At 36.3% G+C, this 72,089-nt stretch overlaps 4 protein-coding genes and 5 non-coding genes across 9 annotated transcripts; 2 read left to right on the top strand and 7 right to left on the bottom strand.

Annotated features, from left to right (window-relative positions):
- Nucleotides 1-19,169: 19,169 nt before the first annotated feature.
- On the bottom strand, nucleotides 19,170-29,927 carry LOC144439503 (paired mesoderm homeobox protein 2B-like). The gene is made up of 4 exons (XM_078128798.1): nucleotides 29,672-29,927; nucleotides 22,935-23,149; nucleotides 21,069-21,198; nucleotides 19,170-19,369 (listed from the first exon to the last, which is right to left on the bottom strand). The coding sequence occupies exons 1-4, from the start codon at nucleotides 29,925-29,927 to the stop codon at nucleotides 19,170-19,172; spliced, it is 801 nt and encodes a 266-aa protein (XP_077984924.1).
- Nucleotides 29,928-37,966: 8,039 nt separating this feature from the next.
- Nucleotides 37,967-43,726, bottom strand: LOC144438608 (alpha-tocopherol transfer protein-like). The gene is made up of 5 exons (XM_078127706.1): nucleotides 43,400-43,726; nucleotides 40,858-41,235; nucleotides 40,240-40,433; nucleotides 38,892-39,002; nucleotides 37,967-38,588 (listed from the first exon to the last, which is right to left on the bottom strand). Exons 1-5 carry the CDS (start codon nucleotides 43,482-43,484, stop codon nucleotides 38,361-38,363), a joined length of 996 nt encoding a protein of 331 aa, XP_077983832.1. The 5' UTR covers nucleotides 43,485-43,726; the 3' UTR covers nucleotides 37,967-38,360.
- A 1,591-nt stretch (nucleotides 43,727-45,317) lies between these two features.
- Nucleotides 45,318-54,022, bottom strand: LOC144438575 (putative aminopeptidase W07G4.4). Its single transcript, XM_078127660.1, has 15 exons — nucleotides 53,893-54,022; nucleotides 52,899-53,037; nucleotides 52,390-52,544; nucleotides 51,789-51,897; nucleotides 51,447-51,571; nucleotides 51,075-51,180; nucleotides 50,312-50,473; nucleotides 49,770-49,834; nucleotides 49,412-49,527; nucleotides 48,570-48,688; nucleotides 47,910-47,993; nucleotides 47,291-47,348; nucleotides 46,912-46,961; nucleotides 46,529-46,660; nucleotides 45,318-46,063 (listed from the first exon to the last, which is right to left on the bottom strand). Coding segments are annotated over exons 1-15 (1,611 nt in total). The 5' UTR covers nucleotides 53,895-54,022; the 3' UTR covers nucleotides 45,318-45,874.
- Nucleotides 54,023-56,175: 2,153 nt separating this feature from the next.
- On the top strand, nucleotides 56,176-56,247 carry Trnap-cgg (transfer RNA proline (anticodon CGG)). Its single transcript has one exon. It is a non-coding gene; the product is annotated as a tRNA-Pro (tRNA).
- Nucleotides 56,248-57,007: 760 nt separating this feature from the next.
- Nucleotides 57,008-57,080, bottom strand: Trnav-cac (transfer RNA valine (anticodon CAC)). Its single transcript has one exon. It is a non-coding gene; the product is annotated as a tRNA-Val (tRNA).
- An 826-nt stretch (nucleotides 57,081-57,906) lies between these two features.
- Nucleotides 57,907-57,994, bottom strand: Trnar-ccu (transfer RNA arginine (anticodon CCU)). Its single transcript is given in 2 exon segments — nucleotides 57,907-57,942; nucleotides 57,958-57,994. It is a non-coding gene; the product is annotated as a tRNA-Arg (tRNA).
- A 976-nt stretch (nucleotides 57,995-58,970) lies between these two features.
- On the bottom strand, nucleotides 58,971-59,043 carry Trnav-uac (transfer RNA valine (anticodon UAC)). Its single transcript has one exon. It is a non-coding gene; the product is annotated as a tRNA-Val (tRNA).
- A 574-nt stretch (nucleotides 59,044-59,617) lies between these two features.
- Trnav-aac (transfer RNA valine (anticodon AAC)) lies at nucleotides 59,618-59,690 on the bottom strand. The gene has a single exon. It is a non-coding gene; the product is annotated as a tRNA-Val (tRNA).
- Nucleotides 59,691-60,440: 750 nt separating this feature from the next.
- Nucleotides 60,441-67,825, top strand: LOC144438834 (kelch-like protein 26). The gene is made up of 3 exons (XM_078128019.1): nucleotides 60,441-60,571; nucleotides 63,398-63,736; nucleotides 65,546-67,825. Exons 1-3 carry the CDS (start codon nucleotides 60,525-60,527, stop codon nucleotides 67,344-67,346), a joined length of 2,187 nt encoding a protein of 728 aa, XP_077984145.1. The 5' UTR covers nucleotides 60,441-60,524; the 3' UTR covers nucleotides 67,347-67,825.
- Nucleotides 67,826-72,089: the final 4,264 nt, after the last annotated feature.

Here is a 72,089-nt window from a genome sequence, read left to right as displayed (position 1 = left end):
AAGACATAGCACCCTGACAGCAATGGGCATCAAAAAACTCTCTGTATATGTCAAACTCTTGGTTTTCCTGGCACTTGGCTGGGTCTTTGTCCAATGCCAAGGCTCTAACGGCGAGGAGATAACATGTAACCCGTTCATAGTAGGCGAAGGAGCTATTCGTTTGATTGCTGAAGAGTCTACTAATTTGTTCTTCACTACCGACGACCGCACGTACTATTCGGTAAGTTGCAATCTTTTAAATAATTTGTTTGCAAAACGCAATAATCGTTCTATATTGAGTATTTGTGTATTAACCGATTCTGATGTTACCATCGCTGTAGTGATGTTGTCATTTATCATATAATATCAGTTCTGTCCATAATTGGAAGCAAATAACTGTAATTAAAATATTGAAGATGACGTATGAAAAATGGGTCTAAACATTGCACAACACTCTCCCGTTGAAGAGTCGTAACTAAACCTGTGAACGTTCCCGTTTGCCATGAATTGATATAGAAGAGGTAGTTTTATTTATATTTTCATCAAAAACATGTTTGATAACTTCTAATCAAACCCAAAATTGAAGACTTATTGCTCAAAAGTGGATTCCTGTGTTGTAATGTTACGTTGATAATGCATGGGGGGGGGAAGGGTCATTTTGAAAGACATTGAAAAGCAGCTCGCGATCGAAACTTGTAATAAGAATACCCCTTTTTACAAATTGAAATCATGACCTTTTTTGCCTTAATTTTCCAATAAGTTCTCATACAGTAAAAGGAACAGAACTGAGGGTAGACGTCACAGCCTTGAATTGAATTAGCTGTGCGATCGAGTAACATTACAACTTCCACATCTATACATGTTTAATTTACCAGCTGTGATACGTGATACCATCTGCTAACTCAATAATGTATAGCTATGACGAAATACACGTACGTGTCATGGATTATATTTTAGTTTAATAACTTGGCAAATTGACGCATGCGTTCTCTGACGTCATAACCTGATCATTCCAATTTATATGGAGCATTTTTCAGACAGACAACATGTGGGTTACACAGACCTTTGACGATAAAATCTCAAAGTTTTGCTTTTGATGCCGATGCAAATTATTAGGGCCCTAGATTAAAAGACGTGAGGGGGGGGGGTATGAACAATACAGAAATATATGTGGCCATGCAATCTCTTTTTATATCTTGATATTGTTCCTAGAGGTGCACAGTCTCAAAACGGCGATCGTTATATGTCGTCAACTTTTTAAGACTTAAGCCGAACCACTTTATTCGAAGTGCCCATTACTTCTTAAGCGTGTGATTGATATATTTACAGTTGACTACATTTTTTTCTTGTTTAGTTTGCAAGAATTGGAATGAAAAATTTCACGGCTGATAGACCACACGAAAGATTTGAGACTTCAAACGACCACAATTTGGCAACCTCGTTCAATTCTAGACTGTGCTGTAAGTATATTTTACGGATCGTCCACTCTCCCCTTACATACAGTTTTGGGGAGCTTGTTGCCCAAGATGTGATAGGGTATGGAAATATAGACAGAACTAGTGTAACTGCTGATACAGGCCTGCATAAAGTCACATTTAGTCAAGGAAAGGGCACTCTGTCATGATCTTGATTTCTTCAAACTCAGGGAATTTCTACCAAGGCTTTAATTTGTATGCCAATGATGACGGACATTTTTATATAAGTCACACAACTTCGAAATCATTAAAAGTCCTAACCTACAAGTAAAATTTGATTTATATATTATTTGTAATCAGTGATTTTTATATTACTTTGAAATCACTGTAAATTCGAACGTACTTAATGAAGATAATTAATTAATATATATATATATATATATATATATATATATATATATATATATATATATAACTCGGTGAGTATCAATCTGCTATAAGACAGTGCTCTATACCGCAGTGGCAGAGCGTAATAGTTTTGGTAGTACTGGAACTCTTTCTTGGGTGTAACTCGGAGTTTCACGCATATTGCGATCATCAGACACTCTGATGATCGCAATATGCGAGTGTCTGATGATCGCAATATGCGTGAAACTCCGAGTTACACCCAAGAAAGAGTTCCAGTACTACCAAAACTATATATATATATATATATGTGTGTGTGTGTGTGTGTGTGTGTGTGTGTGTGTGTGTTGTGTGTGTGAGGTACAGTATTGTTTGCTATATAATTACTGACATACATAACAGAAGTCTGTCCATCTTTCTTGTTTATTCTTGTTTACGATATACATTTGTAAACCACTCTGATTTGTTTTCTTACTCAAGATATTACTTATATAATGTGTATACCCAGATTCCGAATGGAACAGTGGGCTAAAATGTGGAATGTTTTCCTCTACGTTTAAAACTCATCCGCTCCTTTTACACATTTGCATCTACAGATATGTCAATGATAGGCTACAAACAGGCATCTGTATATGGGCAATATCTAAGAGAACTATCTTACGACAACCTTGCAGAAAATCCTGTCCTTACTCCAAGAAGGTAAAAGTATTAATCAAGTTAGTTGTCTAAGGTCGATACTAATCGAACACGTCATTTGGCCAAATATTCTCTTACACGATCAGATGGAACACCATTGTTGATGGGAGATAAGGTTATATACATGTAATCCGATTACATATTGACAATGCAGCTCTATCAATCACCTCATATCTATCGAAAGTCAATCATTTCAGTAGATCAAGTTTTGCAATTGTGTAAGCAAAATCTATCGAGTTACTATTAACCAAGAGTCGAAGTCAATAGTTCAACGTTCGATAAAAACCTTCATTGCGTAAGTTAGCCTCAGATCCACCCCCAGCCCTTGCTAACTCAATTTGCCAAAATTGATAATTATTTCAGACTACGATTAACGTCAGTCAGTATGAAGTACAACAACGTCATGTGTTTAGTGACACTTTTTTTGAAAACGTATTTGTTGTAAAAAGTTGACAACAACAGAATTATCAACAGTAACAAGGACAACATGCGGTTATACAGCTAAGATGAAGGCTATGGCCATCATGGACAGCCAGAAAAAAAAAGTGTATTAATGGACGTCGCAGAGTTTTCAGCAGTAATTCTGGTAAAATTACTTTCCAGGCGCTATCAATTTGACCTCGTTCCCGAAATGTTTTTCAGTGCCATGCTTATACTACATTTAAAATTCTTCTATTTTCAATTGACGATAAAAATATGTTATTAGAAATGTTGTATTAGGGGTACAAAACTTGGTCTTAGGAAATAAAATCTATGTGAAACTGTTTTTGTTGTATATTCAAACCTCCCTCTCCCCCCCCCCCATTAAGTTTTTTTATCCAACGATCAACCTCGACCCTAACTATGTTGAATATTGCCTTCTGTTTTCGTCGCCAAGAATTCTGATCTAATGTTTAAAGTAATTAAATACCTTTAGCACTAAATACAAGTTTGTCTAATTATAGAAATTCAAAACTATCAGTGACATATTGAAATTTGGTTCAAGATCTGAACCTGTCTATAATAATGTAACTATAGTAATGTGCATACAATTCTGAGCTATCATGGGGGGGGGGGGGAGCAACTATCTATTTGTTTTCAACGTGTTGGTATGTAAGATCACATTTAGGATGGTAGGATTTTAATTTATTTTAAGTTGTACATTATTTTATTGGCAAAATCAGAGATAAATCAACAGAAAGTAAAATAAAACAGCTTTAATATGTGACAATCTGTTTGTTTCATTCCAGTGTTGAAATCACGCTATACAACGGTCGTCGGTCTCGACGTGTATTCACGTGTATTCTACTAGTGTTGGAAAGTCCGCTTCCTACAACACCGACGTCATTGCAGGTAACTCACCATTATTTTAACATACACCCTTCATAATTGTATCAATTGAAATAAAATATTGCGTCCTTTGTAAAGATACAACATTTTGAGGACATTAATTTACTGCTTACTCAATAATTGGAATTGAATTGCTAATCAATTGACTGAATAGTTCATCAAATGATTGGCTGATTAATTGATGGATGGATGGATGGATGGATGGATGGATGGATGGATGGATAGGTTGGTTGGTTGGTTGGTTGATTGATTGATTGATTGATTGATTGATTGATTGATTGATTGATTGATTGATTGATTGATTGATTGATTGATTGATTGATTGATTGATTGATTGATTGATTACATGACATTCATGTATACTTACCAAAACGCAATTTATTACGTTAGTATACTGACGTTTTACATGATTTTCTACCTTCAATGAATGTACACATCTAGGGGCTGTAGGCTCCGACTATCGATAACTTTTTCACACACGCCAATTTAAGCATTCTCAACTACTTGCTACTAATACGAAATAGTGTAAATAGTATTTTTATAATCTATTACACTTACAATGAAAGTTAGGATTCATTTAATCATTTTTTCAGATACAAAAGATATCATTTTAAGACCTGCTAAATATACATAATATCTGCGGAAATCGTCCATGTTACACTCCATATTACGGAGAACTAATCTAGTCTTCTTTTTGCTGCAAGAGATGTCAAAACAACGTGTGTAACCGTACGTCTTGAGAAAGTTGGTCAAAAGAAGGTATACAATAAATTTGTTTACAACGAAAGTTGTTGTCTATTCCCTGTATGAGACGATGGTCTGTTGGCAGTAAGTTATTTTAATATGACAAGGCGAATCAAACTCCGAAACGCTAAACTAGTATAACGAGAAGTGTGTCTTTCGTTGAGATGGCGAACGATGACTTGTAATTAAAAACCATACAATGTCATACTGTCACTTCGCAGGGTAAAGAGACGGTAACATAGTCGTCGGGAAAAATCATCTAATCTGACATTGATAAGAGAGTCGTTAGGATAAATTTGAAATGAGAACCGATCAAACGCGACTTGACTAAATTGACACAGTCTGGCCACCAGCGATGATATGCATGATACGATGCATCAATTGCACAATACGTCTGTACATACTGTCAACAATATTGACACATACATCTATAACATCTACTAACTAGATCACTTCAGGTTATATTCAAATGAGGGATGTTCTATGATGTACCATAAAGAGGTTATTGACATATACATCTATAACATCTACTAACTAGATCACCTCAGGTTATATTCAAATGAGGGATGTTCTATGATGTACCATAAAGAGGTTAGCACATTTCATATTGTTTTAGAATTTAATAAATAACAAAGAAAAATAGCTTGACTTATCTTCACCAGTCAAAAGTCAAAAGTAAAAAATGTCAATACGGCAACAGTTACTATAGTTATAGAGATAGAATCCGGAAAAGAAGTCACTGTGTCGCTCTAACAGTAACATATTACATACATACATACATACATACATACATACATACATACATACATACATACATACATACATACATACATACATACATACATTTTACATACATACATACATACATACATACATACATACATACATACATACATACATACATACATACATACATACATACATACATGTGTATGTATGTATGTATGTATGTATGTATGTATGTATGTATGTATGTATGTATGTATGTATGTATGTATGTATGTATGTATGTATGAATGTATGTATGTATGTATGTATGTATGTATGTATGTATGTACATTGTATGTACATTGTATGTATGTATGTATGTATGTATGTATGTATGTATGTATGTATGTATGTATGTATGTATGTTGTGTTGTGTTGTGTTGTGTTGTGTTGTGTTGTGTTGTGTTGTGTTGTGTTGTGTTGTGTTGTGTTGTGTCACGTTTTATTTGACATGTAATTTTCCATGCTTAAACTAAGCATAACACGTCCTCATCTTTCACACAGGATCCGTCACTTCGCGAAGTGTAGGCATAAAGTAAGGGTCCCTAAACTGTAATAAAATAAAAGTATGTCAATAAAACACACACAGAGATATATAAATAATGTGTGTGAATGTGAAGCTAAGTAGATTTTAATAAAGGCTCGGTTACAGAGTAAACCATCTAGACACATTGTAAATTACACATCAACATCTCGTGTTCCCTTCATTCATTCGGACGCTGGCAACTTGCCAAGTCATAGTGGTGTCGAGTAGAGTATAGTATGGAAGAATTTGTGGGGTCTGTATAGAGTATGAACGACCTGAAAGAATACAATACGACATCAAGAGTGCAACGACCTAGTGATTTCAAATTTCCACACACTTCGGCATTCAATTCTTTTGAACGGTCTATCTGAGACTGACCTGTTTACGGCGCTTACGGTACATTCGGTTTAATATCTCTTGTGACTAGAATCAGGTTGTTCGTAAAGACAGAATGAGACAGAATGGTGTTAAAGTTTTAGGAATTTTATATAGCACAGTGTTTCACCGATCGTTATAGCCGATCGCCACATGTACAGACGTTCTAGACACTTCACTCTTTATTCAGTCGATTATAATAATGAATCAAATATGAAATATACGACGTCTACGTACTGGGGAACTTTGTCGAGAAACGAATTTTTATACAATCATGTAAATGTAATGTTGATGTTCAGGGATAATATAGAATGTTTTATAGTACCATACAGTTTACACATTTATGTCTGAAGGGGTTATAGAGTAATGAGTTCCGTCTGTCCGTCCGTCCGTGCGTGCGTGCGTGCGTGCGTGTTCACTCACCTATATTCTACCTTAAACAGACCAATTCAAGTTTTCTTCAGGAAGTAGAAGACTATATACCTTAATATACATGAATTACCCCAAATACCTACAATCGTTGACTACATATCAATGACATTCTAGTATTCTCCACAATGTTTGAACTTTCAGAAAACAACGCCCAAACCACTAAGGCAGCCGGACCCATTACAAGACAGGGAGATACATGTACAACTACAAGAAAACGAGAGGGAGGGGTACACTATCCTGAATTTCACAGATTATGCGGATAACTACGAAAACATCAAGGTCGAGTTACACGACGTGATCGGTGTTACCATGACAGCGCCCTCTCAGGCCATCAATATAACAAGCTACGACGTTTTCGTGGTTAATAATACTGAACATAAACTTGTGACAGGGAAGGAATATCCACTTCTGGACTATGAACAATATTCGTGCTTTATCATAGCTACAATTGTTGTCGCTGAGACAATAGACCAGAGAAAAAGCTCATGTAATATCACAGTTATTATAGAACTTGTTGACATGAACGACAACTGTCCAGTCTTTGACATCGATGCCATTGTCAATTCAAGTAGCTTTCCCATCTCATACAGTGCGGACACTATCGAAGTACACCTTGAGGAAGAGTTGTCGATCGGCACCGCAGTTTTAACACTTTTCGCCGAAGACCTGGATACTTCGGGAAACTTTTCACTGAGTTATACACTTACGGAATCGAACGTTTCTGCTTTGTTTGATCTGGAGGAAGACACGGGAATCCTTAGAACGATGGGAAGGCTTGACCGTGACGAAACTTGTACCTGGGAAATTGATCTGATTATATCGGTAGAAGACCCCGGTTTGCCGGTCTGTGACATAAATATACGTCTGAAAATTATTCTGACGGACGTAAACGATAATCTACCCGAGTTTATGAATGATGTGGATGGTGTCGACATTCCGGAAAATTTGGTTCCTGGGACCGTTATTTTCCGTGTGACGGCGTACGATAAAGATGAGGGAGACAACGGACTTGTCATATACACAATGCAAGAAGACGATACTTTCGGAATAAATAACAGAACTGGAGCTGTTTTTCTCCGATCGCGTGTAGACTTTGAAGGGCTTGTTGAAAATCCTATACTGTTAAATATCACAGCTTCGAATAATGGAGCAGAAGCCATGGCAACATTCGCTATATTTGAAGTTTGGGTCTCCGATGTAAATGACAACGCACCGAAATTTGAATCAGAGATTTATAATATTACGATTTCGAGTGAGTTTAGCATGAATCAATCTGTCGTGTTCTTTGAAGTCTTTGATGACGACAGTGAGGAAAATGGCGACTTTGATTTGTTCTTGAGTAGAAACTACAGCTGTTTCACTATTTCCCCGAACAACACACTGTATCTATCTTGTGAACTTGATCATGAATTCCTTAATGAATCGTCGTATGCCTTAGAAGTGATCGCAATGGATTATGGGACTCCATCACGTCAATCATCAGCACTGGTGCATATAACAATCGAACACCGACCCAAATCAGGTGAAAATCACGTAACGGGTGAAATTAATCACAATTTCATGGAAGGACAAGTTTACCTACCGTTAGATGTTAAGTTTCATCAACCACTACCCGATGTAGTTACTGGTGCCACCGTGAAAATAAGATCATGCGGAGAAGAAATTGACACTGAAATGGACATTGGTTCAGAGCGAGATTTCAAAAGAGGAGTTTGTCCAAACGAAAAAGACAAACTAACAAAAGCTAAAGCGTGTGGATATACTTCGTCCATGTCAGTTTCAGATAGACACAGGTTGTCCATGAAACCTACTCCAAATGATGATGAAACCGATGACATTTTATCATTTGATGGGACATCGCAGTATGCTATATACAAGGGAGAAACACCCGATCTTTCTATCACTGAAAACACGTCCTCAATAGTATTCGTTTGGTTTTCATTATCCAACCTTCCCGAATCACCTGACCGGTGTATGACGCTCTTTTCAAGTATTAATTTCAGAGTCGTTTATGCTTTAGATATCGGTTACAACGGTACGTTAGATTTTATTTATAGAACGATAAGAAAAACAACGTCGACAAGCAGGGTTGATAGAAGTCTATTCCAAGACTTTAAGCTAAATACGGACGAATGGTACCAGTTGACTTTAATTGCCAGCCGGGTGGGAACACTGTCTACGATAGAAGTCTTTTTAGACGGCGCTCCCAAAGCCAAAAATGATATTGAACAACAATTGTCTTTCCCGAATGGTACTTTCCATATTGGTGCAGCGCAGACATCCAGAGGAGATATGATTCACCATTTTGAAGGTAGCATTGGTTCGATAATCGTAAGCAAAGGGAGGAAAGAGAAGGAAAATTTGAACTGTATTTTTGCATGTAATGAATGGTTGAGAGTCGAGTCACGTGATGTGACTTCAAGATACGATGACAAAAGAAGAGAATTACAAATCACTGGGGAATCAACCAGTGAAAAGTACAAGGAGGTTCTACAAAGTCTCGTCTACGTTAACGCCAACTCTCAGATTGCGCAAAATTGTAGGGAAATTGAAACGACTCTCAAATTTGGAGACTCCGAGCTACGAAGTCGGGTGAAAATCAACATACACCACGTAAACGACTTCGCCCCGATAATCAGACTAAACGGAATAAACTCGGAAAATTTCACGGTTTACCTGACGGATGATGAGACTGTGGTTCCCATAGTGAACTCTACGTCATTAACCGTAACCGATTATGATGGTGGCAAATGGCCATACACTGTTGAGGTCAGCATTATGGGAGTATTTTACGACATTTCGAAAAGAGACGTTGAAAGTATTGAACATACACCTGTCGACCTTTTATCCATACCAAACCCGTCAGCCAACTTCACCCATAGTTTCACAGACAATAAATACATCATATCCGGCAATGCTACAGCAACAGACGTCGAGTTAGAATTGAGAAAGCTAGTTTACAAAGGACACGTAATACCCAATGGCGAATTGGTTTTTAAGTTCGTCGTCCGCGACAGCTCACTTTGTAGTCACCCCGTCTACAGCCATATCACAAAGTCACTACGTCCACAACTGAATACGTACAGGTTAAGTGAATCTGGGGACCCAGTCGTTCATTTTAATCTTTCTCTATCCAACCTTCAAGTTCTATCTGATAATAGCGTCACAGTGAGTGCTGTCAAATTTGTTCTACGTGACGCGTACGACGGACAACACTATGAGTATCTTGAGTGTGGTCTTACTGAGGATGAGTACGAGTCTCCTGAAGTCATGGACGGAAGTAGTATGATTATGTTGGTGACAAGAAACGATGGGCAGCGAATTGATTATGATTCCCTAGTAAATATATTTGGATACGTCAAATATTATAATTGGAAGATGATGAATATCTACCGATTCCAGCCTAACTTGAGTAAAAGGTGAGTATAGAGATATTGTTAACTGTACGTTATAGTATACAAATACTCTGTGGTAATGATTGCTATCGTGACGACGGCGACAGTGGTGATGGTAGTAAAGTGGTGGTGGTGGTGGTGGTGGTGGTAATGGTGGTGGTGGTGGTGGTAATGGTGGTGGTGGTGGTGGTAATGATGATGATGATGATGATGATGATGATGATGATGATGATGATGATGATGATGATGATGATGATGATGATGATGATGATGATGATGATGATGATGATGATGATGATGATGATGATGATGATGAAGATGACGATGACATGAATTATCACCTTTATCATCCAATCCAATTGTCTTTAGGTCCACATTTCTTTCTTTTCAAGAAATAATGGTTGGCCTATTCTCATATCACCACGGGACAATTTTCTCGCCGTTCAGAAACGTTATAACGTTTATAGATTATATAATTGGTTGTTTTGAATTTCAACCATTTCTAAACTGATTATTATTTTACAACCAGCAAAAAAAAAACACGTGCGTTTGCTTGAGTGAAGTTAGCCAAGGAATGACGTCACCACGCAAAGACAAAATTAGGTAAAAAGAACAATACAACTGACACAAAAACAACCGTCAGCAGGTGCCTTTGATGTAGGTTCACACGACGCTTTTATATATATATATATATATATATATATATATATATATATATATATATATATATATATATATATATATATATATATATATATATATATATATATATATATATATATATATATATATATATATATATATATATATATATATATATATATGGAAGTTATAATGTAACACTAACAGTCGGACTCAATCTTAATAATGTGTCGTGTTCTGTCAGTAAACTGAGTTATGGGATCCGGGGCTCATTTGGTGTTATACTTGGATGAGTTACTGCTACTAATTACATTGTATGTCTTTGCATGAAAATCGTCTCATTCCCGTTTACCACAAAAAGGCAAACGCATGTGTGTTTTTTTCACGGGTTGTATCTTTCTTTGTACCTAGTTTATCCATCAAACTTTCTGTCCCATGATAACGTCTCTCTTTGCCTTTTTGTGTTTCTACTATAGAATCATCGACGTCTACTTAACATCAGATAAGAAGGACCACTTACTCTACACGTATACTGTAATTCTTGATGCAACGTGTAAAACTGAAAACAGAATCATTGCCACAAACATGCGTCAGCTGTCTCGTATCGGTATCTGTGAAAGAATTCTGTCACCCAAGGGTGTCTTACTAACATGTGAAGAAAATCCGACAGACTGCGACATCACAAACTTAAGTGTATTGCAAAATGTTCGGGTAGGTATTTGGATAAAACAGAATATTATAGTGTAGTCCCCCTCAGGCTCTGATACACTTACTGCACAGGAAAAAATGTTGTCACCACAATTTAGTGCAGTGTATGTACATTGGTATGATTGTTGTTACCAGTGGAAATTATAGCAAAGATACAGGAAAACTGAACGAGATAAAAAAAAATTACCTCATAGAGACAATTACACGGTAATGGCTAATGTCAATGACAGAGTAGCGAACCTTTTCCGTTCGTAAGAACAAATAGATCGTACAATATTTAGAATGGACGCTGGTACAAAATCACTATTGAGTTTGCCACATTTCGTAGTTCGGAATACGTATACTTTCATTAATTGTGCCAACAGGGTTTACAGTAGGGCGCCACCAGTGTTAGCAAAAGTATAATGGCGAATTTACGACACAACAAAGATCAAATCATTGTCGATAAATAAAAGTGTTGTCACTTTACTTACTTTCAAATTTTACTCCTTTTTGTCCAATAGGAAATAGACGGGATCCTTTCAATTGTAAGAATTCCAACATTGCATAGTTTACAAGGTGTCACCAACTTACGGTGTCTTGGCGGACTTATCATTATGAGAAACGCCAATTTGGTAACGATCGACCACTTTGACAGACTCGAACAACATGGTACATCATCGATCGGAAGAATTGACATACGAGATAATCCCAAACTGCAAAATCTTGAAGTCTTGAGAAATATTAGCCACATTAAAGGTAAGTACAAAAACTGTTATTTCTTCTTTCTCTCACTGTATCCCATTCCCTCTTCGTATTTTTATTTATTTTTCTTTCTCTTTAATTTTAATTTCTTTCTATGTTACGACCTTGTTTCTAGTCACAAATCTTGAGTGTGTGTGTGTGTCTGTCTGTCAGTCTGTCTGTCTACCTCTTTCTCTGTCTTTCTGTCTCTGTCTTTCTGTCTCTGTCTGACTGTCTCTGTGTCTGTCTGTCTCTGTCTGTCTGTCTCTATCTCTCTCTCTCTGTCCCCCCCCCCTCTCTCTCTCTCTCTCTCTCTCTCTCTCTCTCTCTCTCTCTCTCTCTCTCTCTCTCTCTCTCTCTCTCTCTCTCTCTCTCTCTCTCTCTCTCTCTCTCTCTCTCTCTCTCTCTCTCTCTCTCTCTGCATATATCTTGAGTATTCTTATTATGTTTACAACTAGCTCTTCGGTATGACAATTTCTGACGACTTTTTATAAATATAAGAAAATATAAATGTTTCTCTTATATCTCAATTTTAGGAGATGTCCGTTTAGAAAGGAATGACTTACTACAGGACTTGACAGCACTAGAAACCCTTGAAAGTGTTGATGGAGATTTGTACTGGATGTCTATGCCGTTTCCAACGTTGGCGGCGCTAAAGAATTTACGGAGGATTGGTGGTTCATTGACTGTTGTTCAGAATCTGGTGAGATTGAAATTGTAGATATATAATGTAGTAACTACAGCGCATGCCTACAGCCTTAAGTCCCCTAAATATAGTCAACTCAATATTTAAACACTCCGGCCCCCTCCTGACATCATTATATCCTCTCTATACGGGGTAGACCAAGAATATACTGTAAATACCTGGACTGTCACGTAAAACAGATCGCTTTTTTGTGGGGGGGGGGGGGGTTCTCAAATTGAACGAAAACAATTCTTGATATTGTTTTTCTTTCATCTACTGATTTAAACCTTAACACAAATACAACGATCACCTACTTGGAGGATGACATATAAAAATATTGTTAAATACTCGTTTCTGCTATGTGGTACTCACCAAGTAGTACTAAATGTTTTACATGAAATATCGTTTATTTATCTGACTCTAGAATTTACAAAATCTGACCGGTTTGGACTCCTTAGAGTGGATTGGTGGTGATCTATCGTTTCTCTTCAACCAATACCTGGTAAATATCGATGTTCTCTCTGCAATCGGTTATCTTGGAGGGCGGATCTACATGCGGGGTAATGAGAGACTCTGCTATCTACTGAACGAAACAGTAACAACACAACATTTTCAGGTAAGGATTGTCATATTCAGCATAAATACGTCATTAATTGACAACCCGCGAGATTTTTACATTCAAATTTCGTTTTAGAATTTAAAAAAAACTTTGTACCCCTTGGATGTGTATATATATTTTTACGTTTTAACTTGGTTAGTTAAGTTAACCATAGACGTATAATCCCCTCCATTGTCTATGGTTTAACAGTGTGTTTTCAAAATTCAGATTCTTGCATTTTACTGCAAAACTACACATTTTCATTGCTTTTGCTGAGCTTTCATAATTCTATCGAAGGCATAGGTTAGATTGTGATTAACAGTCAGATATAAAAACAGTTGTCTGGCAGAGTTATAGAAAAAGGTTGATCCTGAATCATATTTTCGTGTACGGTTCATAAATTTTCATGCGGGAATTGAGGTATCAGTATGTCTGTACAACACTGTAGTAGGTGTTCTCTTGTAATTGGAGTTGTGTTCAAGTCGCAGTGTAAACGTAAAAGAGTAAAAGAATGTATACCACGTTACGGCAATGTTCCTCAGGATTTTACTGTCGAATCGAAAAACAGCAATTACGAAGTTTTAAGCAAGTTTTCTTGTGCTAAATTATTACAATGCTTTCGAAATACCACCATTCTGATTATCCAAAATATTCATTTAATTCTTGTTTCGATAAGTCTTGATATTGTCGGATATTCAGCCCTTTTGTCGGCAAATAATATTTTTATGAATACGTTAACGTTGTAAACACCCACACTTGTCTGTGCCACCCACATACAACTACAGAATGCTCTAGATTCCCTGACTGAATCAAGTGTAGATATACAGAACTGAGCACAAACGCTAAAATAAAGGGAAAATTTGATTTTGTATATACTTGTACATGCCCATAAACTCCTTATATGACATCCAATCTCTTTCCTTCTCCCTTCAAGGAACAATTATCTCGCGGACTTGAGTGGGAGGACTTTATTCAATTATTTGCCCGTTGTCCTCCTCGGAGACTCGGATGTGTCGGCAGGTCATGCATACACGACTCTGCTTGCTTACCCAACAATTACTCCTGCGACTGTCAATCAAAGGATTACTATGGGAACGACTGTGAATATATAAATGAATGTCGTTCGATGTCGCCATGTCATAATGGAGGAAGTTGCTTGAATCAGCAGCTTGGTTTCAGCTGTAACTGTGCGGATGGATATATGGGGAAATGGTGTGAACAGGCTGTGCCAACTCACGAAACTGGGGGATAAAATACAAATAATGTATGGAGAGAAAAATGCTGGTTTTCATTCATTTAAGAACCATTTACTAATATGAGATTTGCCAAACCCGAATCCCAAATATATTTGTAATACATCAAAATATTAAAGTCTGATTAAATATTATAATATTTTATTCAAATTTGAAATCGAAAATATATAGATTATATTCTCGATCTTTGTCAATTTTATATAGAAGATTATATGTTTTACAGCCTCGGGCGAGGACGCGATTCTTTTTTAGCACTGTCTTACAAGAAATTTAAACGTACTTGATGTACTAAGAATCTAATTTTTAGAGTTGTGAATATCTATTTTTACACGATTATCGATGTGCAGGAAATCACACTAGAAATTGGAACTTTTATCTGTAAAATGTGCACTGCATGACGTATTATGTAACGTGCATTTTCATGATTCTGCCATTGAGAATCGAAGTTGTTGAACTTGGGACATTTTGCACCTGTGGTAGTTGAAGTGGCACAGTTTCCATCTCGTCAAAATAAGTCCCCAAAGTGTTCCCACTGCATAAACAAACATGAGCTGGCTCCATTACGTAGACAAAACGAGAACTGTATTTTCACGACATGGCCAAGGCTCAGAACTGAACTTAACGACGTGCTGATCACGCAGTAAGTATAGCTCAAAACTATTGTCACTACCGTGACCCTCGAGGAATAGAAAGGCTATATCAATGCACCAAAAGTGACAGCTATTGTAACATTAAGAAACAGATTTTTGAACCCGAGCATGTAAAACGCTAGTCGTTTTAACAACGTGGTCCCCATTCAGGGACTGAAATAAAGACATACATTGTGATTCTCTGAAATATTAGAGTGTAGGTATTGTGCGTGTATGCGTGCGTGCGTATGTGTGTGTGTGTGTGTGTGTGCGTGTGTGTGTATGTATGTGTGTGTGTGTGTGTGTGTGTGTGCGCGCGCGCGTGTGTGTGTGTGTGTGAAAGGGCACGTGTATTTCTCCGAGGCCCAAACAATTGCTACATTCTCTCACTACATGTTACAATTCATGATAAAATAGTCAGGCATGCGTGCACATCAGAAACTGTACAGTTGTATATAAAGAAAATTAATTTGTTGTGAAGTCTGCTTTTAAAGGACCGCATTTCCCAATTATATTTTCCTTCTAAATCCTGAGATGCCTGATCATATCAAAATAGTACAAATCCCCTGCATATAAATATCGCCCTCACAGGCCGATATTTTAAATATATATCTCAGAACAATCAGACAGACAGACAGACAGACAGACAGACAGACAGACAGCGAGAATTTGTAATTTCAAGTAAGACTTGAACATTTCATTTGAAAGATCTTGTATATATTTGAAATAAACTAAGATCAACTGTCCATTTAACCTCGATTTATCTACAAAGAAAATCCCCTTTTCAAATCGAAACATTTTTTAGTGTTTTTGTATTATTCACTGGGCTCCGGATCGTTTTTTTTACACCGTTGAAGAACGTGATAATGGAGCTCACATGATCGTTTTTGTTGATAATCGTTCAAAAACTTTCAAGCTAAATACTTAAACCAACCATTGTAATTATGGTAACTATGAAGTTGTAAGTGGAAACTTGATTTTGATATTATTTGATATTTTGATTTTATTTTGTTCATGCGTGCAGCTTGTTTTGTTGTTAATGTGACGGGTGTGTGTGCATGTATACGGCAGTATCCGAGGTTTTTAAATATAACAGCGTGGTGACAGCCGAGAGTTCAGATGAAAGAGAGGCATCGAGTATATTTTGAAATGTAAACAAGTTCCATCGAAGCTCTTATTCACCTTGTGTGTAGCTGGAACAAATTAAAACCTAACCTCAAATGATATTTTTCCGCTTGACTACATTCAACAGCAAAGTCACAAAAAATAGTTATCGATTCGTCGCTCTAATTGAATTGTCAAGACTTCTGCCTTAATTGAATTGGGAAAAACTAAATGCATAAATGAAATGCGAACACAAAGCTGGTGTTTTTTCTGTTATTATTCGTAGAGAGTGGTCTTAGCTACCCATAGGTGAAATTGTACTTATATTACATGTACACTGACTGACTGACTGACTGTTCATGACTGACTGACTGACTGACTGACTGACTGACTAACTGACTGACTGACTGACTGACTGACTGACTGACTGACTGACTGAATCACTCACTCACTCACTCACTCACTCATTCACTCACACACTAACTCGTTCGTTCATTCAAATATCTACATGTAGAAGGTGTCACAAAATAAGGCATATCCGCGCAAGGGTCACGTGTCACAAAGTGTTTATATGCCAACTTAGAAAACTGTGTATACTCGATGTTTTAGTTAATTTACATATACTTTGTCAGCACTTATGTCTGGAGGACGATGTGTCGCAACATCAATATTGGTTCCATAGGAAACAGTCACCACAAAATGTCTACATGGCATTTATATGTGACAGTGAACGTTTTACAATCTAAGGTTTCCAAATTGAACCATTAACGTAATGTCAAACTACATTTTGTATCTCCCAGAGTATTTCTGAAGTAGCACGATAGATTCCTGTTTTAGACTTCGTTGGGGTGAGGGAAATGTTAGACACCGATACGAATAGCGTGGTTCATAGGAAGATCTGGGACCGTTGGTTGGGATACACACGAGGTTTAATCAGGGCATGTGTTGACGATATTTGGCATACTAAAACATATTTACTTAGTGGCATTTTATTATCCAAGGCAACTCCGCACACACTCGTCAGGTTAAAAACTTTTGTGTCGCAGTGTCGCAACATATACGATTTGGTTAAGTTTGGTTCCAACTTCCAACAAGTACACAAAAATATCACTGCATGTCTGGTTCGAGTTTGTATGTAAGGCTCTAGGTATGTGGGAGGGGGTGATTGTGAATTGGTTGTCAACTATTATTAAGACTTGGCAACTAACAAACATTATATTTTGTCATTGATCAGAGAGACACTGTTATACCAATGAACTGGTTTACACAAGAGGACTCAGTTGAGCAAAGAAAAACAGGAGAACTAGTGTTCGACGGTGTTCAAACGTGTTTAAAAGTGTCCAACCAGCCAACACCGTGACAAACAGATAGGTAAATGCATATGTATAATATTGCAGTCATAAGCATTCTTTCGGAAATATTCAAAGTCAATTATTTCGTATCTTTTTCATCAATTCATGTATGAAATCATTCAGTACACAAAACACTAAATTTCATCACGGAAGTCGATATATAATGTTTGGACGGAATAATGATGTAGGCATAAAGTATTTAGTAAATAATCAGACATATTGACAACATGGTCATATCAAAATCACATGAAATACTTTTTATTGAATTAAGTTATTATACTGGAAAAAGTTACAACGGTATCCGATCGTGACACAAAAAGTAAATATGACAACTTACTGAAAAATCAAAAATATCAAACTGACATAAACTCCATATATACTTCCATACATTCCATCCTCACAATCAATTTACTAAGCTATCAATTTTAATAAAGTCTTACTTACTGCAGTCATCCATAAAAAATCGAACCCATTTTGGATAAGAGAAATCACTACATTATTATGAAATAAATATAAAAAATACGTTAAATTAAAGTATTTTTTAGAACAAAATCATACTGCTTTGAAAGTTTAAATGTTCACTTCATTTTGAATGTCCAAATAATTTACATTCGAGTAGTTTTAATGACCTTTGAACAAACTATTGTTTCTGAACTCATTGGCTAGGAGTTCCAGAGGTACAAATATTCTCCAATAAAAAAAACGAAGGAAGAAAAAAATATTATTGTACGGCATTATGCGAGAATGAGAAGTGCATTCTATCATTTGTTGAGTTCTATAACGTTTAGCAAAGACTGTTGTCAGAATATTGTGTCGCTTTATTCCAAACAGTAATTTGTATCAACCCATATCATTTATTGTATTGTAAGATTCTACCCTAACTTCCTGAAACTCTATCATCACTTTGTAAAAAAAAATGTTCATTTCCCAATTGAATTACTTGTCCATTGCACTGCGGTGTCACATTATTGCACTTATAGTTTGAATAAATATCCGATGCTGTGTCTAATTTCAAATACTCATGCTTATGAGGTGAGTTTACCTTTGGGCTGATTTCATTCATTGTGTATGTATTGTAAATTTGTGATATTCGTGAACGTCATACGACCTTGCTGTTCAAAATGAATTATTATTATTTTTTATAAAAAGAGAGAATTCTTGTGAAGGATTTGGTGGCAGATAATACGTTAAATTAAAACCAATTGAGTTGTGTGTGTGTGTGTGTGTGTGTGTGTGTGTGTGTGTGTGTGTGTGTGTGTGTGTGTGTGTGTGTGTGTGTGTGCTGTTGGGTAAGCCAGTGTTCAGTCATGTGGATTTGATGCCAGGCCGTATACCCAGTATCAGGGAGATCTAATACGAATCAAAATAATCAATGTCTCTTTAAATCGGCTCCATAAATAACACAGGCAAATCAATAGTTTATTGGATACAAGGTAGATGAGGTGTTCTTGGCATGCGAAGTGGTACAGTGTGGTAATGACGACAGGACACTGGCGAATGGACCGGCCTTCTGGTGTTGTGAGTTGTTAGTCGTGCTAGAAGCAGCCACGGACGATGACGGCGAAGAGGTGGATGACCATCCTGACGTAGTTGTTGGTGTGTGACTTTTACCTGGAAATCATAGGAAAATCTGTGTCATATAAATTGAAAAACTATCATGAAGATTTGGTTGCATTGAAACAACGCAACGCAATGCAACGCAACGCAACGCAACGCAACGCAACACAACACAACACAACACAACACAACACAACACAACACAACACAACACAACACAACACAACACAGCACAGCACAGCACAGCGCAGCGCAGCGCAGCGCAGCACAACACAACACAACGCACCGCATCACACCACAACACGGTACAACACAACGAGAAAGGGTAATGAAATCGCAACGGTATTATAGTTAATTTTAGTTCATCTCAAATCCCAATTAAACGCGCTTCAGGATTTTCCTAACATCAAACTTTATCAAATAACCAATCGCTTCCTTGCTTTTGATTGCTAGATCAATTAGTTTTATATCTATATGCATTTATTCCCAGATGTTATACTAAACACAGGAAAGTTTGTCTGCATGGGTCTCGGTTTGATGGTAGTATAATAATTGTCGGTTAATATCTTTAACAAAAAAAAGGCAGACTAAATACTTTGGTTTGTGATCCGTTGCTCTGATAAAACAATTCATTAATGTTTACAATCCCCTCAGCATTGCTTATTTGACGCCAAAAATATGGTCATATTTAGAAACGAAATATTGAAAAAATAGAGAGGTGAAGAACGATGAATACGTTGAAGAGCACGAGGTAAACATTATTTCCCTATTAAAACTCTAGAAAAATTCGATTTTCGCATCACGTTCATAAAAAATTAAAACGTCAACCACAGCATAATCATAATCATTATTCTATATCAAAGTCCACTCTGGAGTCGAACAGTTTAGTTGTGTATCCAAAATTGAATGCCATCTGCAGAGTGTTTTCAAACTATATAGAAGTGAAGAGTAAATTAATGTGCACGTAAATGTTCCTAGTAGTACTGGACATTTTGCTTTATATATCCCATAATCGCAAATTTAGCAAATTCGGCAAGGATATAGTTATAATTGTTCCCTAGTTTTAGAGAAATGTTCTCGGCAATGGCGTTTTAATTTCACCCGAATCTTGCTCGCATTGGAGAGAGGCACAGATGGTGGGTTACGGCCCCTGTGGATGGCAATTACACTGTGTGTTTGAACACCCCAATTGCAGACATTGTTCAACAGTTTTCTCTCTAAACACGTCGATTTTATGTTTGAACAAGACGGGTTACTGTGAATAGGTGAGAATACGGTACAAAAAACACTCCAATCTTTCATGTTTGTGTTAGGCAAAAGCGAGAAAAAAATGTATGGATGTGATTTGGATAAAAAGATTTGAAGAAATTAAAATATTCGTGTTTAACAGCCTACACGCTCAACAACGCAAATATGATCTTACTCGTTATCAGTACGTTTACTCTCGTTCACTCTGAATACGTATACCCGGTTGAAGAAAAGTTGTGCTTACGTAGTATCGATCAAAACCTTCATAATATAGCGACTACAAGAAAACGGATGTATAAAAAACTAAATACGCGCTTAATACTAGTATGTGTTTACCTGGATATGATAATACATTAGATTGAAAGAGACCCCTGGATTTACTTTTTTCGCGAAACAAATTATTTATGCATTGTCAGACAAGACGCAGAAATATCTTTAAAAATAGTATCCATTTTAAAATAAAAACAACTGAACTGGAATTAAAGATGATTTTTGATCGGTTTACCTGATGTCTCCGTACTTGATGTTTTTTCTTCCACTGTTGTGTTGTTTTTGGGATTCTTTTTCTTCAACTTCGTTGTTTGGTTTGCTTTATCACCTTTCCTAAATTTAGCTCTTCTGTTTTGAAACCAGACCTGTATGAGGAAAGGATAAAGAAATGAATGAATGAAATAATTAGATAAAATAAATACTTCAACTGTTCTTTGCTTTAAGTTGTAGTTGTTTCATCATTATTAAGCAGTGATTCTTTACTAATTTTTCATTTCAATTTGCCCTCATAAATCCGTTTATGTTTACGTTTGTCAATTTTAACTTTGAAAACCACTTACACTACACCCTGTATCATAGTCAACCTTTGTCTCTTCTGTTTAAAAACTCATTTATATCTGACGTTCCAGCAAAATCAATAGTTGTCATATTTTAGGTAGAATTGCTGACTGTACATTGACGTACGTGTATCATCAACAAACCTACAAACTGCCCTAACAACAATACACTATATGTGATAGTAATGACGTGTTGAAATGAAGAAGTAGACAGGCGAGTCATACAAATGTAGCATCGAGAAAACTTACATCTGATTTTCAAGTTTTAACATTTCAACTAGATGACGAATTTGAAACTAATACAGCTCTTTGTTATATTACTTTTAAACGTATTAGCATAAAGTATGAATTTTGGGACTGTTACCGGACGGGTTTTCTTTTCTTTCTTTTTTTTTAAAGGTAAACCCTTTCAAAATGTACATTCGCTTCATTTAGATTGAGTCATTGTGCTATGACATACTCTACTTTTCTCCAACACTGACTGTCATTATTTCAATAGGATAAGATGTCCCAATGAAACCCAGTGTTATTAAATGTCTAGATAGTCGAGACTGTTGAGAATTAAGATAAACCAATTAATAGATCACACTTCCCTTGTCCCGAGAGAATCTTAATTCAATTACACACAAATCAAGGGGTTCACAGTTTTTTAATCATAAAGTGAAATTAATGACACGCGATACTACTTACATCTCGTAGTGTTTCTGCAAAGATTGACACTTCAGGCACGATTGCGATCACAACTATAAGTTCACTACGTTTTGGCCAACGTGTGTGAATAAATCACTGTTTATGAACGTCGTTCTTTGTTTGGCAATAATCAAGAATAATTCATCAAATTTTCATTTCATCATCTTTATAAGGTCATATTATTGATTTTTGTTTGCTTATTTTTCCAATTTTCAGTAATAATAGTTGTACTCGTCTATACGTTATACAATGATTGGACTATGATCTGATAAACTTAGTTTTTGAATCAGATTCACTGCCCAAAATTCAGGGGTTGTTTTGACTTTAATAAACACTACAAATCGACACCTCCCTCCATATCACACGATCTCATTGTTTTAAAAGTTACAAAGTCATATCATAAAAAGCCTCCGCCACAAAACTGTCAAATCACTAAATAAAAAGAATCACAACCAATATCGAACAGGTGTTATCTATTTTGAATGCCTATTGAATCTTGCAAAATTAATATATATTTCCATCAGACAAATCTTACAAAATTAATATATCTTTCCATCAGTCAAATCTTACAAAATTAATATATCTTTCCATAACCAGTCATAATCATTTCATGAAATATATGTACGTGTCAATCCACAATACAAAATGGCGCCAATGTTGTTTGTATCACTTGTATTAGTGAATATTGATGGAGAGAAATTTAAAGAAAAAGAGTGTTTTTTATTTGTCTTCACTAGGAAACAATTTATACCAAATTCAATATTGTGACCATCTCATTACATCAGGGTACATTTCCTACCTAATTCACCGTTGTTTAAGTATTTGTGATACGTATTAAACACTATTTTTTTTACCTGTACGCGCGCTTCAGTTAAGTCTGTTTTCAGTGCCAATTCTTCTCGTTTGTAGATGTCTGGATAATGTGTTTCTTGAAAGGCACGTTCAAGTTCCTTTAACTGAGCGCTTGTGAACGTTGTTCGAATACGACGTTGTTTTCGTTTTTCCGAGCCACCACCACTGCCACTGGCTCCGGTACTGTCATGCAATATACGATGCATATAAGGTACACCTATCAATATAGAAGGAATATTGAAAATAATGTTATTTTGATATTAAAGTCACATAATAGCCAAGCGAAAAGTAAACATGAAATGTGAATTTTTATCACTCTAGAATAATCACGCAATTTAGGGTAACATTATATGTAAATGTATGAAATTTATGTTATAGATTCATATCATAGAAATTCAATGTATCATTTTTGTCTTATCCATTTTCAATATTAAGCAAGGATCGACACGCAACATTTAATTTTGCCGATTATTGTGTATGGGTTTTGGTTTTTGCTGATAATAAACGTAGTTTGCGATTGTCGGCAGTTAGGCGTAAAAAAATTATGTGGTTCCGATTACATTCAATTTTAAAATAGGTGGGTAGGTAGATTTTTTATTTTGATTTTATTATATATTTTTTCAAGTGTGAGTTTCTAGTTCAGGTTTTCCATTGTTTTCCATGGTCTCTTTGTTGTTTAGTTCTTCCTATCAGATATACAGCCATTACAGAGTGGAAGAATAGTTTTATATTGTCTTTTTAAGTTGATGTCAGTTTTCGCATCCACTATTTCTTGCGAGACTTCGCGATTTTATTATTAATTTTCTCGAATACGTTAAAGCGAAAGACAATCAACCGACAATCGATTATCATCGTGTGTTTGAACTCAGCTATATACCATTGAATTGGTCCACCGTATTAGTAATATGGTTTATTACTCGTATATCGCTTAAATTTCAAAAGTTTGTTTAGTAGATTAAAACCTTGTTGCTACTAAATGAATAAACAATTTTCAGTTTGCTCTATAAAATTAAACCCCTTCGTCTCATCCAAAGTTCGCGTTTCAGGTTTCAGGACACTATTATCATATGTTCAAGTTTCATAGCGGTTTATTTCTTGTTTAACCGCTACGTTTCTGAGTGGTAACCATGTGTACGGTACGAGGTATAAACATATAGTCTGTCGCCGGTTTTTTCAATATATCCTATGTATATATATCCATATTATTTCAATACCTTCACGCACGGTCGGTAAAATTTTGTAAGATTGAGCGGAGCTTTGTATGCAATGCACCACACCCACACACGTCACGTATGTATACGTTAACACAATGCCGCAATGCTGGGTAACCAAGTAAAAGGTATCCGGCATAAACATGAAATCTGTTAGTTTCTTAAATCTCAGTGATTCCAATAACGTTCGTGGTTGGTAAAGTTTTCTTAAGGTTGAACGGAACCGAACACAAGAAACTCACCACAGCCCAATCCGTTATAAGCTTGTTTTTCATCAAGTTCCATATATTAATTAGGAAGTAATATGTGTGTGCCGAAATCTAGCTAGAAACTTTTGAAAGTAGATAATTTTTATCTCGAAGAAGTTATCAAATCGGATAACATTTAGGTACAAGATCTTCTCACCGTAAAAGTAATTAAAAGGCATAACAAAATTTCATTTTATTCCGATTATGATATTCACGTAAAATTTGCACCGAAATGTGACGAATTTGTCAGATCGTCTTTGTATGTTGTTTTCAAGATATAGCAAAATGGAAATACAATATTAGGACTGTCCACATCTTACGGTTTTTTGTGCGACAACAGAATAAGAAGAGCCATCTTTGACAATTAATGTTTTGAAAGAAAAAGATACAGTCAAATGTGTAAATATGCAATCCATGTATATTGTGAACAAAAATCAAATTTTAAGAAACTTATTATGTGTGTATTGTATACTGCATAATTCAGTCACTATTATTGATACCGGTTTTAAACTGATTTTTGCAATGGCGTCAACGGAACCTTACCTTTAACGAAAAATCGGAGAATGAATAGCCTTGTTTCTTATCGCCGATAGCGGCTTTGGTATAAGTTAACAAAACATGCGAAATCCCCCCAAAATATACACGTACTAGTTTAGGTAGTTTGACAGGTGGCTCAATACACCCAGTGCAGATACGGTTATCGTAGAAAGCGTTGATTTTTTCCCGTTTTTTTATTGGATTTACTCATTGTGTTTCTTTAATTATATTCAATGTTACTTTATCACATGAAATATAACGAAGTCATGCTTCAATCCCGCATCGATGGACTTTATATACAATCTGTATATTTATTCACATCTCCATCGTTTATCTCTGCAATGCACTTTGTAACGCTTAAACTCATCCCTGACGGTTGTCGTTTTAAACATTACATTTTGGTGACAGATAGTAGAGTATCATCTGTCTCTCACTACGACACGTGTCACGGTGTTTTTGGTGGGTCGAACCGGACGCGGGAACAAGGACCAACATGGACTGAAAACATAGATGGAAAACCTCATAGCCTAGAATGTAACAAGTCTCTACGGATTGATACACGTGGCGCCGTAATTAAACTCCACTTCAAATCATGCAAAGTTAGTACTTGTTCAATTGTGTGTTTAAAATTTATCGTCTTGGTCCCTTGAATAACTCTTTATTTTGGGGTATGTGGGATTAGCCATATGAATACGAAATCAGGATAAAGTTGGCAATCAATAACGAGCAGCAAAGGAAAACAGCCATAATCCTGTCAGCGCGGAAAACGAGTGAATCATAATTAGAACGAACAAACAACGCAATCTGTCATCCATGAAAATGGAGCCCGCGCTATCTCGGAAGGCAGACGACACTACGAGATGTCGTAAATTGAACGAAATTTATACAATAGTACACTTTTTTCCCGAAATGTCCATGGCATATTTAGAATTGGTATTTATTGTTGAATATCTGCCATTTATAGCGCTTTATTTGTAATGATTTCAGGTGAAACTTTAAAAAGAAAAGAAAAGAATAACGTCGTGATAAAAAACGACCGTGACAGACTCGTAGCGTATCGAACTTCGACATCCAACAATAACTGGACGACATGCTGGCAGCTGATATTATTGATTTCTGATAACAGCTTCTTAGCTACCTTTGTCTTATCCCATCGACTCGTTCATTTTGGGCAATAATAGTAACATGTCTTAAAGTTTGAACATTGTAATTATGGTGTAAATAAGATATAATCGATTTGGTGCTCAGCGGGTGTTGGCTTTCGTTCTCGGGGGTATGAAAGGCACGCGACACAACGATTGCTTCATTGTCCCGCTCTACTTCATGAACGATTCTCGTACAAATGTTACTTTGGTGTGCTTTTTGAGGAAAGGAAAAGTTTATGTAACTACAAATATTTGATATTTTATCTCAGTATTGATTCAAACAGTTTCTGAAATTTAAAAGTCGGTGAAGTATATCCAAATGCATTGTTTAGAGAGTTCACCACAGCGTAAAATGGTTACTCCATTGATCTGGAAACGGCCAACAAATATTACAATTTTATGACAGCAATTTGACGTATATAGCATGATATTTTTTTTCGGAAATGAAATAATTATTAAAGATATGAAGAAATATCAGAATGATACTTCTCTTAGACAAAGAATGGCAGGAACAGTTTTTGCCATATAAAGAGAAACAGATCAAATAGGTTGTTTTCGGCGCATAAAAAAGTGAACTTCAGGTTTACGATTTTAAATTTAATAGTGTACTTCACATTTTAGGTAGGTTGCACTGACTGTTCATTCACTACATGAAAAACGCTCTACCTTATTTTTTTCTACACCAAATATCTTGTGTCATGTCAAAGCCAGATGATCAATGAAAATGGTTAAAATACAATTTTATATTTACAAAACTGACATTTCGATGACTGCACCCGAGACCAGTTCAATTGCAATGTCTACAGATAGAGTCCTCAACGGCAAGTACTTTTAATGGCAACACAACAACATTTTGGATGATTATAGAACACTATATCTAGAAGTGTCTGTTTTACGGGACCAGTCCTCCTTATTGCCTTGGTAGGTTATTTTGTGACATATGTAGTTACTCAAGTGTCGTTCTCTTTTTAAAATCGCGCCATCGATTAAATTGTTGGAACAATGAGTGTTTTCCTGTGAGCTTTGTGCGTAGAGCTTAGAATCATCAATAGCCATTTCCTTCAAAAGTGGTTGAATTCAACAAAGAGCTTTTAATACATTACTTCTACAATAACGCACTTGACACCAAAGAGGAAAAAATACTTTCAATTGGTATCAAAACTGTTTAAAATAAAAGAATAACATGCACGAATACGAATTCATGAGTATACAGGACCGTGATGTATAATAAGGACATGATCAATGGAAGAATTCACAAATAACCTACAATATAATATTTCCCAACATTTTGTTTTCGTCATAGACAAGAACATTTTAAATTCAGTACGATTTTTTTCCTATTTGGTAAGAAGTCGACTATTTTCGAGTGTGCAAACAGTTTGTAGCAATTTTTTGACATATACGGTGCGATATCGAATACATCCAAACATGAATTTGTACGTCAAGTCTTATGCGAAAATGGTTTTGTTAAATCTCGCGACGTCTTATACTTCGATGTAACTTAAGACTTGGGCTTAATTCCGGGAATCCCATGATAAGTAACAGTCTATGGTTTCTCATTTATCTTAATTACTGATGTGCATATCAGACGGACGGTAGCACTAAACTCAAGTCCCAGTGCGGCGGCTAGTCCGATCCGATCCGCAGTCACCATTCACGTCAATAAATCCCGGCGTCTGCCGTATCCTGACTTAAAATTCCTTCATTTGTTTTAAACTCGACGATCCGATCCCAGACAAATACTCACACACTTTCTCCTAATAGGATTTTGGTCAGAATAATTGTCTTTGTGACCTTGGGTTGGTGTTATAGCCAAAAGTCATAACTTTGTTTTTTCTTGAGCTTACTTGAAAGACAAATCAAGGGGGTTGAATGAAGACACCATAGCATGTGTAGCGTTGACAGGAATAGTTCAATACTTGTAAAAACATCAGTGCTGCAGGTACGTTCTTGTAATGTGGCACGCGACCGTATAATTGGATAAAAGATTTACTTCTGGTGTTAATTGATACCGGTCAAAAGTGAATTGGCAGAGACAAACAGTTATAGCATTACATTCACAAACATGCATGGTCAAACACATTTACTCTTACTGCTTGGCGTTGCACTTCGGCTAGAACTTTACGAACACCGAACGTGTGATTTGTAAGAAGTCAACCCAAATTATATAAGTATTGTTAGTATAACATATTCTTTGTATCTCGATTTGTGTGAAACTCGAGTCTTTTTAAGCTTAGTCCCAAATGTTCGTCTTGTTCGCCTGAGTAGAAATCGAATTTCACATAATAGTGTGTAGCATCGATTTGCGTTAATGTCATACCATTTACTTTCTTTCCAAACGTGAAACGATTTTTGGTGGAGACTTTCGTTGCGTTTAGCTCACCGAAAAGTTGACACACCTCGAGTTTACGATTGGTCAAATAGCTTGGACTGTGCCAAAAAGGTATACAGTCATAGAAAGTGAAAGTAAGAATCGCATTATTGGGCATCTTGATGAAGACCGAATTCCTCAGTGCAGTATGTCTGCTTATCAAAAATCACTACCACTTGCTTTGTTAAGGATTTCTTCCGGTCTTATTGTCAAAAACATCGACGATTCTTTCAACTTTCGTTCGGATCGAAGTCGATATTGAAACAAAATTGACCATGTACAAAACACATGATCTCGGTAACTGGTCATTCACTGATTGATTGAATGAAAGAGAGCATTCACGGTCGCTGTTGTCTGTTGTTCGATAAGACAAAAAAAACCCGCCGTATTTGGATAATTCATGAATTCTTCACTCAGGTATAAAAACATTCTCTTGCCAGAATAAATTACACACACAATTCAAGAATATGCACATTCCAGTAGAGATCTTAATAGACTCGTTCAACGGCTTTCCCATTACGGATTGCGAAACTAAAGATGTTTTAGCGTTCAGAACGGTCGTCAATCTTATACCTCGCACGGTCGCCGATTTGTCTCTCTCCCTTTCAAAATACAATCCTAGTCTTGGTGTAGACTCGCCGATGTCTCATTTATAAATGTTGCCTTATGATATTATATTTGCAGACGGCGAGAAAAAAAATTGAGTTAGCTCCACTAAGGTGATTTGCTTATTTAGGTTGTGAGGTATTTCGCTCGAAAAAAGTGACACGCTACTCAAATGTAAACTTATGAGAATGTTAATTCTGTTAGATTGGCTAACAAGGCAGGAATTAGTTTGCGAAAGAGAAAAATATATATTATTTTCGGACTAACATGTTAAAGTTACATTTGGTGCTTACATTGTATTTCATAATTCAGATAATAAGAAAAACATATAGGGTATAGTGAGCGAACATAACGAAATTATGGCCAGTCTTTGCTAATAAATCAAATCAGCGATAGAACAATGATCGAATCAAGCTATAATTATGGAGTAAGTTCATAAACGACCATAAATAACAGCAGAAACAAAAAGAAAATCGGAGAAAATTTGATTAAGGGAATTGCTAAATGTGTATTTCTGTCGATGTAAGCAGACTTAAGTTGGACGTTTACCAAGTTAGGAGACTGCTTAGATGTGATTACGAGAAGGAAGAAATTTAATAAAAAGCTGTGTACGAGGCTTACCTGAGCTGTACGGCGAACACTGCGTCACTGGTTGATGATCCATCATACTGGGGATATTACATGCTCCTGTCATGCTTGTTGTTCCAGAACCGTAGTTTACGGAAGAACGGATACCACCGTACGGATACGGCGCCGTTTGGTTGGGCTGGTTGCAAGTTCCGTAATCGCCGTAGGATGTCGGAATGCCAAGGCCGCCGGTGTCGACTCCGGATAAACATGATTCGTACGCGTTCTGGCCTAGATAAGAATAGTCCATCTTCAAGTTGAACAGTTTATTCGGTTCTTCGACTTCAAATTTTTGTGAGGAGGAGAAAATAGATTGAGATATAGCGCTAAGCATATATTTGCTTCGAAAGTGACTGAAGAGCCAAAAATGTGACTTTTCTCCTGAATATCCGTTTTTGTGGTAAGTTTAGACTCGCGCTCTGATTGGTGGTTGCTGTAGGCGCACGCTTCGCCGTTCTGCCAATGCGCTTTGATTGAAATTAAACTGCGGAAAATGCCATTTGTTTGCCTGTATAATAAGAAGCCTGGTCTTATATACAGCGGTAGAATTCACACAACGTTGACTGGTGGCCCCTCAGTACAATCGTGATACATGTACAATGCACTTACAACGATTGGCACTCGATATTTTAATCATTGCAAAATCATGAACGTTGTTATTAGGCACTGTGCTCACACAATGGACGACTTTGCATTGATTTCTTTGCAGTGACTGTTTGTAGTTTTTCGATTGGTTTGTCATCCATGTCAATGAGTGTACACACGTAACTTGATTGGTGTGATTCCCCATGAGAGTATCCCCCACCTCCCCCTCTCAATTCCAGTCAAAATTTTTGACTGATTTTGAGTAATCCACTTCGTTTTAAGTAAACTTCATCACTTTACCTGTGATGTCAAAAATACACTATCCCCCCTTTCTACTTTACTTCACCCTTTTTTTTCCTTTCTCCTTACAAATGGTAAATTTGACAAAGAAATGACCCAAGTCAGTCTCAACTACTAGATGTGGAATCTTTATCTTTAATTTGTGACTAGTATCGTAGAAGTTGGTAACCAAGGAAACGGGCTTGGAATGTGGCCATTGGCCAGGGATTGTTTGTTACGAGTACTTAAAAACATCAATCGCGTTGATTTGTCGGACAGATATGTGGACACAGAGTAAATGTAGGTTGCTTACTGTAACAAACTAACTTTTATAGTATGACGAACACCATGATCACCGTGGAGTAATATCACAAAAATACAGCTTTGTTTCTAAGTTTTCTACTTCGACAGTTTTGCCATGGCGTAATATGGGATTAGCAGAAATACTGAAGACGAGAGAAAAAAAAGAAGCGCAACAGAATGAACTTCTCTCCAAAAATACATGTCGTCCAAATATTGAACCCTGAAACTTTTGTACTTTTGTTGAACAAAGAAATCTACAACCGCTTTTGTCCGATTTCGCAACAGTGAACCTAAAAACAAAAGACCTTTAATGATGTGACGTCACTGTTACACTTTAGTACATGTACTTCAGTTGTGTCAATGACATCTGAACTCGGTATAAACGTGTACGTTTGTTTTGTATACAAAACTTTGGACTTGAAAATAAGAATGTTGACATTTGTGATGGTCGTCTCTGTTGAACATTTTTAACTAAAGCAAAGCCAGGGCATTTCGGCAGTACCCGTCAAACAGAGAGAAATGGTAGAAATTCATTATGTTATTTTAAAGAAACGTTAAACTTTAACCACTTTGGCTTAATTGCTTGAGTGTATTCCACCGTGACACCGAGAACCACGAATAGCACATCATTCAGCTATTAAAATTTCGGAACAGCATGCATCTGAGTGTTAAAGGGAGCGTGAGATGAGGAGCACTGAAACCATGCCCTCAAGGTGGTCGATCAATCGTGAGAGACTAAATAAACAATACATTACTGGACCACACGAAAACTTATAACTGTTTCCCGTAGATTCTATTCATATTATGATTCAATCTTCCAAAAGTTCACATTTCAATACACGGTGCAGCAAATCAGAAAATCAAAATTGACATTTAGATTCGGACACCCAAAGGATGTATTGAATGGGGGATACATACATATACACAAATTAAAAATGAATGCATTTGAGAAATAAATTTTACCAAATGAACTAAAATTTCTTCAACCGCATCCGTAAAACAAATGAGAAATTTCGTTTTGCTATGCAGTGATAACTATACTGACTGTAGATCGATGTAATTATATTAAGCATTGATTTGATGGGAAGTCAGAGTGCCTCTTTTGTGTATTCTGGTGTGCATTATGGTTTTTCTTTTACACTTAATAAAGACCATTGATTTGGGAATACTCATAGCAAGTCTATCCATTCATAAGAGTGACATTTTTAGCTTCAGGCTTACTATCCTAAAAGGACTTTTTCATCGGGATAATGTACGTATGTAGGTTTCTCTTTTGACGTTTTTGAAAGTACAAATAAAGAAACGCGAAAGTGTCACAAAGGCTTCATTTTAAAAATATTTATCGATTATGGAAATGGTCGATTATAAGATTTGAATGATACTCCTGTAAAACATGCTGGTTGAAATGAATAGGGCTTGATCGTTTCCTGAAATCGTACATACACGGAAATATTAAACAAACTGCCAATCAAATCAGCGACCTGTTTTTTTTTATTCTATCTCGACGAGTGCGGTGTACTTTAAAAAAAAAAGCACTTGTGTTTCTTTTCTCTCTTACGTTAATTTGATCAAGCCTCTTCTTAACATCCAAATATTGAATTCACCAAAATTGAAATTACTGGATGAGTTATGTGAAATAAGTAGAGTAACGTAGTTGTGCCGCAAGTGATATTTTCATATGTAATGTGTTTCCTTTTGAAATATCCACTGTTAAAATTTTCGTTAATGTTTTATGTAAAACACATAAAAATTGAAATAAGAAATATATACATAATTTACTTTTCACCTACCTACCTACCTACCTACCTACCTACCTACATGCATGCATACATACATACATACATACATACATACATACATACATACATACATACATACATACATACATACATACATACATACATACATACATACATTGTACCTACCTACCTACCTACCTACCTACATGCATACATACATTGTACCTACCTACCTACTTTCTAATACCAACCTACATCATATCAACCTACCTTCTACCTACCCACATACAATTATACCTACATACCTACCCGATTACCTATCCATCCACCTAAATACATGCCTACCTACCCACCTACAGATATGCTTACCTACCCACCTACCTACGTACCCATATATCTGACATCATACGTACATACATACATACATACATACATACATACATACATACATACATACATACACACGCACGCACGCATGCGCGCACACACACACGCACGCACGCACGTACGTACGCACGCACGCGTGCACATATACACACATACATACATACATACATACATACATACATACATACATACACGTACGCACGCGCGCAAATACACACACACATACATACATACATACATACATACATACATACATACATACATACATACATACATACATACATACATACATACATACATACATACATACATATTTAGTTAGTTAGTTAGTTAGTTAGTTAGTTAGTTAGTTAGTTAGTTAGTTACAGAGATAGACGGGCAGGCAGGCAGGCAGGCAGGCAGGCAGACAGACAGACAGACAGACAGACAGACAGACAGACAGACAGACAGACAGACAGACAGACAGACAATCGGTAAGTCAGTCAGTCAGTCAGTCAGTCAGTCAGTCAGTCAGTCAGTCTGATAGGTAATGCAAGAGGTTTTCGGAGTGATCTCAATGTCAACGTACATTCTACTGTGAAGAAAATGGAGTTAAACATGTTGTAGGTGTCAATATGGGATATTGTATTTGTTATTGAACCAGTTTATGCTGAGAGGTATTGCCTTCTAACAAATGAATAATCAAAGTCTATCGTATAAACCAAAACTTCACGAAGACGTCGGCCGATTCAAAATAACAACAAGTTGAACTCGAAGAATTCAATCCATGGCCATGCATGAATCAGATTGTTCAGGAGGCAGCTAGCAACTGCCGTTGCTAGGCAATACAACGACACGTGTCCCATTCAAATTCTGACGTGTTCTAATCAAACAATAATAACAATCTGACACGTGTCCGCACCCTCTGAACAATTACCCACTAGTAAAGTTTACATTTCGGTCACCTTAGACAGGCAGACTGAATTCGCTTCGATCAAAGCCAGGAATATGATAAACCTGGTATTTTTTCTCTTCTGGGATTTCCGACGAACTCTAAGCTTAAATAACCTAATCTCAGCTGTAGACGACGGTGAAAATGTTCTTATCTTAGATTGAATTCTCACGTGAAATACTTCTTGGTTTCGCTATCATTTTTCCTGGTTAGAAACCAACAGATTGTAATGTTTGTATAATGGTGGTGTTTATGTAGACGCTGAGTTCATTACACAGAGTGGATGGTAGAGGAAGTGCATATAACTGAAGAATATTACAAACCAATAGATAAGGCCATGCTGTGAATCAAGTGATTTATATGGCAATAAAGTGAAAAGTACGCATTTTCAAATTGTTGCTTTTTTTCGAAGGTTTTACATGTACTTGAAAAGTAGTAAGTGAAGATAAATCGGTTTATGATAACTTTTTAACTTGCTCTTTGACACCATAATTTCCACATCGTTCCGTTTGATGTTCTGAATATATTTGCATCTTTTTGCGACCATAGTAGAAAGTAACTTTATAGCAGCTACAGTTGAAAGTCGTAAACATTGCGTTTTTTTCTCTGTCTGTAAACAAACAAACAAACAAACAAACAAACAAACAAACAATACTAACTTATTATCCCCAATATACCATGGTAATGTCGATATCAACATCCAATCATTGTTGACAAAAAGCTACAAACTTTGTACCAACAACATTATATCACACGATGCTCGTTGCAATCAATGCAAGTACATTCATATTTCGAAAACACTATAAAATGTCGGTGAAACAATATACATGAGGTGGGATGATGGAGCAATAATAATGTTTACTGTCACCGACACACATCATGTATATTTCATTACTTTTAAATTAAAATTGTGTCTTTCCAACAGTAGGAACGTGAGTCATTAATCAATTTCATTAAATGACATCCGAATTAAATAATTAAGAATTTAAATCTGTCCGTGTCATGTTGCTATATCAAGTTAATTATCTCAACAGTTGGAACAAGTGAAGTGTGTAATCTCATATTCTTAAATGTTTGATTGAATCGTCAAGTTACGAAAACAGTACTCACAAATCTTAGCCCGTCTCCGAAAAAACAAAAACGGTATACGTACAAAATGTTGCATCAGAAAAAAAGAGTAGGCGCTGTATTTGAAGCTTAAGTCGCATTGCCTTTATAGTCAGAAGAAAGGGAAACGAATTCGTTGATTCGGTTCATGTATAGAGCTTTTGTAACGGTTCTGTATACAGATTCCTTTATCAAGGTGGGTGGGGTAACCTAACAACTGGCAACTTGAAACTATTAGCTTGCAATCAATCAATAAATCTAAATCGCAAAGTAATGCTGTGTACAGAAGAAGGAAACTAACAAAAAATGTATATGTATGACTGTCTTGAGTTTTAAACTCGAATTACTGCCTACACTAACTTGCTGTCCTGTATACAACTCCTGTCATAAACTTGTGAAACATAGACCACCTGATCTAGTTACTAGATTGGTTTTCAGTTAGAAAAGAGGCTCGCCGACTAGAAAGATTAGCTTTAAAATGAACATTGAAAAAACGGCACGAATCTATGAAAAGTTGGCAAGATCTCTCTGTAGTGATAACACAGACGGAGCAGATGGGTGTGAGCTAATTGTGGAATGCTAAACTCATCATTCTGAGAGACTTACAACAATGACTCCCCAAGGAAACGAACTATAGAGGACCAGTTGTCGAGTATTGCTGTGCCGTAATAATAACACACTATGTCTTTGAAGAGCTAAATCCAAATGACAAAGCCAGAGATAGATCCAACAATGAGATTTACTCATATAATTCTCTTTAATTTAAAGCCTATTAAAGCGATCTAGGTAATAAAGGGAAATAGCGGATTTGTTATTTTTTTTGTGTGAAAACTGGGTCTGCAAAATTAACAAATTTTGTGACGTCACAATAAATCTGGTGGATATGGAAAGCTCTTTTGAACGCACTCGCGTAATCAGACGGAAGAACAACATACATGGCGTATAACAACGAGTTAACTGGGGGTGTACGTGGATTTGAATTTTGTCGACAATCTTTGCCGAGTACTACATACGTAAAGTAATTTGTTGATAATTTTTGTGGAACTATCAAATAAAACTTTGTAATAGGTTGGAGGGAGCAGAACCTTACGTAGACCAACGGGTATAAAATTATGTCAGCCTACAATATAACGGTGTCAGACAAAAAGATTAGAGCAATGTACTGGTGTCACGTGAAAACGACGACGAAAGATAAACACCTGTACCTAGTACGTGTACTTTTTCTCTTGTATTGCCTTTGAAAATACCTTCAAATTTCAAAGTAGTGTATGTATGTATGTATGTATGTATGTATGTATGTATGTATGTATGTATGTATGTATGTATGTATGTATGTATGTATGTATGTATGTATGTATGTATGTATCTGAATCTGTTTTCTGTCTGTCTGTCTGTCTGTCTATCTGTCTGTCTGTCTGTCTGTCTGTCTGTCTGTCTGTCTGTCTGTCTGTCTGTCTGTCTGTCTGTCTGTGTATGTGCATGTTTGGGTATGACCACACTGTAGCTTACAGAGGACTCTCATGAACTGATCATACTGATGGCAGAAATACACACTACATAATATGGTGTATCTCCGACTGACAAATCGTTTGAACCATCCATAAGTCTTAAAAAGACCTAGGGCAGTCTTGTCGAATGATAGTAATAAAGAGCACTCGAAAGATTTCACAAATAGGAACCCACCGTATTTAAAAGACTTCACGAAGGAAGTTGCCATGTATTATATTTAGACAAGAAATTAGAAGCCATACAAGGGCACCACTTTAGCTTCTTCTAACAAAGAAATCGGCCTACTACAAATGCAACTGCTTTAGGAGTTCACACAAGGCAAATCCCTGGACTCAGAATAAGATGAATACAGTTTTCTCCAACGTACAGTTTGGAAAATTAAAGTTAATCCAATTACGGGTCTCTTTTAATCACAGAAGTACACTGGACGTTATTGAAAGGATCAGCCGTGCTTATTACAATCCTTACCAACTGATATTGCTTTTAGACAGGCGGTACATTTCTTTTCAGTAGACGGGACTACACATTTATTCTCCTCTAAGAGTATGATGATTAATCAGTTGGGTTTTTTTTTACTAGAAGACGTTACATTTGTAAGATGTGTGTTTTCGTGATTAAATTTTAAGGTTGGATAACAGAGATGTGGTTTTGAACCGAACAAACAAAGATTTGAAGCAGTCATTTACTGAAATTGAAACTGTCTATGATGAAACAGGAATATACAAAGACTCCACCCACACACACACGTACATACGTGTGCACACGTATATGCATGCGTGCATACATACATACACCCACCCACTCACCCACACACACACACATACATACATACATACATACATACACACACATACATACATACATACATACATACATACACACACACACACACATACATACATACATACATACATACATACATACATACATACATACATGCATACATACATACATGTACATACACACATGCGCGCGCACGTTGATTTGAATATGTTGTGCTCTTCCTAACTGAATGAAAGAGACGCACAAGTTCGAGGATCAATGGATCTGTAACCCGTAGAGTGGATGATACAGTCGTTGATGGCGCTATGATAATGACATCAATTGAATAAAATCCCAACAACTATATTTTACAGTTTACATGATAACCAGGTTACTTTAGCGATGAAATCATCGCATTATCAATAATCATATAATCAATCTCTGCTCAAACCTCCAAGCTGACGTGAGATACAGTAAATGATGTCGAAATTGGAGTGAGACATAGGCATTGGGTTCTACAGCGAGTCTCTTACCAGATTCATGTTTAATTTTTGGACGGGACTTTCTTTAGATTATATTTGAAATATCCTTACAGGTACTTTACAGAACTTATACACACTTGGTTAGATTAAGTTACACAGTCCAGTCATCCACTTAAGATCAAAGAAACATCGAAACGTTAATTTTCTATTTATTTATTAATTTTCCAATACTTCAACCTTGCTGCTAATGTACTCGTAAAATTTTATTTCAATAAAGTTTGGTAACCTCTAGAGTGATCATGAAAAAAAATATATATTTTCACATTCTGTAATTTCATCATCACATTTTTTTAAATGAGAATAGAAACATTTGATAAACAACGTTCATTTCTAATAATGTTTTTGCATGAGTTTGTTTGGAAAAACGTACTTTGATGTGTCTTTTAGCACCAATCTCGGATATCCATTCTTTGCGAAGTTGGAAGACATATTTATGACAGAAAATGATTTCATTTTACATCTAAAGATGTTAATTTTCTCTTTTCAATTTTTCTCCTCATACACCGTGACGTCACCATAATTATACATCGTATCGGAAGTCATTTCATGAGAGTTGTGTTGTCTGTATTAGCTCCAGACGCTCCAACGGTTCTAGAGTTGACGAATCCGAACTGTTCATTGTGGTGAAACTCTTCTTCAGCAGCTAGCGTCCTATTAATCCATTCAGTATTATCGAGTCCAGGCAACTGACCCCCTAGGTCACTTGGCAAGATTGCAGATGGCACGTGATCATGTAATGTACCATACTCATCGCCATGTAAATATATCTTTGAAAGAAAAACAGGGAGAATACGAATAGATGTGATGATGGTTATTCAGCTAGCTAAGTGTATTCTGAATGCTCAAGATTTTCGGGGGTACGTAGGAGTGGGGGTACATTTTTGTGTATTTTCCTATTTTTTGATGATATAGCGGTAGTATTTAAAATTCTACACTTGACACATCTGTGCCACCTATTGTTTTACACGACAGAAATTCGAAATATACAATTCATCATTTAGGCAGTTGATACTTGAGCTAGCAATCGACAGCCAACTGATATGTGATGGAAACACATTTAATTCCCTTACCATGCTCGATACATCCTTTGTTAAGAATGGTTTGATGAAGGTGAAAATAGACCCACATACTCCAGGTTGGCGTACAACGTGAACCGTCTTTACAGTCATCGGCATTGCATTCTAGAGAAAACATGACAAAATGATTATATTTTTTTCGACATGACTACAAACCATGCAAGATTTCGTGGAAATTCTGTGTGTACCGAGTTCTTGACTATAAATGCATATGAAATCACTTTGATGGTTATATCAGGGTGGAGGCTTAAATCTCAGTATGTGTAATCCACCGTAAGAGAGGGGACGAGAAAAGTAGAGAACAGGACGAATGGGAAGAGTATATAGAATTAAGTACCGTGATTTCGGTTTTGCAGGCTACTTGGGTCAGATCAAAACTAACACTAGCGCCTGAAATATGTTGATGTAGTGGGCCATTAGAATCTGATCTATATCCGTTATGGTTTGAGCTAAGAATCGGAAATGTGTTTTTGATTGAGTGTATTTGACTTTAATCTTTTTCTGAATCCTTAATTTGCTTCTTTGTATATGCAGTCCTTGATACTATTAGTCTCTGACTACATGGTTGAAATGGTTGAATTGTGGCAAATCTTTAAACGGTTGAAGATGGTCAAAAGAAGACAGAATTATTTTACCATGATACATCTTGTGGATTTAATAAACTGATAAAATACTCTGGGGCATTGTCTTAATGATTTTTGTCAATTGAGCATTAACATTTCATATTGTGGGTTGTGGGCACGTTTTCATTTCGCCCCCGCACGATTAAAAGAGCACCCTCAACGACGAATCTTAGTTTTACTTACGAGCGAGGAGTCAAAAAGAAATGTTAAATTGTGGCAACTACTGTATAACACAGAATTGTTGATCTTGGAGGGCGGGGGACTGAGCACTGAAAATCAGCATATAATTGAAATCTGTCCAGTCGTGTCTAACCACAGCGGTTTAACCTGCCAACATGCCACCGAGTGGTAAACATAAACCGTAACTCAGAAATTTTCAGAAATGCGATTTTTTTTTTCTATTACTAGTAAATATCAATTTCACCTACAGAACCCAAACTGTTTTTCACAACTAAACAACCTCAACAGGATGACTGTGATACGCAGAGCTCGGTCATGTTGCAATAACTTGGAATACTTTTCTTGCAAAAAGATCGATACTTCAGAAAACACGGATATAGCTGCTAAGAGCTACACATTAGTATATCTCAAGTTTCTACAAAGACCAAGGCAAGGTTTAATTTTCAATTTTAATTCTGAATGGAACCAGTAGCAACCGTACTTGTCAACTACACTATAGCCTCGAAAGCTACAGTAGACCTAAAGTATGATTTACTTACCACACAAACATCGACCACTTTCTTCAACATTTGTGGACCTAACATTGTTATGTTTCTGAAAGCCAGCTCACCACAGTCGACTATAAGGGCTACACCATTTAGTTGTATCTCTCTCTCTGTCATCATAGTTTCAATCATCATCAAACTTGCTCTCACCTGGTCCAGAATGGAACAGTGTTCCTGATGTGCATTGCCTACATAATATAAGATAACATGACATGACATGACATGAGATATGATATGATATGATATCATGATATGGTATATGATATGATATGATATGATATGACATGACATGACGTGACGTGACGTGACGTGACGTGATGTGATGTGATGTGATGTGATGTGATGTGATGTGATATGATATGATATGATATGATACGATATGATATGATATGATATGATTAAATTACAATTAATGAACACCACAAATCTGTCCGCTGGCTGCACCACGTAACCGTGGCATTTCTTGTATTTCATTTACGCATGCGAAATCTTCATATGATAAACAGATCTAGAGCACGGCCGTAACAGCAAAACTCACAAAAAAAATCAATCTTCGAGTGAGGTAGTGTTATGATATGCCAACAAATTCAAACCACAACCCTTGGCACTCACCTATTTTCACCAAAATGACTTTTCTCCCACTTCGATCCTTACCAGGACAGACCATAACGGAATTGTATTCTGAAAAGTTCCTGACCGATGACGGTTTATAGTTTTCAAATATTTCTCGATAATATCTTCGAACTTCGTAGTAATACACCACTGTTTTGAAGGTCCGATTAACTTCAAAATTCCTACTCCTTAGAAATCGTAGCAAGAATGTTCCATCCTTTCGGAAGTTAATATCTGGTCTAGATTTGAACATTTCTCGTAATTCATGTAGTTTTTGTTGTCTATTTTCTGGGTCTCCATCCAAATCTCGCATGGCCTCCTCGACAGTGACTCTTCTTCTTAGTTCATAGGGGTTGGCTATGTTCTTTAAAATTTTGTCTGAAACAAAATTGACATGTCGTTTACCGTGAATGTTCAATCCTGGAAACGAATATTCGCCATCTTCCTTTCATCCCCTTGCGAAGCTTAAGGGGGGGGGGGGGGCATGAAAATTCTGATGTAATGTATTGAATATAAAATTAGGGTATTGAAGGCAATATTCAAGTACTCTTAGATTATGGCTTTCAATAAATGTATATGGTTTGAAATGTTATGCTGCTAGTAAATGGCCTCTTACATGTCCTTTTTCAAAATAGTGCTCACCGCGGGAGGAGAACACCCCTCCCCACTAGCAATCACGGGGACATTGTTTCTGCCCAAATTCAAGATTGGAGGGGGAAACCCTGCTGGCTGAGTAGTAATCCAGTCAATCTAGCAGAAATATAGGCTGAACATAATTGCGACAGAGAAATATTTTTTTTAGCGCATTTTGCTCAGAATTCTATACTGATTCACCAATAGTCTAGAAAAATCTAACTCGGGAAACATGGTGAACTATGACGTTTCTTAAAAATTAGCACAATTAGTGAAAATATAATTTTCATGAAATATCATTTATTCAAACACCCATGCAAGTGACATGTCTATGGGTAGGTCTGAAGGTGAGGAATTACTTCTGAGTCACTGCATGACAGTACAACCATTCCTATTGAATGTAAACAGACTTAATGTGTGTATTTTTAATTACTAGGACAATGATTATATGCAACGTACAACTTAAGCGTACATTTTAACACCCTTGTGAGTAGTATGTCTATCATTAGGTACTGAGCTCGAGATGGAAAAGTACCTATATCTTGATTGTATCAATATCCCGTCATTGTTTGTGTTCATTACATGGATGCATTTGTCCTTTGTCTTTTAAGACAGCACTGATTGATTTGTATTTAGGTCCTAGTTAACCATATATATGCTATTATTGATGGTTTAGGAACAAATTGTCATTATCTGCTCACAATTGTGCATTGTAGGTAATTTTCTTTATTTTCAGTCATTTTAAATGAACGTACTCTATTTGAAAAGTGCAATTTGTGTAGTATCAGTGTGTTTGTTATTGCTTGCATTGTTCATACCTTTTGGTGTTTATGTTTAATTTGTTTAAAAGTGAAAATACGTGTTCATATTCTGTTCTGTGAATATGGTATTACCGCTATTTATGATAGTTAATAAAAACCTCATTTTCACAATGTTCCACCAATTAGATTGTTCTAGACTGTTGATATGTTGTTCAGCATACAATTCTGAGTAAGATGCACTAAAAATGATTTTATGTTGCAATCATCTTATTTTGACTGGACTATAGCTCCAAGTATAGGTTACAGTACAATGTGAGACATGTCCGTGCAAATCTCACGTCTCATTGCTTCTATTTGCAAAGAAATATCTTATTGCGTATGGATGACAGCTGGAGTCGATTGCCAATTGCCAGTGTTATTTTAATGTATAGTACTACACAATTGCGCATCTCCAGAATGTGGCAAGTTGGGGATTGGGGAGGGAGGAGGGTTACCATACACTGGCTCATGTGCAAATTTGTGTAACCTTTGTGTGTGTGTGTGTGGGGGGGGGGGGGCTACGATTTTCTGTGGGGTTCATTTCGGGGGACATGAAATTTATGAGAGCACGAGGGAGGGGCTGCGAAGTTTTGTTTGACCAAAACATTTTCTCCTCAGACACCCCACCCCCGGGCCGTAAATACTGCGCGTTCCGTAATAAACTGAGAACCAGAATTTATATGCAAAATATCACCATCATAACAAAAAACACCGTTTTGTGTGTTCAGGGTCCGTTCAGAATTTCATACAATGGAATTATAATACGGTATATGTCGACCGTCAGAATTTCTCGGATTTGCTCATGACGTAATATCAGTAGCGATGTCATTCTCAAACGACAACAAACCACGTATATTACCCATTTCAAAGTATCGGTGTATGAAAAGGAATCGAAGTGGTAACACTCCTATATTAATATGGCTAGCGCTGTGTTTATAACTGCAGCCGCTAATGACGTAACGTAAACATGGAGAGGTCATTGATCCCTTCGATGACGTAATTGAAAACAAAAATCCATAAAATCAAACACCAAGTATCTTTCACTCAGAAATAAACAACTTATGGAAGAAATTTTAAAGAAGAAAATATGTCATAACAGAAACACTCACCTTTGCCAAGTGTAACATTTATATACGCAGTGTGTGTACAGTGTACACACGAGTGCGTTACTCTCAATGAACGATGCGTGGTCATGTTTACAGTTTAGGTCAAACTATCGATTGACTTTCTACACACTGTCACTGGATTCCTACTGTAGCTACGACGTGCCCGTATGCAGAATACCAATACAATATGTATTTTTTTGCTCGTGAAGTCTGGGAGACCCTAGTAGAGTTCGGCGTGGCCTAGGCCGTTATCTCCTGATTCTAAAAATATGGTACAACCGTAATAAGCGCTGATGGGTTGTTTACTAGAATGAACTAGATTGTCGGGAACCAGATATTACCGGTACCGGTTGTTTATGCGCATACACAGGTCACAGGTATTGTGTTCATTGAAGGACGTTACCGTAAAGCCCCAAAGTTACGGTCGATTTTAAATGTATTGTATTCGTAGTGAAAACAATGCCACAATGAATGTGCATTGTAAATTAGAAAAGCAAACATAAATTATTTTTTTTCCAAACTGAAAAAAAATAAGGGAGTTGAATTTTTATAAGCATCTGCAATGTTAAAATACTGGAATTTGATATGATGAAAATTAGGTGTTTTACGGTAAAACGTAGTCGTCATCACCCGTGGGAAATGACTTAATAGAGACGTGTTTTCTAGCATACTTATTCTTGTAACTTTCTGTATAACTGCGTTCTATGTCTCAACTCGAGTGTCTTACAACGCAGGCTATGTTGATAATATGAGGCCTCCAAAATCAAACGACAAAATAATGTTGAAACAATTCAACAAAAAAATGGACTTTTTTGTGATCAGATAACAACCCTTATCATATGCAGTTAACATCCGTCTTTTCTATCGCCTTGTCGGCCAAAGTTGACATAATTGATGAAGGCATTGTGTCAACAGAACGACCATGACTTGCTAGTGAACCTTGACATTCATGACCTTAATTCACATGTGCCAATTTAATATCAATAGTGCAATGCAAGGAGACTAACGACACTATCCCACTGCAAGTAATATTGTATGAATAAAGTAACACAAATATAATTACGTGAAAATGATAGAGAAGAGAGTCGACATTACATTCAGAGCATGGATTTTCTTTTTCATGGTTTGTCAAATAATACAAACCTATTCCATTAATGAAACGGCTTATTTCTGGCATGCTGCCATCGTAGTGAACTGAAATAGGCTAGTTGTGCGCATGTACGACTTCCACTTCACTCAACGCTATCTCTCACATGAATATTTGTATATTGGTCATCTTGTAATCTTAAGATAAATGACAAGTTCTACTCCCACCGTCTCATGCAAGGCCTTATTTTTTCACTAGTTGTGCATTTTCTTATATGTATGAATTACATAAAAGTAAGGAATGTAGTCGTTGTAAGCTTACACTGAAAAAAAATATGTCTACATATAGTGGATACAAAAGTCACAATTAGGCTGTGCATACGTACGTGTAATACACAATGTAATGTTTTTGTTTTTGTTGTTGTTGTTTTATTTTTCCACGAAGTATTATTGAAGTAGCGAGAGAGAGAGAGAGAGAGAGAGAGAGAGAGAGAGAGAGAGAGAGAGGGGGGGGCAGAGACAGAGACACACAGAGAGACAGAGACAGATGGACAGAGAGAGACCGAGAGACAGACAGCGACAGAGAGAGAGACAGAAAGAGGGAGGGGGAGACATGGGAGTGGGGATGGAGTGTGAGAGGAAGGGGAGGGAGAGAGACAGAGAGAGGGGTGCATATAGCAGTTCATTATTAAGTGCAGAAAACCTTTCAACCACGTGATGTTTTATTGCTTCATACTTAAATTATGATATGTAATCCACACATACAGGTTCACTTTATATTATGTGGAACTATTGTTATCATTAAAAAATTACAGAAAGCAAGAAACGTTAACAGCTTTCGTACATTTGTTATACTCTGGAAAAAAAATTTCAGAACTTCTGGATTAGAATAATGCCATTTTATTTCTGAAGTCATTGCCAGTTTATTTTGTCTTTCAAGACAGGTCTGCAGTGGAGTGTCTCTCACAATTAGTTGTCTGCATTCCAGGTTTTAAAGCATGCATGTCAATAATTGGCGACTGAAAATTAATAGCCAAGTAGCCTGAATACAGTAATTATATAGTATATCTTCGTAGGTCGACAAACTATACCCCTACAGAAAAATTACAGTTATTGCTAGTTTGTTTCCCTTGTATCTTTATATCGTTTTAACCGGATAAACTTGTTGGTGAACACTAAAGTTATAACCCCAAATTAATGTTTCAGTTGAACATTCTTAGCTTTCCATTTTCTGAATATGAAGCATGCTTAAATTTTGTATTGTTCGCTTAGCCTATTTACATATAACCCAGTATCTTGATTTACAACTCAGACCATTCTATTATATATATATTCTATAGAGGTGTGAGCTTAATACATTGATCAGAGTCTAAACGTTATCAATCAGGCACTTTAGTCTGTGGTGTCTTTATCTTCTCCTTTAGTATCTTTGCCCTCACCCTTCTGTCTCATTCTTGGCAATATATAGTCGGTTGCCAAGGCTACAATAGGAGCACCGGTTGGAATGCCAGGATAGGGTCCTGAAGATCCAGCAATATCAAGGTGAGAATATCTCAATGGGCTTTCTGAATCTACACCATGCTGGAGAAGACAAAGAACAAACAGATTAGGTGAACATCTCCACTAAAGTGTTGAGATTTGATTTTCAGGTTTTTTCCCTAGTACCTGGCATACAATCAAAGTGTACTCCTTCATATTTAGGAAGCATTCGCTGTACTGAGGAAAACTACGTCATAGCTGACCCCTTGGGAGGTGACCCCTCTATGCATCGCATTATAACTTCTACCATCCGTGACGTTTACAGTAATTTGTACTTGTATGTGCACCTGCTAATAGTGTAGTGCAATGTCTGTACGAAGTTGGTATTTACATTTGTAATGACAGTGCACAGTCGTGTACAGCCTTTGTGTAGGTATGGAAGTATAGCTCACAGATAAGAAGAAAACACAAATCATGACAGGCTATATGTATAGGAAGGTGATTACAAAATTCAAAGTCTTAGGACGGATGAAATTGGTAATAAACAGCACATGTTCCATATTATACCTTATCGAGACCAGACGCCATAATGAGAAAGGCAGCAGCATTCTGATGACCTCTAGGTGAAGACTGGGTAGCTGCTAGTGGTATTTGGACTACATCCTCGTAATCTGTTTTACCCTTATGAGCTTCGTAATCCTGTAAACAATATAATGATTTATCGAGAATGCGATATTTTGTTTTAATGATAATACAAATGTACATGGACATGTATCATGGGATACATGTTCTAAGCATCAACTGTGTAGACACGTGCCTATAAATGTGATATTCTATCTGTTGATATCAGAACGTATTGATCAATAGTGAAACGTTTGCTATCTGTTATGTCTGAGGTGATCTTCCTTTACCAAGACGCGGGAACTTGATCGTTAAGCCATTTTACTCACCTCTCTTCTGATCGTTGAAACTTCGAGAGAGTCTCCAATTTCTCCTCCAACTAGGAGAGACAAAAACATTGTATAAATTATTGTATAATCAAACGCCTTGATAGTTCTACATCTAAATATCTCATTAACATGCATCGGTTGAACTATTTGCTGCCTTGACGATACTTTGTGAACTGGGAGAAAGCTAGCTAGGTAGAGATTTTGAAACTTTTTGTAAAGGAGAGTTTCATTGAGATCTTCAGGTTTTATTTTCTGTTCCCTATATAAAACACGCGATGTGTGTGGGGGGGGGGGGGGTCTGTGTGAGTTTGTACAATTGTGTTTGTGTGTGTTGTGGGTGTAAAAGATGACAAGTGTTGATAATGAAATGATGACATACCTCTTTGTAAACGTCTTGCATGATTAGAATCCCGTGCAGGTCCATTATCCATTACAATCTAAGAATATTAACCCAATTGTAATTCAAATTAAAACGAGTGTTTATTTGTAAAGTATCACTTGCCGTCAAAACATGATGTGTTTTGTAAGTACAAGTTAATTGAATTGAAAGGGAACGCAATAAAATGTTGTCCTCAAACAAATGCAATTTAACCGTAGTTTGGTTCAAATAAAAAAGATAGTCAATACGTGTTTCTAAAATTAATAAGTCACAAGGTTTAATTTGTCAATATTGCCAAACTATGGCTATGAAGATTTCAAGCCCTGGTACATATTATAACAACACAGTGAAACTCGTTTTACTGTCATTTGACTGATCTAATAGTACTCCACAACAAACCAAGTATTAGACACTGAATAAGCTTGGGCGATTATGTTATCGTATACCCCCCCCCCTCCTCCCCCCTCCTCCTTTTATATGTCACATATCATGTTCTCTTGAAAAGGTCTGACCGTGTGTTATCGTGCATAATGCACTGGTTACATCCATTGATCTTATTTTTCGCACCATACAAGTGTTTTGACATGTGATAATGTAGCAATCTTGTATCATTACATACCGTATAGTTGGGTCCTACCGATCTTACGGCATGTCCAGTCAATGTAGCAATACTGTAGATGTGAGGGTTCACTCCATTCGTGGCCTAAAATTTTAAATATATTGACAATAAAGCGATAAGGAGGTTCTTTAATGTCTACTGCAATCCGTGGCAATACATAAGATAAATGATAAAAATATGCGAGAGTGTTTCCAAATTGTATGATTCTTATCTTTTATTATAAATGTCACCGTGTTCCTTGAAATTGGTCTATGCAAATTGAGCCATCAGCACTCACATTAATATGGGTAACTTTTGTGGGGACGGTTTCTTAATGTTTTGAGGAACTATTTATAGAAATCGTAAACCGGCTTGTGGAGCCCACAGATTACTGCAAACAGATAGAATCAACACGTATTTCAGGGTGACAATATTATCGATCGATCGATCGATCGATAAATCGATTAATCAATCGACCAGTCAGTCAGTCAGTCAGTCAGTCAGTCAATCAATCAGTCATACAATCAAGTTCTTTTGCATAAAAAATGATCATTAAGAAAGTTTTATATTCAGGACCAGGACTTGAAATGATATATTTGTCTTGATAAAGCAGGACTGGTGTTCCTCAAAACGTGTGTTAAGGTTTTAATCGTGATATAATTGAATTTCCAAAATGCTTACTTTTTCTATCATTTTGTTGAGTGGATCAGCCATGGCCATTCGTCCTTCAGCATCAGTGTTGCCAACTCTGACACGTGCACCGGACCGTGCTGTAATGATTTCGTCTGCTACGTAGGCATCTGAACCAAAATGGAGAGGAAATCGTGATTAGCGGGGTTGGGGAGGGGTGACAGGAAGTGTGTATGTGGGAGATTAAAAAGTAAAATTTTGCATTTACCTACAGTGCATAATCTAAAAAGGTTAATGTTGCATGTTATTATATAATTTGATTTGTCTGTTTTTTGCTTAACCGGCGTTAACGGTATTAATTTTGGAAAACATTATCTCCAGTTTTATCGATTAAAATGGAAATGATGTGTTGGTATTGGTATTGGTATTGGTGTTGGTGTTGTTGTTGTTGTTGTTGTTGTTGTTGTTGTCGTTGTTGTTGTTGTTGTTGTTGTTGTTACTATTTTCCGATTATGCAAATTGAGAAAGTTTGAAAGTATGGCTTTCGATGTGCGACGTAACTGCAATCACTGAGTAGCCATGGAAAGAAGAGGGGCCGGTGAAAAGTTCAGAAAGCTTTGTTTTATTAGCAAATGAGATCTAGAGACTAGTTACATAGCTAGGTCCGTTGGGTTTTTTTTCTGTGTGGCTTCTTTTTATATTTCTGTGTACGTCATCTCTAATGTTTCCATTGGCAAGTACTAACATATGGCCATATACACTATGTCTGTATTTAAGTAATAACCACGTGGCGGATAATATAATATCATAAATTTGCCCTGATCTCTGAGTCGAAGCAGGATATCTTTAAAATGGGAAATACTGAAATAGTTCAATTCTCGTCAACAACCTACCTGAACCAACACTGTTTCGCACCATTGTCATCACACCACTAACTTTGATGTTCTTTGGTTTTAACATCGACAGTATTTGGAAGAAGCCAGCGACAGCAGCAGAGCCACACTTATCTCTGAAGCAATGCAGGTGTAAAAAGTATAGGAAAAACAAACGAATAATCATTTCGTAGGAATGGGAATATCAAAGCCTACAGCAATACAATAGATTCCAGTACATAACATACAAGGTTATGTATATCAATGCGATAAATAAGTGATTGCGCCCTCAAACTCATATGCATGATGAGTATATTCACGAAAGATCATAGTGAACGTACATACGAGTATTTTGAGTGATTGACTGGAAGCATCCTACCTGTGCATACCTCGCATACCACCGCTTATTTTTATGTCAGCACCACCAGTATCATAGGTCACACCCTGTTAAGAAATTACACAGACACTGAGATACACTCAGAGAGAGAGAGAGAGCGAGATGGAAGGGAGGGAAGATGTGTATGTTACTAGTGATGAGCAAGGTGTAGTGTATTTCCTCTGAAACTACATAGTGCAACATTCATTATATGCGGCATAATGACACAAGGTTACATTCTAAAAGTTCTGTGCATGATAATTATCACGAACAGTTAAACAAGAGGAGACATTTATTAAAATGCCAAATAGAAAAAAACAAAAACAGGGAAAGCACCAAACCAACAAGGTCAGAGTTCAGGTACTCAATATCAGTGGCGGTGATGTTTTCCGATAACGTTCTCACAAATTACCATATTATGAACATACAGACGTTGTCTGGCACATACGATGATATTACAAGTGCACTGTATCTTATTAATATTTATTAGAAATGGCGGTTTACTTAGATGATAGTGACATACTAAATAGACATATGGTAATTACCTTCCCAACAAGTAGAAGGGTTGTGTCTACTTCGCCTTCACCAGTGTACTCCAATTCTATGATTCTTCCCTTATGGCGGTCAACATGCTTTGCACATCTGTTAACAGCAGCGTGCAGTGGGTATTCTTTCTCAAGTACAGCTTCATCCGAGATGACATTGACCTTGGTAATAGACATGTGACATACTTCTACTTTCAAATGGAGTTACTTTGATAACCATGAAAACAATTAAATTATATTCGCAGGACTTGTAGACATTTTCAAGTTACGACACTTTAGACTAACCTCTCCGAATAAACATGCTAGTTGTATGTTGTCGTAACCTGACATTAAATTATGCATAATCTTGGCTTAGTTTTATGCTGTATATTTAAAAGATATTCATAGTATTGTGCTTACTGGAGTATATTTAACCACCATTTGCACGTAAATGAACTCAAATCAAGTATTAAGATATAACCCATAAACAATCCGATGACGTAATTTATGGTACGTACCAAAAATGTTCAGGAAATACCTACTATGCATTCGACTGTTCTAACAATACCAGAACACAAATTGTAATGTCATAGAAGACATACATCGACATTAACATTATACTGGAATGTGGTTTTATTTAATCTTTTTTTCACCCGAGTAAAATGCTTATAAACTCAGCTTGTGCCACTTTAATAAGTTATTTCAAACATTTTTCAAGTTTTACCAATTTGATCAGGTGAATAGATGGCAAACTCTAAATCGTCATATTTTGGATCTTACTCACTGTGACTCCTGATGCTGGATCCTTGAATAGTTCGGTCACGTACTCCTCCACCTTTGGGGCAGCCATACGTTCAGGATCAGATCCACCAATATCACGATACACAGATCTGTAACAAGCATACAAATAAAAGATGTCGCGGTGGGTTAAACGTTGATGTCATTGAAAAACGACCATAATGATAATCTCAAATCGTCCCAAAGCTGTCAATAATTGCACATCTATTTAATTGCAAATCGATTACGTCACCATTGCCAATTTAAAGAATTCTCGCACATCCCGCCAGTTGTCGTAATGGGTATCAAGGCAACCATTGCAACCACTATTACCATCATGATGATATTGTCTTTTTTGTGACGTAATACAATGACTTGCCTTCCATTCTCAAAGGCCCTTGACAACTTGACGATTCTTTCTCTCTTCCCTTTGTGTTCAGTCCACACACCAAGTTTGTCAATCTTCTTGCTTTTGTCTGGTTTGGCTTCTCGTACTTCTAGGGGCTAGTGAAAAAAATGAACATGTCAGAACTGATAAATAACGTTTGTAATATTGTGAATATTCGCCATTACAAATGAAACAGAATAAATTATCATTTCTGATATACAGTAAAGAACAACTTTCCTTCCATTTAAATGAGTGAAATGAATCATCACAGGGCATTCAAAACGTTATGAGAAATGTTAAAGATGTTATATACCTTCTACTTGTTGGACTTACCACATACACAGCGTGTAAAGCACCCAGCACTGTTACCAACATAGCGTTTTTAAAAGCTGGGTTTGATGTACACACTATCACTGGAGACTTAGAACCAGCTTTTAGGATCCTATAAGTAAACATTAATCAACATTTTGTTAAAATATATTGTATGTACTGTTAAAGAATATTGTTATCAGTTTCATCAACCCCCCCCCCCCCATTTGCTTCTTCATTGGTGTATCCATTCACTATCAGTAACTGTATTCACTAAATCAGCCACTGACTTGTCATAGTTCAAAGTTCAACCACATTCAGTGTGTCACCGCCAATACTAGGATTATAATTGACACACTACAGGTGACTCTTTTTTTTTTAATTCTGGAACCATTTGTACTTTGATACTAATGTACACGATATAAACCATCGATAGAATACGTTATTTGTCGATTTCAATCTAGGATATTAATGAGCTGATTCTTGAGTGTGATACATTCATTACTTCAAAATCTGTCTATCTTCATCAGACACCTATACTTTATAAACTCTCGTATTTTACAAAGCGATCTCGCTAAATAAATCAAAATATTGTTACTATGGTGATACAGCACACAATGTTTACCTTTCCATGCCGACGTTAGCAGCGTCATAAAATCTTCTGACGTCATCATGATCTCTATTTAGTGGTCCAGTTGGAGAAAACACCAATCTTTGATTTGAAAATGGTTTATCTGTCAGGATGGTGAACACCACTTCTTTTTCTACGGTATCATCACTCTAAAAATTCATGATGCAAATGAAACAGTAAAATGACTGAATGTTGCGGTTTACCAATGTGCGCGATTTCCCTTTAAGCAATCGATTGTGCACAAATTACTGAAGGATTCATAGCCATGGGTACGTTTTTACCCGTTTTCCTCAACTTGAAGGACAAACTTTTGAGTTTATTTATGTACCGCCCTCTCGTGTTAGATTGTAACATACATGTAGTTGTGACAAGTGGCTGAAAATTCTCACACCATGCATAAATTATCGCATCTGTTCCTATGCAATCTCCTTAGTTTCATGATTAAAGCAATGAGAACGGAATATACCAAAAGTCATCTCTTTAAGAAATAAAACATACATTACCTTCTTCAGCTCTTCTAGCGGTTTCTTCAAAGCCTCCAAACTTTCTCCAAGGTTGCTTAATTTATCAATGACAAGAACGATCCCGTCAAAGGCATCATCTTTGTACTTATTGGTAGTAACAATTTCATATGGTAGTGCCCTATTAGAGTAAAAAATTAAATTAGACAGATTTATACATGTTTATCTTTGCAAAACTCCACTCAACTAAAAATAACACAATGAATATGTGCTATAATCCCTTGATTATCAAAAATGACTTTTAGAACATAGATACAGTGTATACAGCCATGTTCATATCCAATGTGAGCTAGCCACCCCCTTCCTCTATCAAGAGAATTTGTTTATGTATTCACACAACACTCACTGGGTTCGATGCACTGTATAGCTGTATATTGCTTGCTTTGACCTTTAACTCTCTACTATTTACAATGTCTCCTACTTGTCTTTGATTTTTTTTATTGAGACATTTCTGCCACAGTGATGGCAATGGTCAAATATTCAAATCTTTCAAAAGAATTGATAAAGGGCAGCTTGAAGCCAATATTTGAATTTGTTTGAACCATACTTATAAGCGTATTCAACTCATTCAAATATATGACAGTTTTGAATGATAGAAAAGCTATTGTCGTGTTTTTTTGTCGAACTACATATAACGCAAATCAGGTACATTCCAGCATTAAAATGTATATTAGTAACTGTACAAATTAACGAGACAATGTCAGAGGTCACATTAAATATAAAACCTTTTGATAAACGAATGCAAAATAACCTTCAAACGGACCAAATACAACCCTCAATATTTACATTTGTCTAAATGTCGAATAACTAAATTGGATTTCATCCATCTGTTTGCCGCGTCACAAGGTAAGAGGGTACGCACGGTCGTTGTTAATATCGACTAATATTTGCAATGCGAATAAAACAAGAACAAGCAGAAACATCATATAGAGACGAAAAGATTCGAGGAAATTTAACATGATGATAACAGACTTACATTATTGCAGGTTCAGAGCTAGATGAACGCCTATCTGCTAGTCTGCACAAGGTGTATGTACGTGTACACGTTGACTGAAAGTCACACGACTTTAACCAAACAGTAAATCAATAATCTGTCACCAGGTACAGTCAATTCTGTTATTTATAGGAGTAAAATCCGTCCCTAGATTAAAGTTGAGTAGAATACGGGGTCCACACTCCTATTTAAGCATCGATTCTCCTGCAATTCTCTTCATGACATGTGTTAACGACATTGAATCCACCTTTGAATTTCAATTTATTGTCATTTTAAACATACATGTTGAAGCTAGTGATAATATTACTCATATGAACTGGAAAAAATGTGCAGTTAACTGGTACAGTATGAAACCCACGTCTTTCTACTGTACAATAGTGCTCCCCCGGATGCTACAGACGATATCTTGCATCATAAAATGTTCAGTTTTCTATATGTGATGTTGTCGAGACGAATAACCTATATTACCTACATGATGATTCATGCATATACCCGCCACTGTGGAGGGTCTATGATTCATGCAAAGGAATTATTTGATTCGATGTTTCGCAATAACAGCTGACACCATATAATACCATAGTCTAAAGCTTGTTTTGTATAGAACGCTGAGCTGTAGCGTGTTTCCATAGTAGTCTAGAGTATATAAGAGATGAAACAGCTTGAGTTTACAGGCCAATGTGGACATATGTAGTTGCTGACCTCTACAAATTGTGTCAATCATAATTAATTACAATAAATATGAATCATACCATATGACTCAGAGTCATCACAATTGCAAAACTCGTATAATTCCAGCACAGTCTCCTAGGTAGGGAGCAACGTGCAATGGGGGGGGGGGGGTAAAGACAACACGACATGCTGAACAGAACAGCTTGACACCGTAATAGCTAGAGCAGTCATAGTTGTATTTAGAATACAGAGATTTAATAATTGTTATGTGTGTACACATAGACCCTACACCAACGGTGGGAGAGTGTAGACTAGCGCATAGTACATTAAACAGTGGAGGGTATTATGCGGTCTCTGCTGACTCAAGTGTATTGAGGTGGTGCCAATAATGGATGGTACATACTAGTGTGTACCTCGGATTTGACCCTTCCTTTTTAGTACATGCATTCTGCCGCTTGGTTTTATATTTAAGCATTATGTAGGTTTGACTATGTATGCATATATACGACTTTCGGGCGACAGCAAGCTTATCCGTTCCAGAGACACAACCTCGTTACTATCGTTGGTGGCGCTGTTATGTTGTTAGCCTCCAACGACCTCGAGGTCTACTACACGGTACGTTACTTCGAAGCGTGGATGTGTAAACATTTACATCTAGTTTCTGGCTGAAATATAGATATTTGACCGCTAGTTTTGGAACCTTTGTAGTGGTATGTATTTTGAATCCTCCATGGTAAATCTGTACCCACTCTCCTGTTCAGTACCCTCACCACCCCCAACCCCACCCACCCCCGTGCTAGCTGTGGACATGATTTTTTACCAACGTTATATTTCACCCGTGTTGATTGGTTGGTTGTTTGGTTGGCAAGATATCTGAAATATGGGTGGTGGTATTATTATTATTATTAATATTATTATTATTATTACTATGTAGAAAAAGATTGTGTAATGAATGCCTATGAGACAAGGATGAATTGGTGGCGATCTTTTTCCGTTATCAGGTATCTACCCTTGAGGGCGCCATTCTACGATGGACAGTCGGAGTCTCCGGGATAATGATTACGACTCGAGAACTGCTCGACGGAGGTAACGTATGCATTCTAACCAGCAGTATCATCGAGTTGTTGACTGTGCAACAACAGTCTACGAATCATGCTCACTGAGTCCTCTGACTTACAATTACAGAGGTTTCAAAATTCTCAATTCAAGCATAAAGTTTTGGGGAGGCCCAGGGAGTCACATGAGATGGGGCTCGGCGACAAACGAGAACTCAACACTCACACAAACACTCAAATGTTGAAAACGAACTGTAAACTCTATATCCATATATAAATTAAGATTATAAGTAATTACAATTAAACCAAAATAGAAATGTACATTTATACCGGGAAGGCAACAAAATCTCTTTTTTCCCGAATTCTACTGCAGAAAATCTTTATTTTGAGTATTAACATAATCTGCAATAATTCCCACATTTAACATTCACGCGGCGCTATGATGATCAATGCTATAATTCACTTTATATCAAAAAATGTTTATGCTGAAAGTCATACTTGTAAGAAAGTGACACTATGACATATCAATGTTTAACCAACGGGCCTGTTGGTCTAGTGGTACGATTCCTGTTTCGGGTACAGGAGGTCCCGGGTTCAAATCCCGGACAGGCCCCTATTCTTTTTCTTGACAAGGTCATTTAATGCCATCGTCATTAAGGGTTGAGTGAAAACGAAAGAAACATTGATAGACTTATCAAGCTCCTTTGTAATAGGAAATTTGATTTATACCTCGAATTCACTCATTATAGAGAGATAACAAGAAAGATGCCTAATATAACATATATCATAGCAATAATGGGTCAAGTAGGAATTGTACTATTACGAAAGTGACTATTTTAATGATGTCGATAATTAATTAATAACTAATAATTAATGATCAATGATGATTTTGATATATATATATATATATATATATATATATATATATATATATATATATATATATAACGTGATATATATATATACAACGAGCAAAACGGCAATATGAATAAAGAAAATAAGTTCAAACTACTTTCGCTTGATTTTTTTTTCATATAAAGACCAACTCTTCAGAAAAACATAGAATCGAAGACTAGTTTATGCCAATAGTTTAATTTATCTAAAAAGTAGACAATTTTATAAAATCCCCCACCCGCATTCCAGGCTACCAAAATATATGTGATATGATCTCATGAAAGTTTCTGAAACTACCTTTATATCCTGAAGTGGTCACTTTTGAAGAAAAAAATCTGACATTATCGAAGAGATTCATTCGGATGGCTACATCTGTTCCTATTTCAGAAGCAAAGATTCTAACAACAAGAAAAAAGTTTATCAAAACTTCAAGATTTCAACCGCTCAGATACTGAGATATGCCTGACTTGACAAAATAATGTTTTCGCCCGGGCTCGAACCGGGGACCTTTCGCGTGTGAGGCGAACGTGATAACCACTACACTACGAAAACTACATGTGATGTGTAGTGATCACAGCGGTCATATTTCACACAAAAAAACTGTTGCATCCAAAACCAACACATGCAGCCTGAATCCGATGTGTCATAACAGTCCAGGAGTATTAATTCCTTCGTTTTTAATCAAATAAATAATGTATTAATAATTTAATATGTTGACGTGCCGATGCACTTGGACTAGTACATCAAGTATATAAAAGTGATGTTATTTATTTATTTACTTACTTATTTATTTATTTATTTATTTATCTATCTATCTATCTTCTATCTGTCTATCTATCTATTTATCTATCTATCTATCTATCTATCTATCCATCTACATTAGGTTCTCGAAAACAAAGGAATATTAATTTATCATTTGCATAATAGTTACAAGACAATATCTCATGAATGGAAACTCCAAATTTCGTATTTCAAATTTGGTACGTACATCGATCGATGATGACAATTTTGAAATAATACATGTCCTGTTAATGTCTAACTTTTAATTCCATTGGTTCATTGAAATAATTATCTTTTGTAATTAAGTATCACTTTCATAATGCATTTAGTACAGTGTTGATAACAAAATATGTGTGTCCTACGAAGCTTGATTATATATCTTTTAATTTTAATTTGCAATAATCAGGCAATATTCGAAGAATGTAAGCTATCAATGTCATATAATTTGGCACATAAATTGATGATATACCGCCCTCTATAGGCGATTAATAGTGTTTGATTTTAATGAGCTATTTTCATAAATTTATGAAATTTATTTGATGCCATTTACTGACACCATTGTTGTAGATAATCATTCTTGAAAATGAAAATAAAATTAAACCCCTGGCGGGACTCGAACCCGCAATCCCCGGTTATCACTTATCTTCAATAGGAGACCGATGCCTTATCCATTAGGCCACAGGGGCTATTTCCCAAACTTCAATTTTCATCTATTAGCTGTGTGTTTTCTTTTTCTTGTCAAATAGTAGGTGGCGTGACGTAGCTATGACGATTCTCAAGCTAAGTATATTACTTATGAATGTACTTATAGATATATGAATACATTCATGAAGTACGTACACGAGTAAATGAGTAATAAGCTATGGATAATGTCAGAATGTATCAATGTCATTTCTCTGAGGGATGGAGTCAGACTTAGCTAGTTATTTTTACGAGTAAACAAAAACATTCAACAAACAAACAAACAAACAAACAAACAAACAACAAATGAACATATCAAAACTGGCAAAATTGACAGACAGGTACGACAAAGTAATATAATACTGTCGTCGTGCGTAATCACCTGATATGGAATGGTTGTCATATGCATTACAATTATATTATGTGAAATGGTCGCTGTGGTGATATCCCTTCGTATTGACCATTTCCCATATTATATTGCAATTTGTTGCATCGATCGAAACAATGTTGATATCACTGTGCAATAACTCTGTTGTTCATGTTTGTCAGTATTTATATGTTATACTTTTAGTTTGTTTTGTTTTTCGCAAGCATAACTAACTTAATCTGAGTCTCCCTGTGGTTTAACAAACTCATGTTCATGAGATGTCAGTTACTTGTGTCTAGAATTTTATCAATTCTGATAGAAGCCATGTTATCTGTGTGTATCTGACAATATATAATCTTACCTAATTCGTTCGTAGAAGTTCACATCATACATAGTAAAACGATAAATTAGTATTCATTTATTACATATATTTTGACAAGTAATGCAGACACGTCATCATTCATAGATAAACTTCGACAAATATTACCACTTTTTGTTTAATTCTTTAAAAAGTAATGTATATACACCAAAGTGGTGTATGTAGCGCTGTTGACGTCATTATGACGTAAAACAAGGCCGACAAATGTAGATCCGAATATTTCCGATAAAAGTACTGTTTCCGCCCGGGCTCGAACCGGGGACCTTTCGCGTGTAAAGCGAACGTGATAACCGCTACACTACGGAAACTTGATACATCACTTGGCAAAAAACGCTAAATTCCAAATTGTACATGAGGCTAAATAAAGAAAGTGTCAATTAGTAATTGCATAAATTGAATATAATTAACGTTATTTTTTTCTGAATTCCTACGTCGTGTCCGTTGTGTTTGACCTAGGACAAAGGTAGAACACAAACAATACAATAGCTATATTTACCTACAATGACTATACAGTTAGATAAGATAAGTCATGTATGCAAATATATATTACATATCTAAGTGATATATTACAAGATACACACAACTTGAGGAACCAGCTGGATATCGCAGTTCTTGGATAACCCTTACTGGACAAGGTGTCAACTGTAGACATTGTTAAGTAGCTTGAATTCACGGTACTATTTTATATTTAAAAAAAAAAACATCCGCATGGGTTTCAGGCTAGCAAAACTTATGTGATATGATCTCATGAAAGTTTTTGAAACTACCTTTATATCCTGAAGTGGTCACTTTTGAAGAAAAAGAATCTGTTTTTAATTTTACATTATCGAAAAGATTCATTCAGATGACTACATATGTTCCTATTTTAACAAGCAAAAGTACTGTTTCCGCCCGGGCTCGAACCGGGGACCTTTCGCGTGTTAGGCGAACGTGATAACCACTACACTACGGAAACCTTTCTGACAGCAAAAAAAATTAAAATTTACAGAAAATTTGTATCGATGTTTACGTATGGCTTAAAAATACATACTCGTATACAGCGTCTGTATTACGGCTATGATGTCAAGAAATGCTAAAGTAAACTACGTAAATACGTTCTGCATTTTTATGATCTTTTATAATATTAGAAATTCATTAAGGATGGCGCACAAACGGAAACAAAAGCATGTATATGCCCATTCATAGAATATGTTTCCTGTTTTCCACTCCCACCTGTAACAATACCACCTAGCACCAAAAGTTGAGTCACCCGCAAAACAAATAACATCACGCTAGGGGTGCCATAATTATATAGTCATGTGTCACCATGGATGACATTTTTCGGGATCTGCATCCATTCAGTAATACTTACAAGTTTGACAGGTAAGCTGAAATTATTCCATTTCTTATTGACATGACCAACTTGTACTAACCCTTCACAGTATACGACGTACGTCCCGTTTAATTCCGGAGTCTAATTTGTGTACAGTTCGTATGTTCATAAATTCCATATTATTCGTACGCAAATGAACTGTGTGTATAAACCCTGTGACAGCGCATAGTAGCTCTGTGGTTCTATTTTTAGGGAGTGCGGCCTCCGGCACGAAGTTTGCCCGCATCTCTAAAATTAAGTATATTTATAGAAATTAAAACGTACAGTAGCGCATTGTGGATAGGGAGTGCAGTGCGTCACTGGTTGGACACTGTCAACCGAGATCAGTTACAGGCTAGCTATGTTGTAATCTTTCACAAACTATCGTGCAAAATGTTTTGATAGAGATACCTTTTCCATCTACGAAATCATGACGCGATGATTGACATTGAGGACTTTTTGGATGCACTCAAAAGTCTCCAAAGGTAGGAGATTTATTCAATGTATTTTGAACGAAAAGGGGTAATATAAATACATACATTAAGCTTCTGAGTAAAATGTTAATAATACAAGCATATACTACCCTATATTGCTTTCATATTTTAAACAATGCATGACTTTTTGCATAAAACAAATCTCCATAAGTAGTGTATTTCAAATGTTAAAAGAGGCAATTTGCAATGAATTCAATTTTAATATGATAAAAGAAAATCGCTTACTAATTTTATAACCTTGAAGTCGATGCAAGCTTTGTTTTTGTTCTTTCCCTTGCATATTATGATTGCAAATTGCAAGGATTGCCCTTATATTTAATATAGTTTATGCTGAAACCTTAGAACATATATCTGTACGTTAATGTATTTATGCATTATCTTCTCTTAGTTTCACTATTCACGAGAAAGCCTCGATACATGAGTCTTGTTTTTTTAAATCCTGGTATCTATTGCAGTGACGTATTAGCTATATTTAGACCCTGTAAAAATGCATGATTTATTGGAATTCAGTAAACCCGTGAACTTTTACCTGAATATGAAACAGGAAACATCTCCTCTGTGTGGTAAAATACAACTTATTAAAACCACAAAATAATTGTCATTTAAATTAGCATGAGCCATATTGAATATTTTGTATTGACACACAAAAGCTTTATTTTCATTTAAACAATGGCATGAAACGCTTCACATCAAAATAAAAAGTGTGGTTACGACACAACAATTTCATGAATTGGTTTGTGTTGTTCTCTGACTAATTAGATGGAAGAGTTCATGTCCAAACTAGCTTTTTCATATCGTACGATATTACATACAGTGTATATCAATATTCATTGTTGTCCAAAGAAAGTGGGCTGACGTTCGTGTATACTGGTAATCGGACATATCTTAATGCTTGTTGTATGAACGTATTCATTACCTGAAAACCCTCAAGTCCTGTTTCTGCGTCCGACAACTGGTTTAATATTGTAGTTGGACTGATACTTTGTCTTACAAACCGTTACTTAAATGTTGGGAAAAATGTTTATTCATTTGTTTACAGACTATATAATAAAAGACTATATATAAGTACAAAAATACGTAAAGACCATCCATATTTCAAAATACAAACATATATATTGCAAAAACATTCCCAAGGACACCTCGATTTACTTCTATTCCTAATATTACTTCGCTTATAAAACGTGTTTCAGTTTACCAACATGAACATATCATGGTAATTTTTGAAATATGACAAATGGTCATTTTGTTTATATTGCTTTAAAACTACGTCACAAGCTTTCTATAAAAAAAAAGGCGAGGAATAAAAGGCAATTGCTGTTGGTTGGTTACATTACGAAATGAATGTCACAGTATATACAGACAGTTGTTTTGACCAGTCAATGTTTTGTATGCCTTGTACAATGACTTTTATAGTGACTGTTGAACACATACAATTTACTGTCTGAGCCGTTTTGTGCTCACAATATGATGGTAATTGTGAGGACAACAATTTGCATAAATTTGTACCCCTTCAAATTTTAAATCGTGGAGTTGGTTTTCTTTTTTAGGTTTCAAGTGAATGTAAATTCTTCACTCTTTCAGCGTCTGATGATGGTATAAAAAAAACAAGAACAACATTCGAATTCTGATATATATAAGTGTATTTTGAATTCTATCAAAATCAAATATCTTCTGTTTTTATGTCATGTGTGTAGACTCCATTTATATAGTCCCTGTTTAACGTTGACACACGCAGCCGGCAAGAGCTGGGAGTGATACAGTAACAGTAGATGAAACGGTCGAGAACCTGGTACCATCTGGAAAGATAAATCTCCCGAAAATGGAACAAGAAACATCGTCACGTGCACTCCCACCAAGTGATATACCTGTCACCCCATTGGCTTCTTCGATGCCTTCCACGCCAACAACATCGAAGCCTAAAAATCGTTCTAAGGCCAGTGGAGCCAAACCATCAGGTTTACATCATTGGGTTAATCCTATCCGTGGAACAGTTATGGAGTATCTGTAAGACTTCGGTTAATGCATGTTTTGTATGGCATTCAATGTTTTCTGGTACCTGTTACCTTTGCTGTTTCAAATTAATAACTGTCTTATTTTTCTCTGCTCTCTGTCGACTTTGTTCTCCAGTGTTTTTGTAACTTCTCTTTCGCCTTCGTAACAAATCCTCTAACCTCATTTTTCTAACTATTATCATGGACAGAAGGTCATTTGTTTGAGTTTAGAACATTTCATGGTGACACTACTAGATGGTATTTGTCACAAGTACGGGTGTTTTTGTTTGGGACAATTTAGCATGTTAAACTGCATTGTGTTTTCTAATTGTTAAAATATGGTGTCCTCAAGTAGAATTTCACCTTTTCGGAATGACATTGCAATACGTTTAAGGCCACGGTCTTATTAATATCTCCATGGTCAAAGCCTTGCATTACTTTCAACGCTTTGCGCACTGCATGTTTGCATAAGTAGCTTCTGCACATAGGTTCTGCATGTTCTGGTTGACACTGGTAGTCGTATACAAGGTTGCATCAGATCCTCATTAACCTGTGGTAACAGTTTTACGGGTGTCCGATTGTCACGTTTTCCAACTCCACCACTAATCCCCTACTATTGTAAGAGTGAGAGTTGCATTGAACAAGTCCAAGCATATCGCACTTTTCAGACACGCGGCAATTAATAAGGTCACAGCACAAAGCACGTGAGCATATTTTATATACCCACTCCACAATACCTTTATCTGTAAAATAATCATAAATACTCTGAGCTCGAAACTGTTGCCATCATCAGCAATATGGTGCTAAAAAATCTTTCTTTTTTCAGGGATCAGCTTGAAAGACGGTTAGCTAAGGCAAGAAAATCTAAGGTGATACCTTCCAAAGACAGTCCAGAGGACGAAAAGGAAAGCGAGGAGCTGGAAAAATGGATGAAGGAGAAGAAAGAGAAGGACAGTCGAATCTGGGAAATCGAAGACAAGGGAGAACAAGACATATACGAAACGGGTGCATGTGCTCCTCCTCTTTCTTCAACCCAGTCCGCTATCACCGACCCTGACATAGAATTCAACATGGAAGCGTTGAGAAATGCTTTGCTGAAGCTGTGTACAAAGTTAGGTGGAATGACTCCTAATTTCTGGGAAAATAAAGCCTATGAAAATACACAGTAAGTTGATTAATAGGGTCAATTTTCTTCTATACTGTGATGGCAAATCAAATCGAGGTCGGCTTGAATCTGATAAGCATTTTAATGTTTTGTTGCGCCAAAGATGCTGGTCAATCTATGTATCACGTGGAATGACGTCATAGAAACTCGAGATTATTAGTTATTTTTACGTGTATATAATTTATAGTTAATTTTACGTGTATTATATTGAATTCATTAATTTCATTTTTTCAATAACAGCAGAATTCTAAATACAGAAGTTCAAAGACAATCTAAAGGTTATGGGTAGATCCAATCTGATTAAAATCCGATGTGGTGAAAGCGGCTAGATGTCCTTATTTACCTCTATTCATCGTGTTGTGACGTTTGTTTTGTTCGGAGTGATCGCCGCCTCCGATCACTCCGAACAAAACAAACGTCACAACACGATGAATAGAGGTAAATAAGGACATCTAGCCGCTTTCACCACATCGGATTTTAATCAGATTGGGGTAGATCGTGACCTTAGGTTTTTGTGTTGATATCAATATTTTTTATTCAATTTTGGATGAATTGTTTTTTTGCTGTTTATTCTGCATGTGTTATTTATCTTGGTTTTTTGACATGTCAGTTGTCACTTCCTAATGCTTTTCATCTTCATACATTTCGATTCTGAAAATGTTTGAAGTTCTGAAATACCACAGTGACTTAGAAATTGGTTGGTTGTTAGATATTGATTAGATATACGATTAGCAACAGTATAGTGTCTTCACTCAAAGCTTCAACGATACTGACCACTCTTATTTGACCTTTGACCTAGCCATGGAATAACCAACCCTATACAAATAGATCATCAAACCTTGGATAATGAACAAAATAAATAATGTAACTACAAAATTAACGTTAATAGTGATTTCTAAATCCGTGTAAAACTTCTACAATGGAAATCAGACGAATGAAACAAAACGTCATGTCTGGCTCGATAAATATATTACCAACATATTGTTACATTATATAGTCTGGCGCCCCAAAAATCTTACAAAAAAATGCTACATTTTATGTGCATGAGTTGCTATTACCTTTGTAAATCATCAGAAAATCATACATTGTAACAACATGACACTTTTTTTTATTAAAATGTAACAATTGTTCATCATTTTTTTGTCGTGCCAGTCGGTAACTGGTAGTAATTTCAATTAGAATTTTGTGGCGTCAGGCGATAAGATTTAGCAATTTTGGTAAGTTGTTTGTCGAGATTTTAATTTGTAAGGGTTCGGCTTCTTGTATTCATATATTAATAACAATGATGGTGATACACGTGTGTACCATTATTATTTCAAAAAGATATAATTAAGAATGTGTAGGTGTGTATCAACATAATTCCCAGATCCTTACACTATTTCCAAGAAGTCTAACAACAGCATAATTTACAATGTGTAGGTGTGTATTAACATGATTCCTAGATCTTACTTTTTTTCAAAGAAAGCTATCAACAGCATAATTAACAATGTGTAGGTGTGTATTAACATAATTCCCAGATCCTTACACTTTTCCAAGAAAACTAACAATAGCATCATTAACAATGTGTAGGTGTAATTCCCAGATCCTTACACTTTTTCCAAGAAGGCTACCAACAGCATAATTAACAAAGTGTAGGTGTGTATTAACATAATTCCCAGATCCTTACACTTTTTTTCAAGAAAGCTAACAACAGAATAATTAAGAATGTGTATGTGTTTATAAACATAATTCCCAGATCTCTACACGTTTTCAAAGAAAGCTAACAACCGCATAATTAACAAAGTTTCCTCTTTGAATGTTTACCAACAGAGTTGAGCCGCCACCGCCACCTCCGCTGCCTACGGTGAATACCATAGAACAGAGTCATCAGGTGATAACTATCACATCTCCCCATCACAGTGACAAATTATTGCAAGGTTTAAACGGACTGCGTCGTCATAAAATTCTCTGTGACCTTTCACTCGTTGCAGAAGAGAGACGGTTCTACGTCCATCGAAGTGTCCTAGCAGCTTTCAGTGCTTATTTCAGAGACTTACTAAGGAATGAACCTATCACGGATAATGAAGTGATTTTGGAAGGGTTGAGTGCAGAAGGACTTGAACTAGTAATTGGTTTTATTTACACTGCTGAGATTCCACTAAGCATAAAGAACGCCCCCAAGGTCTTGGAGGTTTCGACTTCCTTAGAAATGGCAGCTATTATCGACATTTGTAGTAACTTTTTGAAAGCCGAAATAAAACCGGCCAACTGTGTAGAAATACTAAATATTGGTAGTTATTACAACGTCACAGACTTGAGAGCATTTTCTGAGGATTACGTGCTGAGAAACTTTCACGCTATAACTAAAGAAGAGTGTTTCCAAAACTTGACTGACCGACAGCTCAACGAATTCCTGAAGAGCAACAAATTGGCTATGACGTCAGAAATTGAAGTGTTTGAGACTGTGACAGGATGGCTGAAACAGTCACCACTGAGATTACCGTTCTCTGGGAAACTGATGCGGAATGTAAGGATGGCGTTGATTGCTCCTGATGACTTGGTTGACAAAGTTCAATCACAATATTTCATGATGAATGACCCAGCCTGCAATTCTTTGTTGATAGATGCCTTTAAATATCATGCAACACCACACCGACAACCATGCATGCAGTCTCTCAACTCGACTCTCCGGTCAGACAACGAGGCACTTCTCACTATCGGAGGTCTAAAGGAGAGTGGAGCAACTGCAGATGTACAGTGTATCAACCCCCTAACCGGTGCGAGTTACCTTCTCACACGTTGTCCTACGAGATTGGTGGATCATGGGGTAGTCACCTTTTCTAACTTTCTGTACGTGGTTGGAGGGCAAAATAGTGGTAGTCCAGGGGGAGAGAATAGCCTTGCTTCTGTGTATCGATATGACCCAAGGACTGATTCTTGGATAACATTACCTCCTATGTTAGAGAGGAGGTCAAATTTCCACATAAGTGCACTGAAGGGCAAACTGTACGTGGCATGTGGATGGAAAGGAAGACATGAACGGACCAGATCTGTTGAGCAGTATGACCCATCCCGGAACACCTGGTCTTTTGTCGAATCATATCCTGTAACAGCAGTGGCACCAGCAGGTACTGTGCACGATGGTCAGTTATACATCGGAGGTGGTTATGCTGGACAGTACATTAATGCTGTTAATGCCTACGACCCCGATACCAACGAATGGAATGAACGAGCCTGTATGTTGACACCTCGGGCTTGGCACAGTATGGTCACAGTGCGGGGCAAAATCTACGCCATCGGTGGCAACTGTAAAGACTCGGATGGAAAACGTGTCGATGTTCTGACAACAGAGTGCTACAGCACACCCCTCGATGAATGGTCAACAATGTCATCCGAGCTTCCTTCGGGATGCAGTGTGACCAATGCTGTGGTGATGAAAAATAGAATTTACATTGTTGGGGGCTACGAGTGGAGAAACAAACAGAGCAAGAAAGCTGTGCTGTGTTACTTCGTCGATGATGACCGATGGGGTTGGAAATCGGACATGAGGAACTCTTTGAATGGTATGGCATGTTGTACGCTTGTCCTACCTCAAGATGTCCCAGATGATCCCAGATTTAAAATGGAGTAGATAAGATTTCAATATAGCCTCTGTCAAAAAAGGACATTCTGCAAGATAAAAGTAGAAGGCTGTTGTTGAATGTTTTTCGAAAGTGTACGAAATATCCAGTATGATAAGAAATATTATCTAGCCTACTTGTAAGGGCTATAATACCAGTAACTGTTCACTAGAACCTAATACAACTATGCATATATTTTCTCTGAAGTGGTATGGGTTAGAACCAGGTGAATCTGAATTGAAATCACTATTGGCTTAAACTTTGACAATTAACCACATCAAGAAAGACTCCCACGTACTAGGCTCAATAATTGTGACTTGGTACGTTTGCCCAAAATATCCACTTTTTCGATTTTTATATGAATCAATGATCTACACTGGTACTGAAGAGGACAATCCTCAGTTTTAAAATGTCACATTATGGCCAAAAAAAAACAAGATTCTTTTTGTATCTTTGTTCATCGTAATAATCTGCATTATATTCAGCATTTAATTCATATAGAGGCTGTTATATCGAATATTAAGTGTAGTTATTGTTGAACTTAATATGTATAAACATATAGTGTTTAACTTACTACATATATGATATATATACATGTGCGTAAAATGTACAACTACATTTGGTAGGGTCTCTCCATACTTTAAATGTAATTTGCATAATACTAATTGTCATTGGCTGTTTATTCTAATCTTGCTGTTTGACCTTTCACCTCAGTTACGCGGACACGAATGGACAAATATAGCTTAGATACATTTTGGTCCATCAAAATACTGGTGCTAGCACATACAACGAAACAAAAGAAGCAACAGGATATGTGATATCTAAAAGGGTCTCTGGATTGCTGCTGTTTCAGATATATGAAAACTGAAACATTATTAATGGCTTCAATTTACAGTATTCTTCAACTAAAAGACATATTGCTCTATGATAATCATTTTATCAACTTTTTGATTTATTCTTTTGCTAGTTGTATTGTGAATATCTATGAGTGTGTATCATTTACAAAATTATATTTTGTTCTGACTCTAGCTGCTAATATTTTTTAACATTGGTGTAATGTAATCCCACGTCAACAAGTGCTTTGTATTCGTTCATATCATGTGTCAGTGAGTCATTGCATTTTTTATAGCACACGATTATGCTAGCTGATTAATTATTCACAGCAGAATTTAATGAAAATAAATGTTTGTCTGCTACCTCGTGGTTAAATTATAATATGGTTTGATGATAACACATTTCATTATAAAGTGTTACATTACCTTGTTTTAATTAATCTAGTGAAATTCTGTCTAGCTAGTGCACTATCTAGTGAGCTACCTGCATATTACATAGCGACTTTCTAAGTATATAATATACCTTTAAAATACCATGCCAGTTACTTTTGACAAAGTGCGCTTAGCTAGAGTAGAAAGCCATATTATAATATGGATGCATTGTATGTAAATCGATACTTTAGTAAACTCAGGTCATTGTATTATTGCGATATTGTTTGTCGTAGAAATGATTTCGTAATATGATGGACGTAGGATCAAGCATATTACATTAATGTGTTATAGAAATATTGTTTTGTTCTATCATTTTATTTGTTCATAAGCTCATATGATCATAGACGTGTCACTCAAACGTCCATGATATGGTATGAGATATGATATGATATGATATGATATGATATGATATGATATGATATATGATATGATATGACGAGATGTGATATGATATGATATGATATGATATGATATGATATGATATGATATGATATGATATGATGATGTGATATGGAAAATACCATATATATATTATATAATTGATCATCATGATATGCACTTCAAAGTTGTAGATTTATTTGGCCTTAGATTTGGTTTTCTGTAAACATGTCGTGGCTTTAACTGATTTTACGTAATCAAAATATATCGGTTTAAAAGACAAAAAAATATGTGAAATACATTTTAACCCTCACACCGGTATGAAAAAAATTATGGGAGTTTAAACAGAACTAGACAACATGTTTAGGTATCGTGTTTTTAATGAGTATACAGGCAACGTTTAGACTAGAATTAGTATTACATTTATATAGATGTGAATATGTATGAAGTAAGCGGCGTAATATAGAGATATTATAATATGATAGGCCACAAATGATTTTGCGAGGATATTTGATGTTTCAAGTGAAGTGTCAGTTTCGTTGGTAAACGTTATGTCGACATGATAGTTGCAAATCGTTTTGCACACTCACCATATCCATATATACATGCAATGCATTTCTATGCTACTTTAGTACACAATAAGTGGATAATGATGTTATTTTGCTGTTTATTTATGTTTATTGTTATTATTTGTATTTTTATTTGTCATTATCATAGACCCTTTCGTGTAAGGTCTATGATAATATCAACAAGTAGATGCCATTTGATATTTATAATAAAGTGAACAATTTTGAAAAGTGAGTTTTTTGAGAGATCTCTTTTCTTAATTATTCTATCGATGATGTTGATAACTTTTATTAAATATCTCAACATTAAGAGTAGCTAATACTCTCTTTACAAAACACTCGTCATTAAGTGTCAGAGTGCCACCAATGGTCAAAGTGGGACTCGAGATACGTATTTGGTTTGCTACAAGGCCCACCATATCCCAATATGTGGATTCTATGCCAAATGAACATTTACACCCTTAATATAATGACAATACCTTTCTGACAGATTTCGCTGATGAGATTTTCATACAAATAATAAGGCGCTTGATAATTATATTTGAACAATAATGGCACTTGCATTAATATGCAAGCGTATCGAAACATTTTCCAGGTATTCCGGTGGTGGCGCTGCTTAAAAATCCTGACTACTCCGATGAGTTCAGTATGTGTGCATGTGACCTGTAAATGTGTAAGTGAGGTCATTCATATGTTTATGAGAATTCATGTGCTTCTTGTTCTGAATGTGGGGCAAATAATTCAGCAGTCCATATATCAACATCGCACCATTTGGTGTACAATAATTTACATATAAAACAAAGTATTTTCCTAAAATAACTTTATTTATTGGACATGCATGGAAGACTCAAATAACCCAACTACATTCATGTCAAAATGTAAGATATAGCTGCCATATTTAATACTTTCATGAACACTTTTGCTCCTTGGGGTAACATGCCATCATACATTTAGTATATTCTACACTGTACAAATGCACAATGTTATATTTTTGCTGGATACAGCTGCTGACCGGAATAGGTGGCACGCCATCCAGAGGATCACGAGCTGTCAGACATGATGGATGCGTACCTACTACTACTACTATATGCATGTGCACATGCAAATTTAAAAACTCCATTGATTTGTACAAAGACATTGAGGAGAGACTTTCTCCAACGTCTATGGTTTGTATTACTTATTTGGTGATTCATTCATGCATGTGTAGTTGTAATGCCAAGTCTCAACACCCTTTTCAGAACAATCACATTCTTTAATGAAAAAAATAATGACCAATTGTTAAAATACCTCCGGAATAATAGAATACAACACCAGATACTACTGTTCATTGAGATAAACTGTGTAATATACCATCTTTCTCTGGGGTCTCGGAAAGACAATAGATTGTGCAGTTTGACCACTAGGCGTGCTGTTTGTAAAGCATCTTTTGGACTTGGGGCATGGAAGTTGATTACAGTAGTCGCTCCTTTGAAAAATTGACGGTAATTTCCCATGGTTCACAGTGTGATTTAATGACATTCTCAATCACGCCAAAGTTTTAATTATTTGGGTTCCGATAACTAAATTTTAAGAACACTTAGAGTTGTGTGAATTTGGTTGATGGCTCCATGTAATGCCATGTTATTGGTGCTAACATTAGGTTTAACCCTCTTTTCCTAAAATGGATCCGGAGTGGCCTCGTTCAATGCTTCTTATAAAATTATTGGCAAAATGGTTAAAAATGGACTATGGTGTGTGAATGATGGATGCCAAGTAAACATTTTGGTAAGTATATACATGTACATGTACACATTTCAAATTACACCTTTCAGTTTTTCTTGTAAGAAAATACAAATGCATAGACTTATTCTATATACTAGTATTGAAATTTCTAAGTCAAAAAAGAATCTCTCGTTTGTACCCTTGTCAGCCTTTCACAACAGCCAGAGGACATTTTCCTACTGTCGTGTTTTGGAAGGTGTTCTAGAGAGGCATGTGATTTTACAACAGTGTTTTCAGCCAATATTGTTTTATAAAGTATACACTTTTAACAGTCATTCATTAAAATATAAAACAGTCCCTCAAAAATTACACCATAAACTTAACACAAATCAGTGATAATTATTTACATGCAGGTATATTCACTCTTACACACTGTCCTGTACTTGTGTTCTTTCAGATTATTTCATTTGTTAGTACTATGGTACTACTATGGAAAGCTTACAGATATCATTATAGACAATCTAAGAAAGACAGATAATGACTGTGATACTTTTCAGATATGGTAACATTGATGATCTATGATGTCGTGTGTGTGTGTGTGTGTGTGTGTGTGTGTGTGTGTGTGTGTGTGTGTGTGTGTGTGTGTGTGTGGTGGGGGGTTGTGTGGTGTGTGTGTGTGTGTGTGTGTGTGGCTGGAGGGGCAGTTTGACATTTTGCGCTAATGAACTAATGATGTACAGTTTTTTTTTTTCTGCAGACTTCAGGTGCCAAGCAAAGGTACAACTACCACATGCACTGTTAATGTAGTCAGCATCTTGTCAGAATAAGAGAGGAAGTTTACCTG

Source organism: Glandiceps talaboti, chromosome 8, assembly GCF_964340395.1.
Source record: "Glandiceps talaboti chromosome 8, keGlaTala1.1, whole genome shotgun sequence".
NCBI classification, from domain to species: Eukaryota; Metazoa; Hemichordata; class Enteropneusta; family Spengelidae; genus Glandiceps; species Glandiceps talaboti.
This window is presented reverse-complemented; position numbering and strand designations above follow the sequence as displayed.

Excerpts from the sequence above, each read along its gene's own strand:
- LOC144438834 (XM_078128019.1), top strand. The coding sequence starts at position 60,525 with ATGATTGACATTGAGGACTTTTTGGATGCACTCAAAAGTCTCCAAAG. Across the intron at positions 60,572-63,397 it reads GCACTCAAAAGTCTCCAAAG|GGATCAGCTTGAAAGACGGT; the intron begins GTAGGAGATTTA and ends TTCTTTTTTCAG. Across the intron at positions 63,737-65,545 it reads AAAGCCTATGAAAATACACA|AGTTGAGCCGCCACCGCCAC; the intron begins GTAAGTTGATTA and ends GTTTACCAACAG.
- LOC144438575 (XM_078127660.1), bottom strand. Across the intron at positions 51,572-51,788 it reads CTTTACACGCTGTGTATGTG|CCCCTAGAAGTACGAGAAGC; the intron begins GTAAGTCCAACA and ends TTTTTTCACTAG. Across the intron at positions 49,528-49,769 it reads GGTATGCGAGGTATGCACAG|AGATAAGTGTGGCTCTGCTG; the intron begins GTAGGATGCTTC and ends GCATTGCTTCAG.
- LOC144439503 (XM_078128798.1), bottom strand. The coding sequence starts at position 29,927 with ATGGACTATTCTTATCTAGGCCAGAACGCGTACGAATCATGTTTATCC. Across the intron at positions 21,199-22,934 it reads TAACTGAAGCGCGCGTACAG|GTCTGGTTTCAAAACAGAAG; the intron begins GTAAAAAAAATA and ends TTCCTCATACAG. Across the intron at positions 19,370-21,068 it reads ATCAAGTACGGAGACATCAG|GTAAAAGTCACACACCAACA; the intron begins GTAAACCGATCA and ends TATGATTTCCAG.
- LOC144438608 (XM_078127706.1), bottom strand. The coding sequence starts at position 43,484 with ATGACCACGCATCGTTCATTGAGAGTAACGCACTCGTGTGTACACTGT. Across the intron at positions 40,434-40,857 it reads AGTCATTTTGGTGAAAATAG|GCAATGCACATCAGGAACAC; the intron begins GTGAGTGCCAAG and ends TATATTATGTAG. Across the intron at positions 39,003-40,239 it reads AAGTGGTCGATGTTTGTGTG|AATGCAATGCCGATGACTGT; the intron begins GTAAGTAAATCA and ends TGTTTTCTCTAG.